The 72089-nt window shown below is 33.9% G+C and overlaps 3 protein-coding genes, 1 long non-coding RNA gene and 1 pseudogene across 16 annotated transcripts in view; 3 read left to right on the forward strand and 2 right to left on the reverse strand.

Moving 5' to 3' along the window:
• The window catches only part of Pcif1 (Phosphorylated CTD-interacting factor 1), a 5989-nt gene extending 4656 nt beyond the window's left edge, over positions 1 to 1333 (forward strand). For all 6 annotated transcript variants that reach the window (XM_011055692.2, XM_011055665.2, XM_011055701.2 and 3 more), the window contains exon 6: positions 256 to 1333. In XM_011055692.2, the coding sequence (XP_011053994.1) occupies positions 256 to 535 (280 nt within the window). In that variant the 3' untranslated portion in view covers positions 536 to 1333. The remainder of the gene's footprint in view (positions 1 to 255) is intronic.
• Positions 1334 to 4205: 2872 nt separating this feature from the next.
• Positions 4206 to 41494, reverse strand: JMJD4 (jumonji domain containing 4). 7 transcript variants are annotated; one of them, XM_087402848.1, is made up of 5 exons: positions 41344 to 41494; positions 9082 to 9416; positions 8715 to 9012; positions 4838 to 5108; positions 4206 to 4757 (listed from the first exon to the last, which is right to left on the reverse strand). In XM_087402848.1, exons 2-5 carry the CDS (start codon positions 9311 to 9313, stop codon positions 4302 to 4304), a joined length of 1257 nt encoding a protein of 418 aa, XP_087258974.1. In that variant the 5' UTR covers positions 9314 to 9416; positions 41344 to 41494; the 3' UTR covers positions 4206 to 4301. The 7 variants fall into 7 exon arrangements, with proteins under 7 accessions (XP_087258974.1, XP_011053909.1, XP_011053926.1 ...); XM_011055607.2 differs by lacking the exon at positions 41344 to 41494 and adding an exon at positions 14613 to 14721; XM_011055624.2 differs by lacking the exon at positions 41344 to 41494 and adding an exon at positions 11312 to 11442.
• A 1066-nt stretch (positions 41495 to 42560) lies between these two features.
• LOC105145777 (uncharacterized) lies at positions 42561 to 52349 on the forward strand. The gene is made up of 9 exons (XR_015544083.1): positions 42561 to 42685; positions 42868 to 43037; positions 43759 to 43775; positions 47856 to 47955; positions 48132 to 48527; positions 48616 to 48702; positions 49801 to 49832; positions 49919 to 49990; positions 51495 to 52349. It is a non-coding gene; the product is annotated as an uncharacterized LOC105145777 (long non-coding RNA).
• LOC147910740 (uncharacterized) lies at positions 48341 to 49789 on the forward strand. Its single transcript, XM_087416729.1, has 3 exons — positions 48341 to 48370; positions 48643 to 48813; positions 48967 to 49789. The coding sequence occupies exons 1-3, from the start codon at positions 48341 to 48343 to the stop codon at positions 49132 to 49134; spliced, it is 369 nt and encodes a 122-aa protein (XP_087272855.1). The 3' UTR covers positions 49135 to 49789.
• Positions 52350 to 60233: 7884 nt separating the features above from the next.
• On the reverse strand, positions 60234 to 62216 carry LOC147910741 (uncharacterized; annotated as a pseudogene). The gene is made up of 2 exons (XR_015548450.1): positions 61384 to 62216; positions 60234 to 60776 (listed from the first exon to the last, which is right to left on the reverse strand). The product of XR_015548450.1 is annotated as an uncharacterized LOC147910741 (transcript).
• Between the last annotated feature and the right edge of the window lie 9873 nt (positions 62217 to 72089).

A 72089-nucleotide genomic window follows, 5' to 3' on the forward strand; every position in this document is an offset into this window, starting at 1 on the left:
AGCTGATACATTAAAGATGTAAAACTTGTGCTCTGTGAGTACCTTTGATAAACCATAGTTCAAAAACTATCTTGATTCTTATATCTGTAATATCTTTTCTTCATTACATTATAAGCTATATTATATGTAAAAACCAATTCATTTCAGTAGGATCCAATTTTCCATATAATTAATGAGGTCCTTTATATTGATTAGATATAGTATGTGTATAATGTATATGAAAAAATGTTGAATAATTGTTTTTTCTTCATTCAGAGGTGATGTAAACATTCGAGCGGTGCACGGCACGCTAGTTGTATGGTTACAAAATCCAGCTGGTGCTGCACGATGGGGACCTACTGAAGAGCGAGTCGAAGCGTTATTGGAAGCATGGCGACCCGGTCGAGAACGAGAAAGAGATAGGCAAGAGCTCCTTTCTCCGCCACGACAAACGCATCAACCGATACCGTCAACGCCTGTACCGTCAGTACCTGTACCGACAACACCAACGCCGACGGTGCCATCTGTACAGCCGCTACCAAGTCATCCTATCTAATTAAGTGATACAATTTAGTTAGTGATATAATCTTCGTGAAATAGAGAAAACGTATAAGTAGAAAACAGGAAAATTATTTCCTATATTTGGAGATAAATATGATTTATCTCTTGTAAAATATAACTTCTTTGTTAAGGAAATTTATTTTATACTTTATCAAATATAAAATTCGAAAAGAATAAAATGTAAAAAATGAAACAAATGTTAGGTAATTATATATAGAAAAATGAAACATAACATAAAAATAATATAAACATTACTTTATAATCAATATTTTCACTAGGGATGCACTGAATCGTAAAATTACCGAATATCAAATATCCGAAAAGAATATGACACCGGATATTTGAAATCTGGTCCGATATCTGGTAGGACAATTATCCGGCCAGGTACCGGATATTTTCCGAATATCCGGTACAAATTTCCCAAAATTCTAAAAAAAGGGAAAGCATGGGAAAAATAGCGATAATAATTGACCGGCTGTAGAACAGGGTTTTTTACAATATAATTTCAACATTGCTTAGTAATCTCAAATATTAATATTAATAAAGTTTTCATAATGGACAATAATATTCAGCATTTTCCGGTGACAATCTATTTTGATTATCGACATAAGTATACAAAATCATAAATTGTGCTTTTCAGCTGAAAAGAATAGAATTCTGCATTCAATATAAAATTTCAGCCGGATACGCGCGCGCGCGCGCGCGCGCGCGTGTGTGTGTGTGTGTGTGTTACTGGATATAAATGATACGTATAGTAAAAAAGTACCGGATAATACCGGTTATTTTCCAGATATCCAATAAGTCCCTATCCTGAATTTTTATGCTAAAATCCGTTGACGACATGAATATCAGTTACATTTTGAAATAACCTCATGGAAATTCATGATTGATGTGCGTGCGTGCGTGCGTGCGTGCGTGCGTGCGTGCGTGCGTGCGTGCGTGCGTGCGTGCGTGCGTGCGTGCGTGCGTGCGTGCGTGCGTGCGTGCGTGCGTGCGTGCGTGCGTGCGTGCGTGCGTGCGTGCGTGCGTGCGTGCGTGCGTGCGTGCGTGCGTGCGTGCGTGCGTGCGTGCGTGCGTGCGTGCGTGCGTGCGTGCGTGCGTGCGTGCGTGCGTGCGTGCGTGCGTGCGTGCGTGCGTGCGTGCGTGCGTGCGGCGTGCGTGCGTGCGTGCGTGCAGTTGCGTGACGTTGCGTGCGTGCGGTTGCGTGGCCCATGCGTTCGTCGTGCTCGTGCGTGCCGTGCGTGCGTGCGTGCGTGCGTTCGTGGCTGTTCTGCTTTGCGTGCGTGCGTGCGTGCGTGCGTGCGTGCGTGCGTGCGTGCTTGGCGTGTCGGCGCTTGCGTGCCCGGTTTCCGTGTGTCGGCGGCGTGCGTGCGTCGCGTGCGGTGCGTGCGCGTTTGCGTGCGTGCGTGCGTGCGTGTCGGCGTGCGTGCGTGCGTGCGTGACGTGGGTGCGTGCGTGCGTACTACGTTGCGTGCGTGCGGTGCGTGCTGGGCGCTGCGTGGTGGCGTGTCGCGGGCGTGCGTGCGTCGTGTTCGTGCGGGTGCGTGCGTGCGGGTGCGTGCTTGTGCGGGTCGTGCGTGCGTTGCGTGCGTGCGTGGCGTGCGTGCGTGCTTTGCGTTCGTTCGTGCGTGCGTGCGTGCGTGCGTGCTGCGTGCGTGCGTGCGTGCGTGCGTTCGTGCGTGCGTGCCGGCGTGCGTGCTGTGCGTTGTGGCGTGCGTGCGTTCGGTGCCGTTGCGTAGCCGTGCTGTCCTGCGTGCGTGCGTGCGTGCGTTGTCGGCGTTCGCGTGCGTTCGTGCGTCGGCGTGCGTGCGTGGCGTGCGTGCGTGCGTGCGTGCGGGCGTGCGTGCGTGCTGCGGGCCGTGCGTGCGTGCGTGCGTGCGTGCGTGCGTGCGTGCGTGCGTGCGTGCGTGCGTGCGTGCGTGCGTGCGTGCGTGCGTGCGTGCGTTATTATTTGATTCTACAGTTGCGAAGTAAATACCTATTATTTACTTCTATTCAGCCATAATACACAATAAACTGTAAGGATTTATAAAGGAGAAATGTACACATCTAACGTATACAAAGAGTTTACTTATCAAGAAAAAAAGCGCACATTGCGGAAAGTCTAAACTTTGCAATAGTGGTTAATTGTTGATGAATGCGTTGGACTTTATGACATGTGATGCTTTAAATATTAGACTATGCTATGCAAGATAAAAATTGAAATACTATTGTACATTGAAAAAAATTAAATTTATAGGAATATAACAAATGTACAGGTGTATGTTATATGTATGGTCGTGTGCGGATATAGATGGTAGGATGTATATATTGCCTATAGCTCTGCTTATTTGTGGCCAGAAAAAAAATTTTATGAAGAGAAACTGCGATAAAATTGTTTATCATTTGTCAATCATGACAACCTTTTTCTTCAATAATGTAATGTAGGAAAGAATCGCTAGCTATTCATTTTAAATAACTTTCTGCTGGTGCAATATCTTTTTATCAGTTTATAAGTAGCTGTGTGAAAAAAAGGAATGAATACAACACACACATAACTTTGAGAAAGATTATACAGAATTTCCTTGCATATGAGAGAACACATTTTTATTATAAATATATACAGACGTATCATACAAAGAGAAGAAATACATAATGATTTTTTAAATTTTTTCAGAGATTCTATAAATTCTATGAAATTAATTGAAATAATTGGAGTACTGTTACAGTGATGTAGATGAATTTCTATAATTTTTTTTTACGTGCATATTTGTATTAGGGCATATATCGAAATAATGGATGGATTCGAAATGAAATAAAAATGCATATTCAAAAGTAATATATTATTAGGAATTATATATTTATGAACATCTTTCAATAATGTATATTTATGTATATTTATATACATTATTGAATTATTTTATTAAAAATTCATGGTTAGGGCAATTTGTCAACATGTCGGGCGCTTCTCACTGAAAAAGTGATATTTATATCTTAGAAATTTTGTATATTGTTATTAAAATACCATATATACACACGCTAATGTATATACATACACATGCATACAGGAGCACACGTGCGCACGCGCTATCTTTAAAATTAGATTATTTATGTTTACATAATTGAAAAGTAAATAAGACAATATGTTAAAGATAGATATAAGTTGTGTTTTGTGAAATATTTTATAAGCAGCAGAGACAATGTATCCAACGATTGGGTTGCACTTTAGCTTAATAGAGAGATTACAGATTTCTAAATTTTTATCGTAAATCTTTATATTTAGAGAGTAGTATACGATTCATTGACTTAAAGAGAAAAAAGTTACATTTTCTATGTTTAATTATTTGTTAAGAGTAAAAATAAATTTCACTTATATGTCTTAATATAGCCATATTCGTTATAGAATCGATAGGAGATAATTATTGCCTTTTACTGTACTGTATATTTCATGCAATTGCAATCTCTCTTTCTAAATTGATAATTCCTTTTTTAATTATTTTATAAATTTTACTTGTGTCTGCTATGATGAAATGGCATCTAATATAATGCTTACTGTACAAAAGCAATTTTAAAATAAGTAATTCTGCAAAATGTTATCTTTTAAGAGAAAATTTAAATGAAGTTAAGAGGAGGGGGAGGGAGGAGATTTATAAAACTTGACATATATACATAAAAATGACATGATGTCAACAGTGAAAGTACATGCTATATTTACAACAAAATTTACAATTGGTTTTTTAACAGTTTGTCTTGTTTCGTTAACAGTTTATTGGATTTTATATTCATCGAAAAACTGCATTTTCAATATTACAAGAATTGAGAAACGAAGCAATATTTTTCAGTAAAATGCGGGCTTCATCATTTTTACACATTAAATTGTACACGGACAGATCTTGCGCGTCTATGATAATATTTTCCAATATGACTTTAAGTGTTCGCAAATCAAACAGACAATGATTATGTCCAAAGTGATACTTATTAAAACTTATGACTTGACTCTTTTTTATCATAGCATGTAAACGATTCTTAGCAATAAACGATATAAATTCCAGAAACTGTTTATAATCCATGCCATAAGAGGTTTTTAGCATCAATTGGCAATGTTCATTCCAGTTCTTCATATCCTTGCAGTCGTCAACTTCTTTCATAACAGATCTTAATTCCTTTTTTAATGCATACCATACATTGGTGATATTACAGCCATTAATCCAATTGTGATTAATAGAAATTGTATCTTCCTTCACAAAAGACGACACGTAATTAATTATTAACATCAACAATTTAAATACTCATTTTAAGAAATTCTATTACTATTTACCAAATTCCAAACTTGATGATGCCATCCTGATGGCACGAACATAATCTCTCCTGCTTCTTGAATTACATCGAAACATTTTAATTTTTTACTATCGTACATTTTATACTTCGTATGATCGTTGAGTTCCTCTGAAACTGCATCATATACCAATTGCCCATAAAGATCACGAAGGTGATCTTCTTCGTGTGGAGGAAAGAGCAACCATCTTTTTTTTCCGACAATATTTGCAGACCAACTATATGATGTAAAAACATCCGCGTGCAATGGAGTCCTGAACATTATCAGCAGCAGTTAAATCAGTCTGAATGACAGACAATAATCGATACATAATTAAATAAGAATATTAAGTCACAGAACAATCTTGGCTGAGGTAACACTTCTCGCAAGTTATTTATAGATTTTAAAATGCTAATAGCATCAAATTGATCTAATTTAATTTAGGGAGATTATTTCAGTTTAATTGTGTTGCAAATCCAAGAGTAATCAACTCGTAATTATATATTTAAGATAAATTTATTTAAAAATACATATAGACCCAGATAACAAGCAAAATGTCTGCAGTCTTCTAGCAGATTCAGCAGGTTCGAGCAGAAAATGACGGCAGTCTGCCATCAACTGCGTCCGCATTAGGCTTGTGTTCTGTTAACATCGCCTGTCGAAATAATGTGAAGGCAAATTGTTGACAGAAACTGAGCAGATCCTACCGATTCTGTTATGTTTTTTCTAGCAGTATGTCAAAGTATTAGGTATATCTAATTCTATAACAATTCTGTTATTTTGTTGGCATAATGTCCCAGCAAACGAGAATGGATTGAAATTAATTGAAATGGATTTAGATTTTCAAAAATATTGATTCACGAATGTTAAAATGAATGCTTTTCAATTCTGAATGCATTTTTATGAATTGCATGGGGCCTCTCTATGCCTTTCAATCTAAAAATAATATTAGCTTTTTCTGCACAACACACATTGTGAATACTGTTTAATTCAAAATTTTGAATAGGAAATACAGTTTTTCAATCCAGTTGCATCCAATTAAATCCAAAAAAAAGTATTTGAAATACATATTTGGATAGAAAAAAATTTCAATCCATTTTAATCCATTCTCGTTTGCTGGTGTAGTAGACATTTAAAAAATCTGCTTTCTACAGATTTGATTATCTAGGAATGTACAAGGGCAAATCAATAAGTACCCGTGTTTCAAGACAGGCGACGTTGCTGATGCAAGTTGGCATTACCATCGTGTACTACCATCTTTCAAATGACGCCATACAAAATTTCAGAGTGATTCATGCAATAGTCTTGATTTGATAGCAATTCGTAGTGAGCGTTTGATGTTTTCCGATGGAAAAAGAGCAATATCGATCCGTAATTCGTTTTTTATTTTTGGATGGAAAAACGTGCGAAGAAATAAAAACGAAGTTGGATGCCGTCTATGGGAACTCTTCATCATCTATGACAACCGTCAGATATTGGTTCAACAAATTCAAACGTGGTCATTCGTCTGTTTTTGATGAGGAGCGTTCAGGCCGCCCGGCAGACATGGTTACTGAAATCGTTGAAACAGTCCACGACATGATTCTCGCTGATCGCCGAACGAAAGTGCGTGAAGTAGCAGAGGCCGTAGTCATACGGAATGGCATTAAATATTTTGATAATTTGGGAATGAAAAAGCTGTCGGCCGATGGGTGCCGCGATTGCTCACAATGCACCGGCTCACTCCTTCGTAGTCGCCACAGCCAAATTGATCGAATTGCGCTACGAATTGCTGCCGCATCCACCGTATTCTCCGGATTTAGCTCCCTGTGACTTCTTCTTGTTTCCAAACTTGAAAAATGACTCGGTGGAAAAAAATTCACGTCGAATGAGGAGGTCATTGCAAACAGAGATCTATTTTGCAGAGTCCGACAAATCGTATTTTTCTGAGGGGTTAAAAAAATTGCAGAAGCGTTGGAAAAAGTGTACCCTCTTAAAAGGAGATTATGTCGAAGAATAAAAAAAATTTTTGTTGAAAAGCTTGCGTCTTCATTACTAATACGGGTACTTATTGATTTGCTCTCGTATTTTATTTCAACATCTGACTTTGACTGTAAGTGGCGTTTCTATTACTTAGTTTAAACTTTAACCCTTTGCGGCACAGTGTTGCGGCACATATATGACACCTTGTTAACATCAGTTTTTTATGTTTTTCATAAAGTTTCTAACATATTATTATAATGAAAAGAACATTATCAGTGTTTAGAACATCAATTGTTATAAAAAAAACCGTGGAAACATTCCTATTGTTAACGAAATATATTTTATAAATAAACAAACTGGAAAAATTCATTCTTTTTTAACTATACATATATATATATATATATATATACATATATATATATTGGATCATCTAAAAAGTATCCGCGGTTTTTTGTCACTAGATGTGTTGATGGTCATATATCTAGTGACAAAGTACCGCGGATACTTTTTAGATGACCCAATATATATAAATGTGATTGTGACTAATCAACAATAGTTAATTAATCGAAAATGAAGTCTGAGAGGTTTTTTGGGTCGCTGATTACGAATCTGAAGTCAAAATTAAAAAATTCAAAATGGCGGATTCAAAATAGCAGACAAAAAAGCGAAGAATTGCTTGATTCCAATGAAATTTGTTACTATGGAGTTTTCGCGATCCCTGATTACGAATGTGGTCTCATAAAGTTTAAAATGGCAGATCCAATATGGCGGACAAAAAATTAAAAAAATTAGTTCTGTGGCTGTAAAATGAGGTCAAGTAGATTTTTTAGATCGTTTGTTGCGAATTTGAAATCAAAATTAAAAAATTAAAATTAAAATTACTTGACCTTATTTTGCAGCCCAAAACTAATTTTTTAATTTTCTGTTTGTCATCTTGGATTCGCCATTTTGAATTTTAAGAATCTGAAGCCAGATTCGCAATCAGCGACCCCGAAAACCCCGGAATAACAAGTTTCATTAAAATCAAGAAAATTTTCACTTTTTTATCCGCCATATTGGATCCGCCATTTTGAATTTTGAAAATCTGAGGCCAGATTCGTAATCAATGATCACGAAAAATTTCGGAGTAATAAACTCAACTGAATTCTACGTAAAGAAAAATGTATGCTTTAAAAGGTTACTAAATTTGTAGAATCTAATCGAAATTTCGATTTCGATTTCGGTCAGTTTCGATCACAAATTAGTTTCGATTTGATTTTGGTTTCGGCCAAAATTAAAAAAAAATTTCGATAAGTGATGGCTGCAGCACAAATTTGTTCAAATCTGTTTCTTGCATAACGCATAATGCATAGTACATAAGAAAATCAACCAATCGAAATTCTTTTTTTTCATGGAATAGAAGGAAAAGAAAAATTTTGATTAGTTGATTTACTTATGTACTACTATGTGTTATGCGTGATGCAAAAGTGCTGCGGCCTTGAATCAAAACTGTACAAATTGTAATGCGCTGGTGAGCATTCGAAAAACTATATCTATTGTCATCGACTGATTGACGCCGATTGCTGCAAACCGCTGACTTTCTTCTTTATCCTTTTTTATTAGTCAATCATAAGTCATCATAAGTCAAGTGCCTGAAACTCCTTATAATGTATAGAAAATTCCTTATAATAGGGAATAATAAGATATTCATAAAATCTTATTTTTTAAAAAGTGCATAAATTTCATATTTTGACATATTTTGATATTTTCCAATGATTCTGAAAATTATGTGGTGTTTATAATTATTTATCCAATTTCAGTTTTGGCAGAAATAGAATAAAAACTGAATATTTTTGATTTCGACCGAAGGTAAAAAAGTTGTTTCGGTTGGACTCTACAAATTTTGCAAACAAAATTATAACATTAAAAGTGTATTTACCAGGTCTCTTTTGGTCCCATGTATACAAACATGTAATCGTCATTTAGTTCGGGATGAGCAATGTAATATTCATTTAACCAATCTGATACAAAGTACTGAGGTACTTCATACATTGGGACATTCGAGAAACTTCTCACGCAATGCCAATCTTTCAAATATAACAATGGCATCGATTTATCATAACAGCTTCGCTTATAATCAGCCCAATATTCCAAATAACTCTTCATGGGCATGTTATTCTTAAATTGCGAATTATAAAACTTTCTATTACAATCAGCAACTGGGACAATGGAATGTCCTTGAGCAATAAAGATTACATTAATAATCTAAACAATGCAATCCTTCCCTTCTTTCATTTTGCACATACCAAACAGCTTGCGGAGCATCTCGAAATTAGGTGCACCGTTTAATACCCATTCATGCCTGCATGGCCAATTCTTGATTGCTTGAAAACTGATGACGCAAGGTTTATTACACATTAGATACTTTGAGAAGAAATCATTGTACGTCACCGTCGAGTCGATTCGCTCGATCATAGTGGTAACGCAATCATCCTCGTTTAGGTATGAGCCGCTGCTGATCTCAATGAGTGTTGACATGATTCATATGATCGAAATTCGATCTTCATCATTCGGCGTAGAATCATCGTATTTGTAAAGACGACATTGCAAACATTCAGCAGCGACGTAATTTGATGTAAATCTAAACAAAAATTGATAAAGATGTTCATTTCAATGCTGCTGTCAAGACATGCAAAGATGCCAACGCAAACTAATGCATAAATACTCTCGGTAATTATTAGAATACGAGATACGAGTTCCCCCCTCCCCTTAGAATTTTAAGGTTTGTTTTCTGTTCCTCCACGAGGATTACATTAGAATTGAACTGAATTGAATTAGTGCAATCCAGGATATCAATCATGAAACTTTTTTTCTAGGATGAAAAATGAAAAATTTCTCATTAACTTCAATGATTAAAATTTTCATTTTTCACTTTCCATCCTAGGGATAAAGTTTCATAATTGATACTCTGCAGAACTGACAAGTGTAAGCGTGCAGGCAAGAGTAAAAAACGTTTTACTGCAAAATAAAAATGGCGTCTCATATTGTTTACATAGAAGTATTATAGCGTTTTTGGTTCGATCGAATTTGCACTAACCTGGGTTGAAGTAATGATATTTCGTGCTCTCCTATTGGTAGAGCGTGTAACGTCAACCAATAGTGAAACATTTTCTAACCAAGTTGGTGCAAACCCGGGATGTTTTCCAACAACGTAGACAGGTAACACAGTATAACACTGTGTCTTATACAGTGTTTCAACTATACAGTATTACACTGCTCGACACAATAAAAAGCTAAGTACGAACGTGTAAAATATGTCAATGTTACCAACACATGTTACTTTTCAAAAAGTTATTTGGTAGCCGTATTTATTTTACAATAAAATCTTCAAAAATCAATTCTGAAAAAATTATAACTTAAGCCTAAATAAAAATCATAAATCTATTATATATATGCGCTAAATATATTGGGTCATCTAAAAAGTATCTGCGGTTTTTTGTCACTAGATGTGTGTTGATGGTCATATATCTAGTGACAAAGTACCGCGGATACTTTTTAGATGACCCAATAATTATAAGAATAGAATGGAAGATTGCAATGCATTCTGGTGTTACATTATGAAACTAAACTGCGTTCCAACAAGTACTTTACACAGTGAAACACGGTGTAATGTCTGTGTCCTAGCTGGAAAATAGTCCCGGTCAGCCGAAAACGCTATTAGATTCGTGTGATGAAAATAAATGCAATTCCACTAAAAAAATTCTTAATTAAAGATAATGATACAAAATGTTTTTATATGTAGGCTTGCTATTATTTATATATATTTATATATATTTATCATTTTATTTATATATATATTTATTATTTTATTATTTATAGATTCTCAGATAATTATTTAGAAGATACCCCTCACTTTCAATTTTAATAAAATTATGCTTATTTGTCGCATTTTCGCATGAAACGAAAGAATCTGGTAGTAAAATGTCATGTCTAAGTCCGCAAACCAAGATATTAAGCGTTAAAATTGACAACCACATTGTGGTTAGGAAATTGTCACATCGACTTAATGCGCTATGTACACGTATTTTAGTCTGTATTTATTTAGAATCGTTACTTCCTCTCCAATTTTAATGATTTTAATTTAGTTTGATACATTTTTATTCAAAACGAAAGCCTGCTCTGTTTTTGCTATGTGCGAAAAGTTGTAAACTCCTGAACGGTGAAAGGAAGGCGATTTGAATATTAATAAACGTTAATATATTGCTGTAGAAGCAAGTTAGTAAAAAATCTATGCACATGAAGCCACAAAGCATGAAAATGGATCGCAGCACATGCTTTCATCGCGATATTTCGCAGCTGACAGATTTTCTAACCTCAATAGTCGTCGATCTTAATCAACGCTTAATCTCTCGATTCGCGGGACTAGGCACAACATTTTACTGCCAGATTCTTTCGTTTCATGCAAAAACGAATGAGCATAATTTCACTGAAATTGAAGGTGAAAGGTATCTTCTAAATAATTACTAATTCTCGTACTATTTGTACAAGGTCTGTTTTTCTGTGCTGAACTAGTGTACACTAGTGTTTGTACTGCTTGCACTGACTTCAGACCTAATGCAGTCAGTAACAATAATGGACAGTGAACTCATGCACTGGGTTCTGTTGCACTGGAACAAAAAAACATCGTTTTTGGCTGACGCCATTTTGGGAACAGAAAACGTTTTAGTGTACACTTTTTAAATTAATGCAACCAGTGCAGAAACAGAAAACAAACCTTTAATAAAAAATATACTCATTCGATGCGTTTTCATTCAAAACGAAAGAATCTGGCAAAACAATGCGGCGGTCGGCCTCGTGAATAGAATTATTAAACGTTCGAGACTTTAGAAATTAAGATATCTGTTATTACGATTCTATATAAGTGTTATATATATGTTCTGCTTTAATTATACAAATTCATTGCTTTAAAAACATAAATTCACTGCTTTACAAACACAAATTCACTGCTAATGCAAATAAATTTATGTGCTTAAACAGTAATTTTTAAAATAGTGAATTTGTTTTTAAAGCAATGGCGTTCAGCAAAATTCTTCAATATAATTGATTTATACATTTAGATCTGTAATGAACCAAAAGCAAGAACCAATCGTATTGAAGAATTTTGCAACAGTTGCAAAGCTGCTTTCTCTGCTGAAGCAGCTAATGAATTTGTGTTTTTAAAACAGTGAATTTGTATAATTAATGTAGAACATACTCATAGCACTGTATCGAGTGGAGATATCTTAACTTCTAAAGTCCCGAACTTTAATGATTAATAACTCAATTTACGAGGCCAATCGCCGCGTTTTTTTACTCGTTTATGTTTTAGATTCTTTCATTGAATGAAAACGCATCGAATGCGTATATTAATTTTTATTAAGATTTGAGGGGGAAGATCCATATTTTAAATAATTACCATACTTTCTATAATTCTTTTGGTAATTATTTAGAGTATATCCGGAGAGACCATGGTAGAAGGGATAAAGCCTATTCTACAATGTGCTCTTTGTTTCCTGTTTATTGTTTTTTACCTTTTGCTTTTTTCTCCTTTGCAACCATTTTATCAGCAATTGTATTTTTTGCTACGTATTTTTTGTTTCTTCAGAAGTTTGTTAACTTTTATCTCGGGCGATAAAACAAAAAACCAGATAAGAAGCAAAAAGATAAGATGTAAAAAATAACAAAAGGCAATAGGAAACAAAAAGCACATTGTACAACAGGCTTTTGGGTTGAACAATTTAGAGCTACGAGTAGTTTCTTACGTATAATACATATACAGGGTGTCCCGTAAGTTTGGTCAATCGCATTTGTGTAGATAGAGCGGATTAAATTGAGTCGAAAAGTCCTTTACCATTTTGCAATTTTCGCAATAGTTAATAAGGTATTAATTATTAAAAATTTCCAAATATTGGGTCATCTAAAAAGTATTCGCGGTACTTTTCACTAGATATATGACCATCAACACACATCTAGTAACAAAACACCGCGGATACTTTTTAGGTGACCCAATATTAATCTTGAATAATTTTTTACTCAAATACTATCAACTTTACAAAAAAACTGCAAGAGATAAAAATTTATTTTCTTTTTATAAAGTTCTGAGAATTTTTTATTTCCTCATGTTAGTAAAAATAAGAAAATGCAGTATTAAAAAATTGATAAAAAATTCTGAAAAAATTCTTAGAGTTCTATGCGAAAAAAATTATGATGAAAATGATTTTTGTCTGTTGCAATTTTTCTGTTAATAGTATTGGGAGTACAAATTAGTTCGGTTAATTTTCCAAAAGCTGGCTCCGGCTGTTGTGAATGGTTCATAGTGACAACTGATTTTGGCGTTTTCAAAGAGGTTAGACATCTGCTAATAATATTCAGTTTATATCGCTTTGAGTTTCATATAAAAACCTTGATTTTTACTGTGTTTGAAATGTCGAATTTTGTGTTAACCAAGCAGCATTTGCGGGAGATTCTAATTTTCTGCTTTAATTGGAAGAAAAGTGCAGCTGAAGCCCATCGAATGCTTGTCAAAGTTTATGGTGACACTGCTCCAACTGATAAATCATGTAGGGAATGGTTTCGACGTTTCAAGGATGGAGATTTCAACGTTGAAGACAAGCCTCGCTCTGGACAGTCAAAAATTCGAAGACAAAGAATTAGAGGCATTACTCGAAGAAGATCAGAGTCAAACGCAAGAGGAGCTTGCAGAATCATTGGGAGTAACTCAACAAGCCGTTTCTGCACGATTGAGAGCCATGGGAATAATTCAAAAACAAGGAAATTGGGCGCCTTATGAACTGAAACCGAGAGACGTTGAAAGGCGATATTTCACTTGCGAACAGCTGATTCAAAGACAACAAAGAAAAGGTTTTTTGCATCGGATTGTGACTGGAGATGAGAAGTGGATATTCTACGACAACCCCAAGAAGAAAAAATACTACGCTAAGCCCGGTCAATCGTTGCCATCGACCTCAACATCAACACCAAAGCCGAACATTCATGGTTCGAAGATCATGCTCTGTATCTGGTGGGACCAAAAGGGTGTTGTTTACTATGAGCTGCTGAAACCTGGCGATCCCATTACGGGCGATCGGTATCGGCTACAATTGATTCGTTTGAGCCGTGCATTGCGAGAAAAACGGAATACGAGCAAAGATATGATAAAGTTATTTTTCTTCATGACAACGCTCGGCCTCATGTCGCTAAAGTCGTAAAAAAATATTTGGAAATACTCAAATGGGATATTTTACCGCACGCGCCGTATTCTCCGGACATTGCTCCTTCTGATTACTGGTTGTTCCGAAGGATGCAGCACGATTTGGCAAGTCCTCGGTTCACTTATTTCGCAGAAATCGAAAATTGGCTCCAAAATTGGATCGCCTCTAAAAACGAGTCATTTTTTCGAGATGGAATTCGAAAATTGCTTGAGAGATGGGGAAAAGTAGTAGCCAGCGATAGACAATACTTTAATTAATCTGTTCATTCATTTTGTTTTGAAATAAATGCATTTTTGAACACAAAAAAATGAACCGAACTAATTTGTACTTCTAATATTTGAGTAAAAAATTATTCAAGACCAATATTTGACAATTTTTAGTAATTAATATGTTAACTATTGCGAAAATTGCAAAATGGTAAAGGATTTTTCGACTCAGTTTAGTCTCTCACTCTATCTAAAAAAGTGATTAACCAACACTTACGGAATACCCTGTACATAATATAATATAATACATATGTATGATACGTATAAAACGTACTATTATATATATAATATGATATATGGCATAAACACCATGTATAATACCTTATGTTTAAAGATGCCCTGATAACTGATGTGTACAGTTAAACGCTGTTTCTCTCTAAAATCTCCGCCCTCTGTCTATGGACGTCCGTGGGCGAATCGAGCTATCAACTGTGAAACGCTAAACATGGAGCGGTATTCATATCCAATCAGAAATGATAATGGAATCGACATCGATTCGACATCAATTTGATACTTTCGACGTCGAATCAACATCAATTCGATGTCGATTTTATTATCATTTCTCAAACAAAGAAAGCGGAGATTTTAGAGAGAGACAGCGTCTAACTGCACATACCATGTTATCCCTTCTATTATGGGGGAGACACTATTCGCGCTCACTCTATCAATGGACGCACAAAGCGGCTAACCTACTCGCCGAGCAAATAAACATAATTGATTGTTACTTATAGATCTAATCAATCATATTCAATCGCTCGGTAAGCATGCCTAGTCGCTTTGCCATCTTAAACTTGCCCAATGCTATTCCTTCCGAAATAATGCATTGGTAGCATTAGCGTTTGCAAGCTCCGTGAACGACTCTAGCGTAGCGTTGGTAGCGTTTAAAGCCGATTCTACATTAGTTGCGACAGCCAATATAAAATGTTGATTTCAAAATGCAAGTTTCAGATTGTCGCAACAAACTTGGCTTGCAACTAATGTAGAACCAGCTTAATATTCGTCAAGATTAGATTAATGTTCGAGGGGATTCTGTTCTCGAATGGCACCTTTTCATTCTTTAGAATTTCATAGAGTAAACATATGTGAATTTTAAATTTTATCGCAATAAACGCAATCTCAATTTCAATCTTTGCAATTAATGGCTTACCACTAGGCCAGAATAGAGTCCCTAGATACTAAAGTCTGGTCATGTTCTAAAAATGGCGTGCGTGTCCGAAATGTGTGTTTGCTCTCAATTGGCGATATGAATGTACAGAGTGTGTCACCAAAATTCAACAAATCAAACAATTTCTTTAAACAAAATGTTTCTAATAAAAAATTAAATATTACAAAAAATCCTTTTACATGGCATTTGGGGGGTCCCTGTAGAGTACAATTATTTCATATCCCCCATTAGCTTGAATGATGGCCTCGGAATGATTCTCGGTCTGAAGCGTTCGCACGCATGTTGTAATGTAGCGCTGTCCATACCGACAAATGCTACCTCAATACCTTAATAACGTCACATTGTGATGCCGAGACTTGTTTGTGACCCTTTCAACTACGTTCCATACGTAATAGTCCAAGAAATTTAAATCTGGGCTGTAGGGAGGAATGGAAGCAACTCAGCTTGTCCTGGCAGCCTCAGAGAGTATCTATCGTATCTTTAATGTGTACGATTTGTATCGAAGGTCCTCCTCGACGCATTGTTGGCTCGCTTACATAAACAATCGCTAATTTTCGCAATGATTGCCCTAGATCATCAAAAATCAGCACTAGAATCTTTTCAACTACGGGGGTGTCCTCGCGATGCGTTCTTTCGAGTGACTCTTCCTCGCTGGCATACTGGACTGACTCTTCCTCGCTGGCATACCTTCGTTGGACTGTTCTAAAACCGTATATTTTGCCACAACATCATAAACAGTTGATCTCAGGTATCCAAAGAACCGAATTATTTCCGTTGCTGAGCGCCCAGCACGAAGGCCTTCGATGATCGCGCTCTTTGATTATATTCCGCACTTGATTTCAACATCGCGGTAATATAATATGACCGTTTATTAGAAGCATCAGGCTTTCTCGGACGCCAACAACAATCTCTGGCGGAGGCACAATATAGCGGAAAATTTAAATTGAAATATGTCTAGATTTTGGTGACGCACCCTATATGTGCGTTTTCGATTGGTACTGCTATTGTATAGATATGCTAATCACAAGAGAGGATGGAGGGATGGAAAGATTCTGGTATTCTAAGGTACTCTAGGCCAGAATGGAAAGTCTTATAGGGAGAAAGTGGCAAATTGCATCACGTGATCCGTCTCCTCTAGGTATGGACATCAAAGCTCTATAGGCATGGAAGAGATTGCAGAAAACTCATGTGACCACTGTCCTGATTGGACATGGGCATTCACGTGATGTAATTTACCACTCTCTTCCTGTGAGAATTTCTAGGCCAGAATAAACGTAATTCTTGCTTGCATAAATACCATCTTTAACTTTTCAAAGTTTCTGCAGTTCAATTTATGTATTTGATTTCATCACAAATGTGTAGAAGGTCGAAGACATCTTGTTACTAGCGATTTTTTATTCCCGTATGTGGAAAGAAGTTGCTATTGCGGTATAGCGTGGCAAGGTATTCCGTTGCAGATGCCTAAGGTTCTAATTGGTCGTAGGTACTCTGGGTGTTTACGAATCATCGGATTTCCAATCCGACCGATTAGTGATATTCATTTGTTGCGTTTAGTAGAACACAACAGTATTGAAACCGTTTATAATTTTCTACTGAGAGATAGTAGTATTCTTTTAGATCTAAAAGTATAATCCAATCAGCGCAAAGAAAACTTCCAACAGTTGCAAAATAAACGTTCTGCTGAACGCAATCATTGATGCATTTCAAAAAATTCCCTGGCCTAATCGGATGTTAATGGTGGTCTCAGAAGAATTAGATCAAATAGATTATGAGAAGCAATGCGCATAAATATGCGTGATGTAAATTTAATAAAAAGAGTGTGTAAAAATAAACAAGTATATACGTTGCAACCGCACTCACGAGCATGGCGCAACTTTGTCGCGCATAGCTAAGATTTTCTTATGCAATCGGATAACGGATGACGTTAAACGAAACGCGACAGAAATGCGTCTTCGCGAGGCCGCTCTTAAGGGCGACACACAATCGCAAAACAATAGTTGGGCGCCAGGCACGAGCGAACGTGCCACTCTTTTTCGAAATTACGCGATATTTTCTTTATGCAATGTTCTAACGAGCTGTGAATGTCGACGGGCTCTCAACCGGTAGCTCAGCTTCGGAAATGGCAGAGGGGACGGTTCGTGGTCGAAGATAGCGGATCGTTTGAAGGAGCGAGCAGGGACGGCAATAAAGCACACCCGAATTAACAATAGCAAAGATAATAAATATATTGAATAAGTCTTCGACTTGCATTTGCATCTGCCAACGATAAGCTCTAATCGAGCGCGATAATGGCTTCACACAGGCGATGCTTTACACTAGACGTATCAATTTCGTTAGATTCCCGTGGCACGAGCTCACGCCACCCAGGGATACTCTAGCGAATTATACGAACAAGACTTCGCCGCATCAAAAATACGATGAAATTCGACAACGATTGCAGTGTGGACACGGTGATTTCGTGAAGAAGATGAATGGCAAATGTATCAAAATGGCAAATGTAAAATTAATAATTATTATGAGAACTTTCAATTTTTCACTTTTAATAATTATTAGGAGAAATTTTTTTCACTTTTCACTTTCCATCCTAGGGATAAAGTTTCTTGATTGATACTCTATGTGCTAACATTGTTGCAAGTTTGTTATGAATATGTATTCATATGCAATGATTACTTTTGTTCTGTGTAAATAGCACAAAATTAAAACAAATAATAGATAAACATTTTGTCATTACCTGTGACAGAATACAGAAGACAATATTCTCATAATAATTATTAATTTTCAAGTGTGGTTCTTTGACACACATGGTACATTTGCCAATCATCTTTTTCATCATCTTCATTATTAGAGAAAATATTCCATAAGAATATATCTATCCTTATAGGTTTCTTATGTTTATTAATAATTTATATTGATATACAATAAAATATAAATATATAGTTATTGTAATATCTAGTATAAATTTAAAAAAACGATACAAATACACATTTTGAACAACATTTTGAATTAATCTAACAAATAAGACTTCAACAGTTTTCTGTAAAATATAATAATATATATATTATAATAATATAATAAAAAAAAATATATATATATATATATATATATATATATAGGGTCATCTAAAAAATATCCGCGGTTTTTTGTCACTAGATGTGTGTTGATGGTCATATATCTAGTGACAAAGTACTGCGGATATTTTTTAGATGACCCAATATATTACTCAAAGGATATTATAATAATAATTATATATTAGGTGTTGGAATTAATTCGTAGCGTTTTACAAGTGATGGGAAGTACTTTCATTAATGTATTTTTTAATGCTCATGTGAAATAAATAACATTCTTTCATTAAAAAACGCTACGAATTAATTCCAACACCTAATATATATATAAATATATATAAATATATATAAATAAAATATATATAATATTGGGTCATCTAAAAAGTATCCGCGGTTTTTGTCACTGGATGGGTTGACCATCAACACCATTTAGTGACAAAAAACCGCGGATACTTTTTAGATGACCTAATATATATAAAATTATTAATATCCTTTGAGTATAATTAAAAGTTAATAGTGAGGTTAATTTTAAGGTTTATAACCAGTGAGGTTATATTTTGCTTTTCCAGACTTCTTTTATTAAATATACTGTATATATTGGGTCATCTAAAAAGTATCCGCGGTTTTTTGTCACTAGATGTGTGTTGATGGTCATATATCTAGTGATAAAGTACCGCGGATACTTTTTAGATGACTCAATATTTCCATTATTGATATACATATTTTAGAATATACAATATTAATTATTAGAATAAAAGTTAATGTACGTATCTATTTGTTTTTACGGACTTTTTTTATCACATTACGCAAATTCATGCGCATTGCATTTCTCACAATCTTTTCGATCTAATCCGATTACTTTTGGAACAACTATCCGAATCGGCTAGGGAATTTTTTTAAATACATCAATGAGTACCACTGGTCAGTTGGATTAAAAATCCAACATTCATAAACTCTCTTTTCTTCTCGAATCGACAACAGATGCTCAAAGTTTCCTTCTTTTATCTGATTAATTTACTCAGTGTAAAACGGGAAACACAGACTCTTGCATAACGCATAACACGTAATACATAAAATATGTATCAATTAAAATCCTTCGTTTCCTTCCTTTCCATGAAATAAAGAACTCTGATTGGTTGAATTTTTTATGCCTTATGCTCCCCGCTTTATTAATTTTTTGATCTAGTTTACATCGTTCACTGCGGCTTAGCGGCAAATCAATATAGAGATTGTAATTGAGATTACATTCTGTTATTCACTACAAAAAATTAAAAATTCACGTTACATATATTCTATAAAACTAAAAATTTAAATTATTAGAGAAAAGTTTCGGTGGTCTAGAACAGAATCCTTAAAACCTTAAAGAAAGAATAGTCAAAAATAATCCTAAATCTGAAGGAATAGCGATAGCGATAGGAATAACACGTTTCAACCTATCAAAAATCAGATACACTCGAATATACACTTTGAAAGCTTTACTTTTATCGCTTTATTTCTATCGTTATTGCTATTCTTTTGCATTGTGTTTATATATATATATATTAGGTCATCACTTGTAAAACGCTACGAATTAATTCCAACACCTAATATATATATATATATATATATATATATATATATATATATATATGTAAAAGACTTTACATTAACTTAACCTCAAATATTAAATCTCTCTGGTTAAGGCTCCTGACTAATCACGGCGGCCATGTTGGAATCATGAAGTCAGAAATGACATATTAATTTATGTTGCATGTCATTTTTAAATAAAGACAATATTGATGAAACAAAATGACGAAATCGCTTTAAAATATTTGTAAAAATCAATAAAAACTGTCCTTTTCTCCCTTGACAGTCAGTAGATAGTCGTAAAAGTCACATAAAGTGAGCCTATATTCGAGCACACACACGATCCGACAACTGTTGAAACGAGTAAAATATACTTTTACATATAAAATTCCAAGATAGCTGTAGTTTTCATCGATAATTACAACTTTGATAAGTACGAGATAAATCACATTTTCACAATTAAGCAAATAATAACAAAATGGCAAGCAACATAAATTTCGTCGTCAAAACATCACTTTTCCACGCCAATAAGTTCGGCCACTTATCGTGGTGTGACGCTGTAACATACATTAAGCACGAGTCCATGTCCGTGTGCTCGCCTGCGGCACGCCGAGAGTGAACGAGACAGTCCTCACACTAGTCGCTTGTTTCAAGCGACCAAAAATGCTTTCTCGACAATATCGGCCGCTTGGCGGACCTAGGCATCAATAAGGGGCGGGCATTCTAAATAACATATAAGTTTTAATAAATTGTAGTAATAGTGCATCCCTCCCATTAATCCAGAATAGTATAAATCATGTTAAAACGCAACAGTTTACGAGATATTTAATTTACGATTTTTCATGCACATTATATAGTATATCCCTCCTTCACAAACTCGAGCAGCAAGAAGAGTTCAGTAGAAGTAGAATTTTACCGAAAAAAAATTATAAACCAGCATTTCTCTTCATGAAAATCTCGAAAGGTCATCAGAAAAGAAATACATATGTGTATTCGAGATTCGAGACTCGAGTGAAGAAAAATATGCGAAAAAAATCGAATAGTTGCAAAAAGCACGTTTTTCGTTTATAAAACGAAAGATATTGATTGTATGAAAAAAAGTTCGGTATAAAAAATGTAGGTATTCGAAATACCTACAATATGAGACGTGGAACATTAAAATCGATCTATTAGTTAAGTAGAAAAAAAATTAAAAACGCCAAAAAAAGCCTTTTTTCACTCGCTCTCTGTTCATTGAGATTTAAACGCAAAGTTTTGAAATTCTCGTAAAATGTCCTTCATAAAGATGAACAAATCTAGCCCTGAATAAGCCTGAAATATTCATTAGTATTTGCAAAAAGTCATTTGTTCACTAAAAACCTGCCTGCGGAAACTTAATTTCTTCATTTTTGATCAGTCGCACAGCAATTTACAAAGGTAATTTTTTTTCTTCAAGAGTTGCACTACTATGTACACTTACAAATAAACCTACGGAGATGTCATTCACCGTTTTTAATGAAATTTTGCATGTTTGCAGAACTTTGAAAAATATTTGATACATATTTTTTTTTGTCGGCCATGTCCACTCTGAAGGATGAAAACTATTCCTTAAAGATAAGGGATAAATTTAGAACATATAAGGTGTAGTAACAAGATATCCATTATTTTTGCATGAAATTGAAGACTTTATTTAGTATAGTTATAATGATCCGATTTAGGTCAAATATGCACTGTTTTGTTCGATAACTTGTGTGCCATTTTGAAGATAATTCCATTATGCCTCTCTCATAGAAACCCTCGTCCCTATTGCAAAAAACTGGGACAGTCGATTTTCACAAGCTTCTCTTGAGGCGAATTTTTCATCAGCAAAATCATTCGCCATAGACAGGAACAGGTGGTAATCACTTGGAGCCAGGTCCGGACTATAAGGTGGATGCATAAGAACCTCCCAATCAAGCTCCCGGAGCTTCTGGCGAGTCACTATCGATGTGTGTGGCCTTGCGTTGTCCTGATGGAACACAATTCCTCTCCTATTGGCCAACGCTGGCCGTTTCTGGGCGATTGCTTCCTTCAGACGGTCCAATTGTTGACAGTACAGGTCCGAATTAAGAGTTTGGCCGTAGGGGAGCAGCTCATAGTAGATGATTCCCTGCCAATCACACAACAAAACCTTCCTGACCGTCAATCCTGGTTTGGTCACCATTTGCGCCGGCTCACCGCGATTCGACTACGACCGTTTTCGCTTGTCATAAGTGACTCACTTTTCATCACCAGTCACCATCCGCTTCAGAAATGGGTTGATTTTGTTGCGATTCAGCAGCGATTCGCAGATGGAAATTCGGTCCATGAGGTTTTTTGCGTTAATTCGTGTGGCACCCATCGAGCTTCTTTTTGTATCCAGCCTTATTCAAATGGTTCCAAACGGTTTTTTGTGCAATGTTTAGCTCCTGGGCAATCGAAACAGTGCTTACATGACGGTCGGACCCGACGATTTCCATTATTTTATCGACATTTTCGACAATTGGCCTTCCAGAGCGTGTTGCATCTTTGACATCAAAATTACCGGAATGGAATCGACGAAACCAAAATTGCGCGTGATTGGCTGTTACAGTCAGGACCATAAACACTATACACATTTTCAGTCGCCTGGCTTGCGTTTTCGCCTTTATCGAAGAAAAACTATAAAATATGGCGTATTTTCTCTTTGTTAGTGTCCATCTTTGACGCGCGCTCAAACAATACTGAGTCAAGCAATCACAAAATTGTCTCAGAAGTTTTTTTACGAAATTTTAGTTTTAGTACGAAATCTTATCTTTCTAACGCCATCTAGCGTAACCTGATCGCACTTATACAACGCGAGATACAGATTACTAAAGCCATCTATTAGAAAAATAATGGATTTCTTTTTACTACACCTTATTAGGTAAAATAAGTTGAAAATTTTAAAAAGTAAAATGTATTAGAGAGTTTCTGGGATCGCTGAAACTAAATCTTACGTCAAAAGTATAAAATTCAAAATGGCTGACCCAATATGGCGTTCAGATACATCAAAATTTTTATTACAATATTTTTTATCAAAAAGGATAAATTTTAAAAATTCTTGTCATCATATAATTCAAATTTCCAATTTTGGGAACACTGGGAAAAAACACTCCGAAAGGTGAGAACCTTGTAACACATTTTTTGCAAAAATTATAAATTTTAACATAGCTGCCATATCGAGACAAATAGCTGAACCAAATGTTTCGCAAAGTAATTATAATAAACCATGGAATTTTTAGTTTTTTGTATCTTGAATTTTTATTTTTTCGATTTATTACTAAAAAATCACATTTAAGTATGAAGTGCATGTCCGATTAACAAAATTAAATCATTAGCTATGTTTCTTTATTTAATATGCTGTAAAAAGTGAATTAGACAATTAAATGTATAGAATCGTCAGTACAAAATTGTTTTTGAGAATAATAGATCAATTTTAATGTTCACATCACATTTTGTAGGTATTTCAAATACCTACATTTTTCATACCGAACTCTTTTTCATATAATCAATATCTTTCGTTTTATAAGCGAAAAACGCTTTTTGCAACTATTCGATTTTTTTCGCATGTTTTCTTCACTCGAGTCTCGAGTCTCGAACATACGTATTTCTTTTTTGATGGTCTTTCGTGAAGAGAAATGCTGGTTTATAATTTTTTTCCGGTAAAATTCTATTTCTACTGAACTTTTCTTGTTACTCGAGTTTGTGAAGGAGGGATATACTATATAATGTGCATAAAAAATCGTAAACAATTAAATATCTCGTAAACTGTTGCGTTTTAACATGATTTATACTATTCTGGATTAATGAGAGGGCACTATTACTACAATTTATTAAAACTTATATGTTATTTAGAATGCCCGCCCTTTGTTGATGCCTAGGACCGCCGAGCGGCCGATATTGCCGAGAAAGCATTTTTGGTCGCTTGAAACAAGCGACTAGTGTGAGAAAGATTGTCTCTGTCTCGTTCACTCTCGGCACGCCACAGGCGACACACGGACATAGGCTTGTGCTGAAGTGTGTGACGGTTTCGTCAAACCGTCTGATTCTGTGTCGCCATCGTCAACGCAGAGTTCTTGGATGAGTAGTCAGGAGCCTTCGCACAATGGAGGAAATATTAAAAACAGGAATAGATTAAGATTTTAATCTATCAGATACCAGTTAACGTCGGAATACACAGTTTTTGATAAGTTGAAATCTAATTATCTGTTCCTGTTCCTAATATTTTGCATAAAACCCTCCATTGCGCAGGGCATAAAACGCTACTAATGCTATACTAGAATCGTTCATGAAGTTTGCTAACGTTATAGCGCTATTGGCTTCATGAGTTTAGCACAGAGAAACCTGAGAGAGGACATGACGGCCCAAAACTAATAATCGCAAAATGCTGTCGCGCACTACTGCTTCTTGACAATATGGATATAAATTGCATAGCAAGATCCACATTTTTGAGGATACTTACGTCCACTTTTCAAGACTGAACACTTTTCAAAGTATTAACATTAAGGTTATCTCTGGTGAAAATTTTTCTCAGAATTTTTGATATAATTTTTTAGAATCTTTATATAATTTTTCGGAATTTCTTTATAATTATATAAGTTCTTCGCATTTTTTATACGAATTGGAACATTTCTCAGAATATTTATATCTTTTTTCAGAATTGTTCATATATGTTAATTATGAAATATCGTAAGATTTCTAAGATTTTTTGCAAGTATAATTTCTAATAAAATATTATAAAATCTAAAATATTAAAAAATATTTTTTCTTATGGAATGAAAAATTTCAAAATATTTCAGTATTTATTTATATGAAAAATTCTAAGAGAAGATAAACTTTCCGAATATTTCTGACTATTTCTGAAAAATGTTCATATAAAAATTATGAAAAAAACTTTCACCACATTACACCCATTTTTAAAAATGTGTTAGTATTTATATTTTACATAAACTATTATATATACGTATGAAAGTTGTTTCAAGCATTTTATTTTTATTAAACACATTTTTATAGTTTATTTACTTTATTTGTTATTATTTTATGTAAATATTATGCATTTATCAAGTTTTCTTCGTGTCCAGATCCATTCTTGGAATGCCAACGTTTCGTGAATCTTGCAGTCCATTTCATCAGGAGTAGCCTAATACTGAGTTGTTTCTCCGGACCGTCCTCTTTATATTACTACTTGTTGGAGTGATGAGGGAGAGGAAAAAAGGAAATTGTGTATGGGGGAGGGAGAGGAGAAAGGAAATCGATCGGTTTTCAATAACCGGGGACTTCCATATTTTATTTATGTTGTAGCCATTATCTCTATTTAAATTATTAGAGTGGTTTTGTATTTCTATACTTTCTGGTTTCTCTATACTTTCTTGAAAAGTATGATATAATGTTGGATATTGTGGTCATTTTGTCAAACAGTATTTGCTCTTGTTTCGATGTTGCATTCTAATGTCGATTGTGTGGCGCGTTTCAGCCTGATATCACGTTGATTCTTTTATCTGTAGATTGACCATTTTCCCGGTTTCTCCAATGTATGCCCGCAGGAACAAAGTATTTTGTATACTCCTGTGGAGTTGAATGGAGATCTTTGATTTTTAGGATTTCTTAAGATTTGTCTTATCTTTTTGCGGTTTGAAGATAGTTTGGATATTCTTTGTTTAATATCTTGCCAATCCGATCTGTTATTCCTTTGACATATGGGAAATCCCGCTTCCTAGCTTCTCTTATCCCGCTTCCTAGCACAAACACTACAATCCCTCACTGAAAAATCCGAATCACACATAACTATCTCAACGAACTTCATACAAAAGATCCAAAAAATCTTACTAAAATAATTACGTTCTACAGACCTGCTTGTAAGTTTCGACATTGAATCCACACTTTTTACACAAGTCCCAAAAAGTCATCAAATATAATAAAGGCTTCACAGAAGTCCCCTCCGACCTCATCCCATTATATAATATTAATTAGTTATTATTAATAGAGCACTGTTTAATAATCACTTACTTCTCCTATAACAACTAATTTTATGAACGAACTTCAAGAACGGGTTCTCCTATTTCTCTTGTAATTGTCAACATCTTCATGGAGCATGTTGAGAAAAAGACTCTCAGAAAAGCATCCAAAAAATCAGAAGTTTGGTTCCGCTATGTAAACGACACATTCGTGATATGGAGACACGGCAGTGCCGAACTCCATAAATTCCTTATTTTCCTCAACAATCAATATCCAAATATCTACGTCATAGACATAAAGGAAAACAGAAAATTCTCCTTCCCAGAGATCTTCTTGTCTCTAAGAAAGCAACGGTATCTTAGAGATCAATCCAGTGTACAGAAAACTAACACACAGATACATGCTGAGTCGCACCACTACCCAGCACAAAACATGTATAAATATATATACATAAATATACACACACACACACACACACACACACACACACACACACACGAGGATAAATCAATAAGTTCTTAGAAAATCTGTCAGAGGGCATTCGCAATGTCATGTCACATTACTTTTTGACAAGTAGCATCTTTCAACTGATTACTATTAAATTTTGAGTGGAATTCATCACGTGGTTTCATTTCTGTAGATGATTAAAGCAAACAACCTTTGTATTTTTTGCAAAATGGAAAAAAACGAGTTTCGTGCAGTGAACAAACATCTACATATGAAAGATTTAACGCCGAAAGAAGTCAAAGCTGAGTTGGATAATGTTCATAGCACATCTGCACCAATGTTTGTCACTGTATACAATTAGGTGAATGAATTTAAACGTGGTTCGCGAACGCGAGATACAGATTACTAAAGCTATCTATTGGAAAAATAATGGATTTCTTTTTACTACATCTAATATATTATTAGACTCTGACGATGATAATTAGATTTTTGTAACTTTTATGTTATCAGAGAGACTGAATTAATGTAATATTTTATTTTTGTTTCTTTTCCGCATTTATATACTATATGTTAAAATAGTAATAACTCGAATTGTATTTTTTAAATAATTCCTCTCTTGAAGAGTAATTAGCCTCATTAACTTTTAAATTTTCCATTTGGATTTTAATCTGTAATGAATATAGTTTTAGTACTTAATCGATTTTTTTGTTTTTACATCACTGCATTTAAAAAAAATTCTTTCTACGTGAGCATTGGAATAAGTTAAGGTAAAACTATTTTTGCCAAACTGAAAAAATTTATAAATAGGTATTGATCATTAATTTTTTTTATTTCAGAGATTTGATACCAAAATAACTCAATTTGTACTTCCTTTAAATTTTTTACTTCATCCTGAGAAAAGTAATACGGTAACTTATTCCATTGTTATGATATCGTTAATATTAGGAACTAAATTTTTATATTTATCACATACATATGTTAATGGTGGCCTATTACTACTTTTACTTAATGCAATCTTTATTATAAGAAACTCTAATTCAGTTATAAATTTATCTTTCAAGAGCAAACATTTAATAAATTGTTTTATAGCAATTTTATAAAATCTTAAACATCTTAACTTAAATTGTAAAACGTTTGAATGATTAGCAACATCATCTTCTAATGATGACAGATAATTTTTGCTGCATTACCTATATTTATATTTTCAATGGGTAAAAGTATGTTAGAATTATTTAAATTTGCAATAAATAATCGTTCCTGCGTTAAATAATCGGGTTTAATAAAATTCGAACGTAATAAACGTCATATACATTCTGTGTATAAATTAGAAATTAAATATTTTTCAGACTGAAACAAAGTATCTAAAATATGCATATGTGTATATGGAAGAACATTGCATAAATTCAAAAGGATTTAGTATATGGATTATTTAGTTTTTTTAATAAGAAATCAGCCATAGGATTTTTGTCTTCAATACCAACCAGTAAAAATGTTTGCTGCAAAAGCAGTTCACTGTTCTAAAATTCTGTTTACAGACTTTCGAAGAGTTAACCATCTTGTTTTACTGGGATTAATCATTCGATGTTTTTGTTTTTTCATAATATTTTGTATTTCTTCTAAAATTGCTTGTCGCTTTGGACTTTGTGAAAAATATAAATATGAGAGAATGCATTAAGCTTTCTACGTTTTTAACTCGTTTGCAGCATGACTAGCAATTAAATGAGTGGCAAATACATCCCAATACATTAATAAATATATTAGGATTATTTTTAATTAAATGGGATTGAAAAAAAATTCATTTTCCCCATCATTACATTAGCATTGTCGCTACAATAGTCTACAATATTATTAATACTTAAATTGTTGAGCTTCCAAACATTCAATAAATGTTTTATACATATTTTCTGCGGTATCACTATCTGCGAGCATTTTTACTAAATCTAATAAATGTGTAATGCATTTTTGTAATATCTGACTAGTATGCATAAGCTTTTATCATTGTTTAAATCAATGCTTTCGTCTACTATTATAGAAAATACATTATTTTGTAAATCTTCATCACATTGAATTTTAATATCATTAGCCAATAAATAGTTAATTAAATTGGTACATTTCAGTCTTTTCATTTTAATAAAACTAGGAATTTTGCTATCATTAAAAATAATTTTTGTAGTTGCAATACCTTCTATCGCTCTAAAATTGAGATAATGTTCAACTGCAAAGAGTGCATCGAAAGTCTGCAGTTATCATTATGTTCCATTAGTTTTTGTACAAATATTTGTACAAAATGTTTGAATTTATTTGTATGTCCTTTACATTTTTTTGTGTGTAATGTGTCAGCATGTTTCTTTAATTCACTTCGTTCTGCTACTAAAACTTTATTGCAAAATTATTATAAGGCAAAACTTTACATTTTGCCTTATATTTGTCTTCATCGCATGGAGCCAACTAACTATTGAATTCTGGAAGTTGTAACCAAGCCATAGTAAATGACAGTTTTCGCCAAGTAGAAACTCTTTTCTTTTTAATTTGTTACAAGGCTATCATCACTGTTATCGGAATCCATAACTCTGATGTCCAAGTTTCATTCTTTTATTATAAAAAAAAATTATATAAAATTAAAAAGCATGATAATGGCATACAGTTACTTACATATATAAACTCAAATAAAAAATAAAAATGCCGAAGGAAAACTAGCTTTCATAAGTTATGTATTTTCTATTATCGAATTCCAGATAAAGCAAGTTGAGAGCACATTGAGGTTGAAATATTTAAAATGCTACAATGGATGACATCACAGTGACAATGTGTTCACTCTAATGTGAATGAGTGATGAAAGAATTATACAGATAATTAGCAAGAAACAAGACTGATAAGTGGTAAATGAAATGAGACAATTGACAACAACAGAGAAAAATATCAGAACGTTCCTCGTCTCGATCCCAGGCCTGTTCTCTCCTCCGAGTTGGTAGACTTTTGCTCTACCATTCAGCCACACAGCCTGACGCTGTTGGTATCTCTGTTGTGTATCTAGTTCTTGTGTATCTAGCTGTATCTGCTGTATATCTAATCTTGTATATCTTGTGTATCTGCTGTATATCTAGTGAATTTCTTACACTTATATGTACAGTATATACAACAGCAACGACTGGTCGCGCTATATATCCTTTCATAGCCAATGGAGACATGATTTTTTTACATTCAATATTATAAGAATTCTAACGTATGGTTTGTTTTCTGTCTGCACTAGACAACGAGTTTTTTCGAAGCTATAAAAATCTTTACATTCTGGTCTTTTTTTAACTTAAAATTCCCTACGCCTTTTTTTAAGTAAAAATTCCCTACGTTAAGAAGAAATCCCTACTTTTAACACTGACAGTTTGACAAAACGACCACAATAGTCAACATTAAAGTAAATTAATAACATTACTTTCCAAGAAAATATAGAGATACAAAACCATAGAGATACAAAAACACTCTAACAATCTAAATAGAGGTAATGGTACAACATAAATAAAATATAGAAGACCATTTTCCCGGTTATTAAAAACCGATCGAATGTATTCCTTCACCCCCTCCCTCCCCTACAATTTTCTTCGTCCTCTGCATCATTCCGACAAACAGCGTAACATAAAGGGAACGGTCCGGAGAAACAACTTAGTATCAGGCTGTCCTCGTCCTGTAAGATTCACGTTGGCATTCCAAGAATGGATTTGGACACGGAGAAAACCCGCGAAACGCACGATCTTTATATAGAAAGCGCCCGTGAAAGAATATTATTATTATTTTCTTACTACAATACTAAAATTTGAAAAGCACAAAATGATAAAAAATTAATCTTTTTTTGTATAAATATTTTAAGTATTTAAAATGCAATTATAGGTTTCATTGCGACGCAAGGATTAGGTGTTTTTTAAATAAGGGAACAATATATTTTGTTAACAATAAAATAAATTAAAAGAAGAGTTGATGAGTTAAGCTTAATTATATGTGCTTGTAATTATAAATATTTTTATACACAAAAATTGAAACATTTTTCGTTGTATTTTATCGACATTTATATGATCACCAATCAACATTTATAATATGATCATCAATTCTCCCTCTATCCTGTGTCGCCTTATAATAGCTTATTTAAACTTTTTGAACCTAAATATCTAGATCGATATTCATAATCAGAATCTTATATTCAAAACTGTCTTAAGTACAATCTTAAGAAGTCACGAACAAATAAGAGGGCCGAGAGTTTGAATCCGAATTATTTTATTTATTTACAGACCAATATAACCACGCAATTTCTGCATCGCAATGAAACTTTACATAATACATCTTGAATATTAAAGTACTTATACAAAAAAGTTGAGATTTTTTAAAAATTATTTTATAATATATACTTTCATTATCTTCATTAGAACACAGATAAAAAAATACCGTTTAAAGAAAAAAACAAAGATAAGATCTGATCTCTAACGGGATAATCCCTTTTATTTTGCGCTAAGGTTTCTTGACTATATCGCCCGGAAGACGGCTTCGACCTTCACGATGCGCGGCAAACACGTCGGCCCTCTCTGGGCCAGCGGAAGGTCGGGGTGGTTTTCCGGTGATACTTCGGACTCGGATAGATCCACGGGTCCGAGAATACTCGCGGGTCGAATTTCTCGGAGCAGTAGTATTCGCGCACTAGGCTCCTATAAGCGGCCTCGCGGCGCACATGCGGCATCCATTGCTCCTACGAACATGCTGTTGTTTTAATTTTTGCGCTCGTATGGTGAGAGTACCGCGGAGCCTCACGGAGTCGGAGTATCGCTGGGGCGCTTGTTAGAAGGGATGAGCTGCGCCCTCCGATGAGGAAACCGCAAGGTAATAAATGAAGAGGCCGGTACCCCTTTTCCTTTGCGGGGGCAACTATCGAAATTAGAACGAGCGATGGGGAATTCGAGTGTCGAGATGGAGCGATGGGGAAGCTCTAGAGAAGTCCTTGTCCCCACTCGGACAATCGTCAGTGCTTTGTTTCGAGCTCTCAGGCGACTGAGGAAAGGAGCGTCCTGAGCGCTGGCGAGTGCTTAAGAACGTCGGAATATGAAGAGACGGCGGATTGCGCGCTATAACAGTGCGCTATTCCAGGTAATAGGTCGTCTGTTGGTGGCATGGAAGGGTGCACTAAGGACGCGAGTCGCGGAAATGTGTTCTGCGTTAGGCTTGGTACTCTCACGCACTGACACTTAAGAAATGTCACGGACAAGACACGTAACACTTAGTTCGGATACGACGAGATGTAAAAGAGAAAAGAAAAAAAAAGAAAAAGAAAAGAACGTTAACTAAATGATATTGGCACGGCATACTGTTGATTCTCGAAATATGTACAAAGATAAATGAACTAAAACTAATTACAATCGAATAATTAATGTTCACTCTAACTTTACAGTATAATGCTCGCGACAACAAGAAGAAAGATAGTAGAAATATAATTAGAGTTAGTTTAATATAAAAGACTCACGGCTTTACGCGGCGCGCGCGATGGTAGTTTATAGTGACTGATTCGGATACTTCGCGTTCCTTCGCGTTTCTTCGTAAACTTCGTTTACTTGCGGAAAACGTATCAATGAACTTATATGTATTTTACATATATACTTATATGTATTTTATATATATTAGGTTTACGCCTAATTTTCTTTTTGCTAGCTAGCTGCTAAATAGAATATTAACACTTAATATTGATGTGTGTGTGCGTGCATGAGTGCGTGTTGTGTATTCATATATACAAGATGTCTCAGCATATATTAAGTTGTTTGTTTCAAATTTGTTAGTCCAAAATTGTATGTATATCTTCGTTAAAAATAAACGAAATTTACATTTAGAAAAAGGATTTAGAAGTTTGAAATCTCTATATTCAAAAGATTATTATATTTTTTAAATTTATGTAAGTTCTGCTTTTCTAATTTTGACATATATAAAACTACGAACTGAAAGAGTGAAAAATTTGTTTCTCGCTTTATAGATCTGTTGTTCTCAAAACACATTTGTAAAAATTTTGTATTATCTATTGTCTTATCTTGAAGTTTTCGCTACAAAACTGTTTTCTTTTAAATGTTCTTACAATTTCTTTATTTTGAATTAAATAAAAAGAAGCATCTAACTTTGATTGCTCAATTCCAACAAAAATAATCTTATAACAATTAAAGCTGTATTCCAAAATTCACTGCCAGTACTAAAAATCTGCAGTTTATGCACTATATTTTTTTTTAGTACTGGCAGTTAATTTTGGACCATAGTCAATAAAACCAGAATCTTAAAGCTTAAACGTTGCTCTATCGAGAGATATAAATGCGAGTTTAAAAAAAAAAATAATATATACGCATTTAAACTAAAAACAAAATATTACTTTTCTTCTGTAACCATTATGCAATTGTTACTATGAAAATATTATATAATCATATTTTTAACTCAAATTTATATTCTATTTTTTAATAAAATTAGCGATTATACTATTCGATAAAGCAAAGTTTTAGTTTTAGAAATCTGTATCTTTAATTGTGATATGATACTTTGTAACGGAGTTATAAGTCAGAATGTTCCTTAATCCGCGAGTAATTCAGGAACAAAAAATTGTAAAGATACTTTTTAAAAACGAATTTTTAGGGAAAACTTTAAGCTTTTATGTTAGATAATCAAAAACTTCACAATATATTCTGTATAAAATTTTGAGTTAACAAAATTTGAAATGAATTTTCCAAACAACTTAATATTATTTAAGGTGCGGTCCTTAACGCTACAAATGCTTCGAAGCGTTTGATTGACCAATCGGAAGAAAAAATTTTACTAATTGATCAATCAAAAAATGCTTCGAAGTATTTGTAGCATCAAATGAACCATAACCTTAACAGACAATTAATTGCGGGAGCATATTATATAAGTGTAATGGAAAAGAGAAAAAAAATATTATATAAGGTTTCGTTAGAAATGGTTTAAAAGATATAAACAGTTGTAATGAAACATGAAATAAAAAACAATAGATTTTACATTGCGTAAAATATGGAAACATACATTTCATGTACGGAAAGATCGAATGTATTTATCTCGTGTGAATATTAATATCTTACTTACTATTTTTAAATGATTCAGTATCATTTCGGTCTGTATGAAAATATATGATATTCACCTCTGAAACAAACTCAAAAAAATACTACACTCAAAAAAATTATATCTATTATTTCCATTGTCAAAAATAGTAACTGCCATCAAAATGTCAATGTTTCGTCAAAATACACCAAAATATTTTGTTTCAATATTTGTTTTTGATTTAGCAATAAAGCATATTTCGTACTTTTTTTTTCTTATTCCTACATATTTAGATATAATGCTCCCGCAAAGAGAAGCCTGTCCGCTAAATCCCTTATATAAATACATATTATATACTCTGTGTGTGTGTGTGTTTATTAATTTATTTACTTTATACGTGATCGATCGATCAAGAAAAATCGTAAGGAAATTAAAAAGAAACATTTTGTATAGATAAAACTCTATACTTTTATGTAAAAGTATCAAATTTTTTTAAAATGTACTTTTTATCAAACTGCTGACTGTTGAATATGCGTAATTTTAAGGATGACATATAACAATGTGATCTTTTAAGATACGGAATCATACCCATAAACATTTTTTGAAAAACAGCTAAAAATTACAAGTTTTAAACTTTAAGACAGTTTTTTATCTTTGTTTTTTGTTTTTATGACTTTTCACCGAGTTTTAATGATTTAATAGTTATGCAATTTTGAATGCCTTGAAAGTATTTCCTGTTGAATATTTTACGTATATTACTTTTGTAATATCGAAGCTATTAAACAATTGTTAAGAAATAGACGAATGTCTGCAATAATATATTCGAAACTGCACTACGAACATAAATATTGTTATAAAATATATTTTAATATGGAAGTATGTTTCAGCAAAATAATACTTTATAATCTCATTGATCCGATATCAATTGTTCTCTTTTTCGTTCATTAGATTAACTATAATATATCTGAAAATAATCAATTATACGTAATCTAAAACGAAATGAACTATATGTTCGCTGCCATAATAAAATGTCAAATTAGTAATATGCAGAAATAAATATGATTTAATTTTTCTTTGCAATAAAAAAATAGTTTTTGGTACATTTTATTTATTCTATCGATTGCAAAATTAGATCTGTGGCTGGATTAGTGTACTTTTGGAACCTAAAGTGAGATGGGTACGTTTGATATTTGATGAAAGCAAAAATTAAAGAAAGTTTTAGTGCAATCTCTCTAGCACAGGAATAAGAAATCTGTTATTGAATAGTATTTAAATATAACTTGGATTCATTGTTTATTTTCTCGCTTCTAATGTCAAAATTTTGAATAGTAATAATGGAGCATTAAATGTTAAAATGGAAAACTTTGCATTAAAATGATTGAAAGTTGATTTAATTTAATTAATATTAAACAAAAACGATATTTGCTGGAATAATTTGACATAGACACACCACGTAAGAATAATTCTTTGACACTAATGAAAAATGTCAACTTTTAAGAAAACTTGTATTTTTTTTTCCTAAAACTAGAACTACAAGTATCTAGAGAATTCTTTTTAAATATGGATACACAAGTTTGTTTTAGTTTTTCAAGTGAATCCTTTTTCATGCAATTTGATCAAATTTGAATAAAAAATTGTGATTATATTTTATATTTTTCCTACGAAATGCTTAGAATTTCTTATACGATGTCAAAAAATATTCCTTACTCTTAAATGCAATCAAAATTACACATATTTATTAGAAAATACAATATAAATATGTTTCACATTTATTTATTTAAAAACTTCGGTACCTAGAGTTTATTATAGTTTTTATTTAAATTGATTTTCTATTTAAATTTATTTAAATAAACATAATACATCAATTTCATTTGCTGGGATATAGTATCTTATCCAAACAAGAGAAAAATTCTGAAATCGATGAGTTATTATAATAGAATAGACAAGAAGAAGAATATGGAATGACAGTCTTATTATATCAAGTATTATTACCGCTATTATCTCAAGTTATAGAAGTTGACTCTTTACTGCAGTCATATCGAATATATGTACATATAATAATGAGACATAATGAGATATAATGAGACACGAAAAATACATGAATTTTTATACATTTATAGTTACAGTGACAAAATCTTAACAATTTTAGAGAAGTCAGGATGCTAAAATAATTATTAATGTATTTTAATTATATTGTGCAGTTTAATGCTTATTGTTACGACATTTTACGTTATGTGGACGAAGATACACTAACAAGTGGCACTGTCGTGACGTCATGCAACATACGCAAAGGCCTGAGCCCATATTCGTGTGCGATTGTGCTTCGGCCAGTAAGATCAGTTTTAGGCGGTAGAAGAGAACTAGCTTTGACTCTTGCACTACATTTTCATTGTCTCTTTCACTCTAGGTGCATCAAAGGCGACTAATTATAAGACAGCCTGTCCTTTTATTGTGATCATAATACTTGATATAATAAGATTGCCATTTGTTATTATCCTCTTGTGTATTCTACTATAATAATTGATTTCGAAATTTTTGTCTCGTTTGAGTAAGATACTGTATCCAAGCAAATGAAATTGATGTATTATATTAGTTAATTTAAATATCAAGTTATATTTAAATACTATTCAATAACAGACTCTTTTTTATTCCTGCACTAGAGAGATTGCACTAAAACTTTCTTTAATTTTTGTTTTCGCCAAATATCAAACGTACCCATCTCACTTTAGGTTCTAAAAGTGTACATTGGTTCAGCCACAGATCGAATATTTTGCAATCGCTAGAATAGATGTACCCGAAAACTATTCTCTTATTGCAAAGAAAAATTAAATCATATTTATTTCTGCACATTATTTATTTGATATTTTATTATGACAGCGAACATATAGTTTATTTCGTTTTAGATTATGTATAATTGATCATTTTCAGATATATTATAGTTAATCTAATGAACGAAAAAGAGAACATTCGATATCGAATCAATGAGATTGTATATGATAAAGTATTATTTTGCTGAAACATACTTCCATATTAAAATATATTTTATAACAATGTTTATGTTCATAGTACAGTTTCGAATATATTATTGCAGACATTCGTCTATTTCTTAACAATTGTTTAATAGTTTCGATGTTAGACAAGTAATGTAAAATATTCAACAGAGAACACTTTCAAAGCATTCAGAATTGCATAGTCAGATCATCAAAATTCGGTAAAAAGTCATCGCAGACAAACATAAAAAAACGTTTTAAAGTTTGAAACTTGTACTGTAACATGCTTTTGGTTGTTTTTCGAAAAATTTTTATGTTTATGGTTCCGTATTTTAACAAAGATCACATTGTTATATATCATCCTTAAAATTACGCATTCAATAGTCAGTTTGATAAAAGTATTTAAAAAAATTTGATACTTTTACATAAAAGTATAGAGTTTTACCCATACAAAATGTTTCTTTTTAATTTCCTTACAATTTTTCTTAATCGATCGATCACGTAAAAAGTAAATAAATTAATACACACGCGCGCGCGCACACCCCACACACACGCACGCATGCACACTCCACACACACACACTACACACACACACACACACACACACACATACACAGAGTATATAATATGTATTTATATAAGGGACCTTGGGATTTAGCAGGTTTCTCTTTGCGGAAGCATTATTGCTAAGTAACAATTCGATAGAGCAATGTTCCGGCTTTCGTTTTTTAATTGTGATATGATGATTTTTGTCGGAATAATAAGCAATCACACACATAAGATTGCTTCTTTTTATTTAATTTAAAATAAAAAAATTATATTATATGAATATTAAAAAAAAACAGTTTTATAACGAAAACATTAAATTTTCACGATAGACAGAGAAAAGTTTTCACAAATTTGTTTTGGACACGTGACAGACCTACAAAGTGAGAAAAAATTTTTTCACTTTTTTCAGCTCATAGTTTTGTACATGTGAAAATTATAAAACTCACATAAACTAAAAAAATATAGTAAGCTTTTGAAAATAGAAATTTCAAGCTTCAAAATTTTTTTTCTAAATTTAAGTTTCATTTATTTTTAATGAAGATGTTACATACAATTTTGGGTTAACAAAATTTGAAACGAACAACTTAATATATGCTGAGACACTTGTATACAGGGTGGGCCATCTATTGGTACGTTTTTAAAAATGCGATCAAATGAGCATACATTGATATTTTTTATTAATTTTTTTTTTGTTGTGAAGCTAAAAGTATCCGCGTCAAGAATGAAAAACGATTTCGTTCATGTGGCTCCCTCTACTGGCCTTACAGTATGCCATTCGGTCACCCCAATTATTAATGACATTTTGGACTACCTCGGCGCCAATTTCACTCAAAACAGTCGTAATATAATGTCATCCACTAACATCCCTTTCTCACGAACTTTCCTCACCAATTTGCGTATAGCTCCTTCGGTGGGTGCTCTATCACGACCCATATTTCTTTTCAAAATTCGTACAGTTTCGGCGACACAGCACTGACTTTGAAAATAAGTTTTTAAAATTTCAAAACGCTCTTCAAGAGAAAACATGTTGTTTCGTGCCGCGGACGGTATGACTAATAAACTGTCAAAATTTCGGGTCTGTAGCTCGTTCGGTGTTGCCATACGACGAAATTCAAAAACGTACCAATAGATGGCCCACCCTGTATATACACGCATGCAAATTAATATCAAATGTTATTACTTTATCTAGCTATCTTTAGCAGCTAGCTATAGCAAAAGAAAAATTGCGTAAACATAAATATATATATATATAATACGTATAATTATAGCCTATGTTTAGCTCATCATTGATATATATATATATATATATATATATATATATATATATATATATATGTATTATATATATATATCTATATCAAAAATACAAAAATTGAAAAATGTAACGATGATTTAAAACGTGTATAAAAAATAATTTTATTAACAAACGGCATTTTTTTTTATCTGTGCTCTAATAAAGATAATGGAAGTGTATATATTATAAGATAATTTTAAAAAAAAATCTCAACTTTTTTGTATAAGTACATACTTTAAATATTCAAGATGTATTATGTAAAGTTTCATTGCGATGTAGAAATTGCATGGTTATATTGGTGTGTAAATAAACAAAATAATTTGGATTGAAATTCTCGGACCTCTGATTGGTTCGTGACTACTTAAGACTATGCTTAAGACAGTCTTGAATATGCAATCTGATTATGAATACCGGTCTAGATATTTAGGTTTAAATAAGCTATTATAAGGCGACAGAGATAGAGGAAGGATTGGTAATCATATAAATATCGATAAAATACAATGGAAAATGTTTGTTTTTGTGTATAAAAATTTATAATTACCAGCACATTTATAATTAAGCAGCTTAGCTCATCAACTCTTCTTTTAATTTATTTTATTGTTAACAAAATATATTATTCCCTTATTTACAAAATACCTAATTTTTGCATCACAATGAAATTTATGATTGCATTTTAAATACTTAAAGTACTTACACAAAAAAAATTTAGATTAATTTTGTCATTTTATATTATACTTTTCAAATTTACGTATTGTAATAAGAAAATAATAACAAATAAAGCAAGCAAGCAAACTATAAAAATGTGTTTAATAAAAACAAAATATTTGAAACACAATTTTTATATATTTATAATTTATTTAAAATATAAATATTAACACATTTGCAAAAATGGGTGTAATATCCCTAGTAAAAGTTGTCATAATTTTTATACGAATTGGAACATTTTTTTTAGGAATACTTATAAAAAAAACGGAAAGTCAATATCTTTTTCAGAATTTTTCATACAAGTGAATTCTGAAATATTCTGAAATTTATCATCCCATAATTTTTTAAAAATATTTAAAAATTTTTTAGATTTTATAATATTTTCACCAGAAATTATTTACAAAAAATCTTAGTAATCTTATATTTCATAATTAACATATAGAGGAAAGGTCCCTATTATGAGATACCGAGTTCATTTTGGCTAGAAGTTTATAGGCAGAATTTTAAAAAATAATAGGTCTTTTTTAATAGGAAGAAAATTTAATAAACTTTAAGATAACTTTACATAAAATTTAATTCAAATTCCATTTTTTTTTTAATTAAAGAACTGTAAAAAATAAGCAAATCGCAAAGTCAAAAATTGTGTTCCTAATATGAGATGCCCTAAGAAATTGATAGTAAAACGCAAACTATCAATATTACAATTAAAAAACTTTATTTAATGTTCCTAAAATACAAATAAACACAGCCAACGTGCATGAAAAATAAGTATGCGATAGATTATATCCACAACTCGTTTTCAGGTAGTTGGAATCAAGCATCACAGATATAGGCACTTGATATTCATTCCGGTTGTCTTTTTTATTATTGTACAATAACATTTATACTTTAACAATGATTTTCGCTATAACATAGGAACATGGATTATTTCATATTAGGAATATCCTAAGTATCTCATCCCAGTAAACGAGAATGAATTAAAATGGATTAAAATTTTTTTCTATCCGAATGAGTATTTTAAATAACGAATACTTTTTTTTTAAATTTAATTGGATTCAATTAGATTTAATTGGATGCAATTGAAAATTGCATTTCCTATATAAAATTTTGAATTGAACAGTATTCACAATGTACAGAAAAAGCTAATATTATTTTTAGATTAAAAGAGATATGTTCCATGCAATTCCTATAAATGAATAAAAATGCATTCAGGATTGAAAAGCATTCATTTTAACATTCGTGAATCAATATTTTTAAAAATCTGAATCCATTTCAATTCATTTCAATCCATTCTCGTTTGCTGGAATATTACGATTTCCACGACTTATAGTTTTATGATCATCAAATTTAACTTCTGTAATTAAATAATTCAACCTATCCCGTATTTTTCTATTAGTGTGACCTTACTCTGCATAAAAAATTTATTGCCAAATATTTATTTATTAAATAATAAACAAGGTTTAAATGCTCATCTCAATGAAACTTGAAGATATCCAAATTCTAAAATCTTGTTTTATGGTAACTACAGGCACGATCTAATAATGAATTTTCTACTAAATAGTTTTCAATCCAAGAGCAATAAATTCATGATGGAACCAATAGATAGCGTTTATTAATTTAACAGAAACGCCGCTACCTCATATTAAGCGCCTATCTCATAATAGGGGGCTTTTCTCTATGAAAAATTCTGAGAAAAGATGTAGATTTTCTGAGAAATGTTCGTATAAAAAAATATGAAAAAGTTATAAAATTATATAGAAATTCTGAAAAATTATATAGAAATTCTGAAAAATTATATAGAAATTCTGAAAAATTATATGAAGATTCTGAAAAAAATTATATAAAAAAATTATATAAAAAATTTTATAAAAAAAATTCTGAGAAAAATTTTCATATAGATAACCTTAATGTTAATACTTTTAAGCAAAATAAACATCACGCACACGTAAGATTGCAGAGATGAATATTTCTGTTCCACAGTTTATGAATGCAGCACGATTATACGAACCAAATATCATCTGTGCCAGAATTAGACGTATATACCCTCAGAAAAATGAACTTTGCTATGTAGTTTACATCCACTTTGTCAGGGGGCGGTAGTGCGCGACAGCATTTTGCGATTACAGGTTTTGGGCTGTCATGTCCTGTCTCAGGTTTCTCTCTGGTATTAGTAATGTTTGCATTCATAGCGTGAATAGTGTCTCCTCGAAAAAAAAATGCACCCTTAGAATAACTACCTCACCTTCGATTTTAATGAAATTAGATTTATTCGACGCGTTTTCACTCAAAACGAAAGAATCTGGCAGAAAAACGCGGCAGTCAGATTGTAAGTACTTCTTCTGAATTGTAATGGCTCTTGCCGTAGAACCGGCGAATCCGGCCAATGCGAAGAGAAAGTGTATGATAAATCTGAAACAGCCAGGTAGCCGCGTCATCTAGAGAGAGGCGAAAGGATTAAAGCTCCTCCTATCCTTATATCATTCGAAATACTACGACCGATATTCATAGTCGATTCTTATTTCAAGACCATCTTAAGTAATGTCTTAAGACGCTAATGCGGCCCTCTGATTGGTTCGTGACTTCTTAAGACCGTACTTAAGACGATCTTGAATATAAGATCTAATTATGAATATCGGTCTAGATATTTAGGTTCAAAGAGTTTAAATAGGCTATTATAAGACAACACAGAATAGAGGGGGGATTGGTGATCACATTATAAAGGTCGATAAAATATAACGGAAAATATATTTTAAGATAAGTACACAACTTGTTGGATTTATGAGGTCTGTTTTCTGTGGCTGAACTAGTACACTTTTGGAATTTGAGATAAGTGTATGTTTTGTAGCGGATTACTACATATAATAAATTAAGGTATTGGAGGAAACTCGGATTTGTAAAATAACAAATGTTCGTTTATTCAATAGCACATACAATTTTCTATCGTACCAGTGTAACTTGACTTGACTCATGTGTTATTGTTAAAAGAGCAAAGAGTGGTATCTAGATGGGTAATTCAGCATGACATTTTGTGTGAACGCGCCATCTGGTTACGGAGTGTGTGAGTCTAAGCGAGTCTGAAAGCATGGTTGAAATATGACTGAAAGAATGTGAGAATGTGTGTGTGTGTGTGTGTGTGTGCGCGCGCGCGTGTGTGTGCGTGCGCGCGCGCGCGCGCGTGTGTGTGTGTGTGTGTGTATTTTCACAGTTTGATATTTGTTGAAAGTGAGAAAGAGAGTGCTAGTGTAGTGCAGGAACAGAAAATAGACCAATGAATACATAGGGTGTGATCCACTAGATGCTGTATATGCTTTTCGAAATGCTTCAGGTATGATCAGGGGAGGGAAAGTTAGATCTTGAAATTGGAAACACATACATGGCCGACGGGCCAATTAGAAACTGTAAAATATATGCACACGCTTCCAGCTGTCAACCGAAATGAGGCGGTAGGTGAAAGTGCATAGTGCATTACTTTCTGTGCCTCTTATTGAGACTATTCACGTGTTTTGAAAGGATCTTATTAGATAATGGTTCTACATATGTACAAGAATGAATGTACGAAGAAGAAACTTTCGTCTTGACAGAGTGTAAGACCGGAATCAGACTATGCATTGAAGATTGAGATTAAAGATTAAAGATTGAAATTTTACCATTGAGGACAAAGAAGTTTTAACTCCTTTTATTCTGATTGGTCAAACTTCAATTTTTCAATCTTCAATCTCATTCTTCAATGCGTAATCTGATTCCGGCCTAATGTTTTGCTAGCTAGCATGTTTTTTTCGTTATATCAGACTGAAAAAAAAAAGAATTGTGAAGGAAGAACAAAGAATTCGAAGTTAGACAGAAATCAATCTTACATGACTTTAAATCATCAAGTATCAAGAGAATGATTTTAAATCATCAAGTATCAAGAGAAAATCAAGAAAATGTTGTCAGTTGGTAGGCTATTGGACAATTAAGATTAAGTTCATTATTATACAAATAAAATTACAGATAAAAATACAGATAAAGATATAGATTAAGTTCTTTTTTTTATTAAGTATTTCATTTATATTCTTATTCATATTAGAATCGTGATAAAGATTAATCTCCATTAAATAAATTCAAAGTATACAAGGAGCTAACAGCAACAGTTATTAGTTGCTAACAAATTAATCTTTTTTAAAATTATATAAAATAAAAACAGATGTTTCAATTTTATATTACTTAAGTCATTTTCAATGTTAAATAAATTTACATGACAAATTAAAATTGTTTTTTACCGAAAAAGACTGATTAAAATTGACGGACACATACATAAACTCTACAATTACATGGACTTAACAAGCTCAAATTAGATATAAATTCTTCTCATTAAGTTATGTACTTCGAACGAAAAGAAAATATCTAAAATCTAATCTAAAATAAAATCTAATCTAAAATCTAAAATATGTAAGATAAAAACTAGTAATATATGTTAATAGGTTCCTTTTGACGATTATATTTAACTAATTTCTTGGATAGAGCTTCAATTTACATTAGTTTGTGTAGATTTCAATTTAATTAAATTTCTTCTTGTTTTATTTAAATTCTACAAAAGAATATTAATGTCATTTGAAATATTTTCTATAATGCCTTCGTGAAAAAAATTTTCTTGTATGTTTCCTAAATTTCGCAACAGCTACTATTGGTCGAAAGGTAAGGCCCATAAAATTATTAACAAACATTTTTATCCCCATAAATTCCGACACTTGCATGAAATGGAAGCTTGCTTGTATTGATACTTCAATCAATTGTCATTTGTACATTTGCGAAGATCATTTTTGTGAAGAAATTCTTCGAAGCACCTTTTAAATAAAAAAATGTTATACCTAAAAATTTTGAAATCACTCATTCTTTTATTAATGCTGTATCAGAATCTTTCGTTCGTAACGATTCTTTTAAAATTGCGAATGCTGCCTCATGTGATATCTCCATTTCCGTAAATAGCGACAAGATTTATGAAAAATGTAAAAAAGCTCGTCAAAGTTGTCATCAGCTGTTCGGATGCACAAAAAATTCTTTATTTTCATGTGATTGTAATAAAACGAATAAAATATATACATTTCAAACCACTCATCAATTCAGGTTCTTATCAATATAAAATATAAATCGAAGTTACATAATTAATGCAAATTCCAAATTGATGATTTCCGACAATTTAGTTCGCTCTTTTTTATCCAACTGCCAAATTAGCTATGTAATGAATATATAGCTGTATCTGTATAGAACAAATTAAACGCTTCCTGTTGCGCTTCTTGCATATGGCCTTCCAAAAATACACAAGATAGGTTTTCTACTTCGTATCATAATTTTTTCAGGAAAAATTTTTGTGGGGACTCTCTCTATAATCTAACCTCTTTTTTAAATGACATACTGCATGATAGTATACCAGTAGCAAACAGTTTTATCAAGAACAGTTTTCATTTGATTAAACACATTTCTAATTTGACAATCCTGACAAGGAAGTTCTTCTATTCCTTGACGTGGTCTCTTATTCATAAATGTACCTATTGACTTGGTTTTTGAAGGCATAGAGAGAAGATAGCATCTCATTGAAAAAAAACGAGCATTTCCAAAAAGAAATTTTTTAAAGCGTTGGAATTAGTTCTTATTTCAACAATTTTTAGCTTTAATGATAAATTTTATAAACAGATCTTTGGTGTTCCGATCGATTCACCATTATCATCTTGTGGCGGATATTGTTATGCTAGATCTTGAAACGAAAGCATTACAAAGATTTCCAATTTCACCATCTTTTTATGTAAGGTATGTTAATGACATTCCGTTAGCATATGATACGTCACACATTGATACATTCATTCCATTCTAGATTAAAATTTACAACTGAAATAGGTGGGGACAAGTTAGATTTTCTGGATGTCAGTTTAATTAAAAAGAGAAATTCTATTGTTCAGAATTGGTACCACAAACCTACATTTTCTGATCGTTATCTTAATTATTTTCCAGACATCCTTTATATCAAAAAGTGGAAACAATCATCAATTTAATTGATAGAATTCTTTCTCTGTTCCATCATCTTTACCATCAAGAGAATTTTGAATTAATTATTAAAATTCTTTTAAACAATGGATATCCACTGAAACTCATTTTCTTTGAAATAAAAAATAGATTGTCAAAAAATTTAAACAATGGAATGAACAGGGTAACACACCGATGGATAAGATGACGGACAATAATGAAGAAAAAAATTAATCTCTAGTTTTTCACAATCCCCTTTATACCATTTTTATCAGAAAAGGTAAAAAAATTTTTTTAAAAAGATGCCTTAATACACATGGCCTATAAAGGGATTAATAATCTTAGAGGTTTATCAGGGGTCACAAAGACGTTCGTCCTAAGCTATCTCATACAGACGTTGTGTATAAAATTGATTGCCGAGATTGTGAAGCATGTGGGCCAAACAGGTAGATGTTTGAAGACACGCATAAGTGAACATAGAAATCACATAAATTGAAACATTCCGTAATAACAGAACACAGAATCAGCCATCAACATGATTTTGATTAGGAAAATATCCAGATATTAGACGAAGAAAAGGTACTTAATAAAAGATTAATTTCGGAAGTGATTCATATAAAGCAACAGAAACAGAGTTTGAATTTACAGATACATATTTTTTGGCCCTATACATGGATTTGTTTGCGTCATACAAATATGACATTGATTTTACTCCCCTTTCTCCTTATTTGTATTTTTATCTTTATTTTTATCGTTACTTTATTCCAATAATTATTTGACTTTATTATTTTGACTCTCATTGTATCTCTGACTGTCGATACCACAAGACCTTTACATCGAGTTGTGAGAAAACGTTTACATGTAAGATGATATATTAGATGTACAACTTTGCTTTCGCCGTTTTTTTCCGAAATTCGAGGCTTTATTGTAAAAAACTGATTATACATTTATGATTCAAAGTATCCATCGCTGGCCACTATTTTCTCCCATCTTTCGGGCAGCGTACGAATCCCGCGTCGAAAAAACTGATCATCTTTTGAGGCGATCCACGAATCGATCCAATTTTTTACTTCTTCATAAGCACCGGAAGTGCTGGTCAGCCAGGCCGTGTGCCATTGATCGAAACAAGTGATAGTCAGAGGGAGCAACGTCTGGAGAATACGGCGGGTGGGGTAGAACTTCCCGTTTCCAAGTATGTCTTGACCACTTTCGCAACATGGGGTCGAGCATTGTCATGCTGCAAAATCATTTTATCGTATCTTTCGTTGTATTGCGGCCGTTTGTCTTTCAATGCTCGGCTCAATTGCGTTCGATACTGATCGCCTGATTGTTTCAATCGGTTTTAACAGCTCATAATACACTACGCCGAGCTGGTCCCACCAAATACAGAGCATGACCTTGGAGCCGTGAATATTCGGTTTGGCCGTCGACGTGGAAGCATGGCCGGGAACTCCTCATGATTTTCTGCGCTTGGGGTTATCGTAATGAACCAATTTGTCGTCCCCAGTCACAATGCGATGCAGAAATCCCTTCCGTCTTTGCTTTTCAAGCAGCTGTTCACAAGCAAACAAACGCCAACATCTCTCGGTTTCAACTCGTACGGCATCCAATTTCCTTACTTCTGAATCATTTCCATGACTTTGAGGCATTTTGAAATGGCTTGTTGAGTCACTCCCAATGATCGTGCCAATTCTTCTTGATTTTGACACGAGTTTTGATCAAGTAATACCTCCAATTCTGCATCTTAGAAAATCTTCTCTCTTCCACCGCTATGCCGGTCTTCGACGTCAAAATCACCGTTCTTGAAGCGTTGAAACCACTCACAACACGTTCTTTCACTAATAGCGGCCTCACCATAATTTGAGAGCATTCGATGAGCCTTAGCCGCAGATTTTTTCATATTGAAGCAGAAAATTAAAACCTCCCGCAAATGACGAGAATTTGGCTCGTAATCTGACATTTTCATTCGAGAATAACTTTGATGCTGACACAAATCGACTAATGTTTCTATGGGATTATGTTGACAGATGCCCAAGTTTATTGTATGATGTCTATGATCTATTTATTTCGACCACCACTTACCGCTAAAGTTATCTATAGGAAAACGGCGGAAGCAAAGTTGTACACCTAATAATAAAAAACTAAGACAAATGATTTTAATAATTTTTTAATTTTTTCGTTTTCGTGTTTCTTTTAAATGATCACAGCAAATCTGACAATCTAATGAGCGATGTGATTCTAACGAATGACGCAATGTATATGACTTCGTTTTTATTTTATGTAAGTTTTTATAATATTATTGTATAAGTTAATTTTTTTTATAATCATTGGGCTATTTATTACATAGCTAATTTGACAGTTGGATAAAGAAGAGCGAACTAAATTGTCGGGAATCATCATTTTGGAATCAATTTGCATTAATTATGTAACTTCATTTATATTTTATATTGGTAAGAACTCGAATTGATGGGTTGAAACATATATATATTATTTATTTTGTTACATTCACATGAAAATAAAGAATTTTCTGTGCATCCGAACAGCTGTTGACAATTCTGACGGTTTTTTTTTTACATTTTTCACTGATAGATTCTTTCGAGCCTCATTTTATATATGTGAAGATTTATGAAATAACTTCTACTAAATTTCCTAATAGTCACTCTAGAAATTGCTCAATAAATTCAACAAGTAAAAATAATACCGAGCTAAATATTTATAAGGATATAAATCATAATGATGAGAATTTTAATAATTTAGAACTTAATGATGATTTTTCAACTCTTATAAAAAAAACGAAAAAACGGAATTTTAAAAGAAATAGGAATAACTTTAAAGTCAATGTCACCGCGAAAAAGGGGTATGTATAAAATTCATCGTAAAGTTACTGCACAATTGTGTAAAATGAAAAAACAGCTTCATGACAAAAGGAATGCTTTGAAAAACTTAAAATCTATGTATGACGACAATGTTTTTGAATGCATTAATAATAAACTGAATAGCATTATAACAAATTTTATCAATTATGAAATGCAGATCGCACTCCTGTTGGAAGAAGATGAACAGAAGAGAATAAGACTTTCGTTTTGTCGATGTACAAACGGAATCCTTGTCTCTACAAATATTTGTCCACCTACTTTCAATTGTCATCAATCCGGATACTAAAACAAGTTTTGTCAAGGATTCCTTTTGACACTGGAATAAATGAACTCCTTCTAGAACAATTAAAAATAAAAAGCGATGAAATGGACGAACTAGATCGATATTGCACTTTAGTATTCGATGAAATATCCTTAAGTAAAGGTTATCATTACGAAGCACATAAAGAGCAGATTACTGAAGATTATGAAGATAGATGAGTTGGGTCGAACTTCTAAAAACTGTTAATCATGCGCTCGTTTTTATGATTCGTGGCCTGAGAAGATCTTGAAAGTAAGTAATTGCTTATTACTTCATGGCTAATACCATTTCCTGCAGCAACCTAAAATCTATAATAATAAATATTATTTCGCAACTTCAGGAGATGGTATCAAAGTAAAAGTAACAGTTTGCGACCAAGGAAACCACTCAAAGAAGAACCCTATCCGAATTGTGTGCAGAGAATAAGGTTGACCTAACTAGTTATACGTTTGTAGTTAACCAGGAAATCATAGTAATTTATGATGTTCCACATTTATTGAAATGCACTCGTAATGGTTTGCTCCGATATAAAATTTTCTGAAAATAAAGTAATTAAATTTTAATATAATAAAGTTATTAATAATAATATAATAAAGTTATTTTAAAGTAGTTAAATTTTAATATTCAAAATGCTTTTGATGTTGAGCAAAATTTTTCATTTAAGCAACTTTACAAATGAAATAAAAATGATTTTAACTTCAAAGATTCCTTTGTAAAAATGAGAGTAAAAGTTGCAACGCGTCAATTAAGTCGATCTGTTACTGCAATTCAATCTTTTAGTATATCTAATGTCAATGGATTGTTGAAGTTTTCCTGTAGAATCGTTACAAACGGCAGAGTTTGCGCAATTAATAGATGATCTTTTTGATTCCTTAAATGGCTGGAAATTAAAACCAGAAGATATGGAAAAAAGATTTATATAAGATATAGATTTTGCTTACAAGAAAACCTCACTTTGAATTGTAAATATTTTTGAGTTGTGGAGCAAATTGATAAATGTGTGTTGATGGTCATCTAGTACAAAGTACCGCGGATACTTTTTAGATGACCCAATATTTCTATAATTTTCTATACTTCTATAATATTTATGGTATAAGAATATAAAATATATTTTTTATATAAGCATATATAAAGTAATTTCATTCCCAAGGATGCGCAGTTGTCTTCAACATAGTGACTGCTCTTTGATTAATCAAAAATTTATCCTAAATTTAAGTAAGCATTTGATTGGTTATTTCGATTTAAAACAAATATTTGATTGATTGCTCTAATTTAATCTGCCGGCCATTATACGCAATGAAATACTTTATATTCTTATACCATGCTTCTACCGAAGAGATAGTACGGCTAAAGCGAAATTTTGAATGCACAAAAGAAATCGAGAAGATAGAGACTACTAACCATAATCGTGCTTTTATATTTCGATTCAACGTTTGGTATTAACATTATTGAAACGTTTTATATTATATAATAATGACAATTATATAATTATTAAATATTAATATCGGAAACATTTATACTATAGAAGTTTCCAAAGAAGATGAAAGGCTAATAAAGGTAAGAATATTGAACATAACCTATGTTTGTAACATAACTTGGAAACTGGAAAAAAGATTTCTGATTCGATACATCTTTTTAAATAGATTCGTTATTTGCAACTCAACTGTTACATAATCATCAAGTATCATTGGTTTAACAAGTTATTGCAAAATCAGGTAAATTTCATATAAAGTTTTGAAATAGACTATGTTATGAAGTAATATTTATCATTTCTTGTTTGTAATCTTATATATATATATATATATATATATATATATATATATACAGGGTCCATTATGAAAATAATGCGCATGATTTTATTGTGACGCGAATATCCATCGCAGCGGGGTAAAATGGGTCGGGAAATGTGGTGGGGGGTCTGCCCTTCCAAGGCAGCCGGTCGCCAGTTTGCTCCGAGCAGTCTGAGTGGAAAGACGTGTCTCCGCGTGAAGTGTGTTTTTCGACTTTATAACACGGCGCGATGGAGCGTTCGCTTGAACAGCGATACGCCATCAAGTTTTGCGTGCGACTTGGAAAGAATGCAACCGAAACATTCCAGATGCTTCAAGAGACCTTCAAGGACGACTGCATTTCAAGGTCACAGTCCGGGAGGTGGCACAAGGCGTTCAAGGAGGGCCGGGAGGAGGTCGCCGACGAACCCCGTTCTGGATGCCCAACAACGGCCAGAACCGACGAAAACGTGAATCGTGTGTGCGAAGTTTTGCGTTCCGACCATCGATTGAGCATCCAGTACATCGCTGACACCCTAAACATGTCCACATTTGCGGTACATGGGATAGTGACGGAGAATCTGACATCAAAGATGCGATCAAGCTCCACCATGACAATGCCCCCAGCCACACGGCCTTCATCGTTGCCAACTACCTGGTCCGGAACAACACCTCGGTGGTCCCTCAGCCCCCTTACAGTTCCGACTTGGCTCCGTGCGACTTTTTTTTGTTTCCCCGTCTGAAGAGAGAGCTGAAAGGAAAGCATTGGGAGTCCGTGAAAAACATCCAAAAGCATGTTACAACGTTCCTAAGAGACATTCCTGTCGAGGAGTTTCAGCGTGCCTTCCAGGCGTGGCAGACACGTCTCCGCAAATGTATTGATTCAGGGGGAGAGTATTTTGAAGAATTTTGAGCATTTGTACCGCTACGATCAATAAATCTATTTTTCCCAGAAAATGTGCATTACTTTTATAATAGACCCTGTATATGTATACAGGGTGGCGTGAATATACGGCCTCACTCGTCCCGAGCAGGTAGAGTAGACTAAACTGAGTAGAAAAATCCTCTTATTATTTTGCAATGTTTGCAATAATTAACGAGATATTAACATATAAAGATAGCCGGATACGCGTGTCCTCCCCTCTATTATTGCCGAAGGTACGGCCCACCGAACACGCGGGCCGCGAGGAACGGGGCTTATCGTCGCGAGCCTCTAAGCTCGAATGGCGCGGCGCGCCTGATAGGCCATCTCCGCTCCTCGCGGCCCGCGTGCCATGCGCTCCGCGTGCCGTGCGCTGAGAGTAGATGACTTTTCTACTCAATTTAATCCACTCTACCTCCTCGGGACGAGTGGAGTCGTATATTCATGCCTGTATATATATATATATATATATATATATATATATATAGAAAAAAACGTTTATAAATCATATTTTATATTTATTGATAGAACTTGTATGTCCAAATAATGACACAAGTGATACACAAAAAACATCAAGAGAATGTAAAAATTCTACTGAAGAAAAAGATATAACATATTACTACACTTTCAAAAATAGAAAAATTTATTTAAAAATGACGAAAACAGGATTAGTGTGTACTATTTTATAGGTATTTTTCATTGATCACACGAAGCAATTCTTCTACTTCTTACATTATGTGCAGAACGTAAGTATCAAATTAAGAATGAAAAGGTAAAACTGCAATAAAAAGGGAGCAATCTCCAACGACCTTGACCTTGATATATGACAAGATCATGAGCTTAAGTAAACTCAACAAGTTTTAGCTACTCGTTATTCGTTAAAAAGTTATTAATAAAAAAAGTTTGAAAAAATAACGTTTTATTTCTGCTATATATAATATTAAAAACTATTCTATAATCTTTCTTGCTTACGTAATGACTTTTTCTTACATTTTTTCTACACATTTTCTTATAGTTTTTCTATACATTTTTTCTTAAACATTCCTGATAAATCTTGTTTCTTATTTGCTTTCAGCTATCGTTTTTAGTCCTTTTTTTTATCTATCTTTAAGATATCTCGAATATTTAATCTTATAAATATCTTATGATTCATCCCTAAACGGATTAGTGAGTCATCGACAGTCACATATCTCATATTTCTTTCATCCCCATCACGTATATTTTTGGTATTCGAAAATGTCACGTTATTGATTAAAATTTATCGGAATAAAAAGAGTACTTTATAACTATAATACAACAAATTTTATTTAGTTATTTATTTATTGTATACCCTCCACTCTTATTTTCAAAAATTTTTTAATTTTTTATATGACCAAAATTAAAGAGCATTTTACGCTGAAAACAATGATGTGTATTTAAATCATGTTCCGACAAACTATTTTTGAGATATGAACGAAAACGTCTCTATATACGCACTCCATACCTACGTATTCGTCTCGCGCGTTGGTTACGCGAGATAGTGATAAAGGCAACACAGTTTATCACAGTGCAGTAGTGATTATTGAAAAAAGTTTTGTAAATAATAATAATAATAACAATAATAATAATAACAATATCAACAGTAACAGTACTTTGTCAACCTATTAAAATCAATCAAATACTTTTGAAGGTACGTTTATAAAAGAATATACAAAATATTTTGAACAAAGCATTAATAAAGAAATTAATACTTTAATAAAATTTTATTCATTTTATTTCATTTTCATTGTAGAGCAATTAATTCCATTTAATGTTGATATCAATAATGTATCGATAAGGCGATGTAAAAAATATGTAGATTTGCTGACACAGATAAAATAATAATTTTTGTCTGCATATGTTATTGACACATAAGTATAAAAAGGAGCAAATCGTTAGAATGAATTCAATTTCGTGCTTGATTTCGAATAAGTACTACTAGTTGCTAATGATACTAATTGACTAATAAGTATTTAGTTTTTATAACTGCATTATATATTGATCGTACAGTAGCTAATTGCAGTGTTCAATGTTAACATGAATAATATATTGCAAAACATTGCGTCTTATTAATCTAGGCGAAAAATATTGGGAGTACAAATTAGTTCGGTCCGTTTTTTTGTGTTCACAAATGCATTTATTTCACAACAAAATGAATGAACAGATTAATTAAAGTATTGTCCATCGCTGGCTACTACTTTTTTCCATCTCTCAGGCAATTTTCGAATTCCATCTCGAAAAAATGACTCATCTTTGGAGGCGATCCAATTTTGGAGAAGTGAACCGGTGACTTGCCAAATCGTGCTGCATCCTTCGGAACAACCAGTAATCAGAAGGAGCAATGTCCAGAGAATACGGGTGCGGTAAAACATCCTATTTAAGCGTTTCCAAATATTTTTTTACGACTTTTGCGACATGAAGCCGAGCATTGTCATGAAGAAAAATAATTTATCATGTCTTTGCTCGTATTCCGGCCGTTTTTCTCGCAATGCACTGCTCAAACGAATCAATTATAGCCGATACCGATCACCCGTAATGGAATCGCCAGGTTTCAGCAGCTCACAGCTAAACAACATCCTTTTGATCCCACCAGATACAGAGCATGATCTTTGAACCATGAATGTTCGGCTTTGGTGTTGATGTTGAGGTCGATGGCAACGATTGACCGGGCTTAGCGTAGTATTTTTTTCTTCTTGGGGTTGTCGTAGAATATCCACTTCTCATCTCCAGTCATAATCCGAAAAAACCTTTTCTTTGTTGTCTTTGAATCAGCTGTTCGCAAGTGAAAAATCGCCTTTCAACGTCTCTCGGTTTCAGTTCATAAGGCACCCAATTTCCTTGTTTTTGAATTATTCCCATGGCTCTCAATCGTGCAAAAACGGCTTGTTGAGTTACTCCCAATGATTCTGCAAGCTCCTCTTGTGTTTGACTCTGATCTTCTTCGAGTAATGCCTCTAATTCTTTGTCTTCGAATTTTTTTGGCTGTCCAGAACGAAGCTTGTCTTCAACGTTGAAATCTCCATCCTTTAAATGTCGAAACCATTCTCTACATGATTTATCAGTTGGAGCAGTGTCACTATAAACTTCGACAAGCATTCGATGGGCTTCAGCTGCACTTTTCTTCCAATTAAAGCAGAAAATTAGAACCTCCTGCAAATACAGCTTAACACAAAATTCGACATTTCAAACACAGTAAAAATCAAGGTTTTTGTATGAAACTCAAAGCGATATAAACTGAATATTATTAGCAGATGTCTAAAAACTCTCTGAAAACGCCAAAATCAGGTGTCACTATGAACCATTCACAACAGCCGGAGTCATCTTTTGGAAAACGGACCGAACTAATTTGTACTCCCAATAGTATTCAACTATTAAGATTTGATGAAGCAATATATTTATAATTTGATAACATTTTTAAAACACTTGTAGGAAAACGTCATATACATTCTGTCAAAAAAGTACCGGGAATTGGTCAATAAAACACAAAATAGTTATTATTCATTCAAATTTATTATATCGCCTTCAAAGTAGGCTCCTTTCGAAATAATACATTTTTGCCAACGAATAATCCAATCATCAAAACATTTTTTAAACGCATTTTCCGGAATCGACTTCAGTTCTCGCCGCGAATTCTCTTTTATGTCTTCTATCGACTGAAAACGAGTGCCTCGAAGTGGTAATTTGAGTTTTGGAAAGAGAAAAAAGTCAGCCGGAGCCATATCTGGTGAATACGGTGGTTGTTCGATGATATTTGTTGAGTTTTTGGTCAGAAATTCGTTCACAATGATAGCCTTGTGAGATGGTGCGTTATCATGGTGCAAAATCCATGAGTTTGTTTTCCACAAATCTGGCCTTTTTCGACGAATTTGCTCTCTCAACGCCGCATAACGCCCAGATAATATTCTTTATTTACCGTTTGACCTTCTGGCAAAAATTGCGAGTGCACAACACCACGACAATCAAAGAAAACAGTTAACATCACTTTGACTTTTGATCGACTTTGACATGGTTTTTCACCACATCTCGATCGCTTTTCAATGCACTGTACCATTCATATGCACGTGTTTTTGATAAAGTCGATTCACCGTAAGCCTTCTGTAACATCTTCAGCGATTCGGCACACGAAATTCCATTTGCAATACAAAATTTGAGACAAATTCTTTGTTCGATCTTTTCATTCATTGTAAAAATCGCAAAACACACTTGAGATGAACTGATAAAATCGAGCACTATAATCACATTAAATGACAGATAGCACTCCAACTCCGCGTCAGTATAGAGGACAGTTATGCCAACTTAGCGACAAAAAGAATTTTGACAATTCCTTTAAGCGGGCTTTTAAAATGATCAATTCCCGATACTTTTTTGACAGAATGTATACATTGTACAAAATTGTTTTTTCCCTTGTTCAACGAATTCCTTTGAAGGATAACCAAATAAGAAGGTATCAAATTTATTATGAAATAGACAATAAAAATTTTTCTCTCTTTCTTTTAATAATTATTATATTGGAAATGATGTTACGTCCAAACCCTTGAAAATTTGGTCAAGGAGACAATGAGAGAGAATGGAGAGGGTGTGGAAGGATGGTTAGACTCAATCTCACAGGTACACGTGCGGAGGCGAACCCCTATGAGTCGTACGCACCTTTTCAGTCCCGAATATGGGTCAACGTCCGAAGGGACGCTATGACATCTGTTCCACTGGACAGTGCAAACGTCGATCCTACTTCTTGGATCAAGGAACTTAATCCTTTTGACTCGGGACTGGACCTCGTGCGACCTCAGGTATTAGAGGGAAGCGAATTCGAGAGGTGATTTTAATAAAAAATAGGGGAATACATTTATGAATAAAAAGAAAAATAATAAAAAAAAGGTTTTATACATTATAAAACTCCTCTCTTCCTTTTTTACATAAAAATATATATTACAGCTTATGGATGTGCGTGCGTGCGTGCGTGCGTGCGTGTGTGCGTGTGTGTGTGTGGAGAGGAAAGGATTAACGGGTATGGGAAGCGAGGAAAGTGTTGCAGGAGCTCATCGGAATGAGATGCTTGTAGAGAATGGTGTAAGGTTTGGGGTTTTCGGGGATGTATACAGTGATTAATCTGTCCCTTTCGTTAGAGGGGGACAAATATAGCCTGAACATCCGATCCCAGTCGATCGACTTGGGATTCGGTTGAAACGGGAGAGGCGGGAGGAGAGCTGATCCAAAGGAGGAGGGAATGAGAATCCTTCTTCGTTAGAAGGAGGGGGAGGGAATCGTTCCTCGTGAGGAGGAGGGAAATAATCGAGGATTACCTGAATAGCAGGATCGATAACAGGAGGAGAGGTGAGATCTAACGGTTGTGTCTCTGCTGTTGGTGAATAGGAGATCTCGGCGAATTGTTCGGTTGTAGCGGCGCGATTGTGGGTGGCCCTGAGGTTCCGTCTACTCCTCCGGACATAGGGGGTTCGTCCGCGTTTCCTAATGGTACGCACTACGAACCGAAGGATTGAAATTGATATGTGTTCGTTGGAAACGCGTATAAATGTATTTAAGTACAATGTGTTTCCATGCGGGGAAACGCGGGGGTGGACTGGAAAGAATAATGATTTACTATTAGCTGGGCCCAAGATATCAGGTAGATTCCAAGCAGCTGACCAAGGAGATTCGTCGTCCGCGGAGAGCAATCGCAGTGGCGTACGGCTGGTAATTCCAATTGCGATTTGCTCACAAGTTCGCACTCGGATGGAATCGCGAACTGGGGTGATTAGCACAAGTTTCAATAATTTCCGCATTGCCCGTGACAATGGGTTAACTCGTAACTGACCGCGAACTTCGCTGACGTGGATCGGGTGGTTAAGAAGTACTGATGCTCTGCGCTTCCGCGGAACCTCTATTTATACCCCGAAAAAAGGGCGTGCCCTTTGTCTAGGATGCAAAAGTTAATTGCAATGTCACGCGAGATTTATGATTTTTATAGCGTCCTATCGTTGTTAATTTAAAGTACATCGTTAGAGTAGTTTCGAGAAGAAAAGAAATGATTTACGTTTTTCCTTAAAGAGCCAAGATTGCTCCAGACGGATGACGAATTCTGTTATTCTCGCGGAAAATACGACTAGGTAAACAAATGGTTACCGTGCACAACTAGATTTGCGTGCAGGGCTACTATTGTCAGTCGCGAGTCTGATCTTAGATAACGCTACAGTGGGAAGTTATCCCATGCGTTTTACGATTTTTTAAGCGCGACGTGGCGCCTGTTTTTCTAAGATGAAATTGTTAGTCAGTCTCGGATGACAAAGCCTAGATTTTTACTATTGCATGACTTCGGTGCATTTATAATGTCTTTTGCAATCTTGTCTCTTTTCGGGTCTACATTAAGGTTGTTATTCCTTCCGGGTTGATTGGTATTTACGAGTTTTCGCGGAGCCTGTCCGGTCTCTCTTTTCAATTCTGTCAGACCGTTATCAGAAGGCTCCGCTCGAATCTCGCAGACGCCAACCATAGTCGCGACGTGGAGCCGAAGAAAAGAATCATGGCGTCTGTAGGATGTAACACCCCCAGCCTTAAACAAATGTTGGGGTGTGAGAACGCAACATTTGCAAAAAAAAGGTATCGATTCTTTTCTTTCGACAATTTGATGAGTTTGACTACATGGTCGGACCCACATTTAAGTGTTATTCCTTAAATGTTATATGCGTCCCTTGGTTTATTAAAAAAGCAGGAAAGAATAGGACGTTTCTAAAATTCGCCTCTTCAGTTCTTTCGTCCTTCCATTTTATAAGTAAATGTCAATATCCTGGTATGCATATACGCGTATTACATATAAAGAAGATCAACATTTTGATATCCGTCCGTAAGTTTATAACTTATATCATTAAGAAGCAGGAAAGAAAGATAGGATTCTTTTCGGAATTTTTTCGTACTCCTTGTTATGCCTACTTATAATAATGTACTAAATTACTTAGGTGTACATTGAAAGATACTCCTGCGCATATAATTTAATTAACGCTAAGATTTGCCAATCTTTGCTGGAGAATTTGTATAACTTTATACATATATGTATATATTTTAATGTTAAACATATATATTATTTTTCCTTTTTCTTTTCCTTTATTTATATTGACAAGTGGATGTTGGAATATTTAAAAGGATGAATACCTGAAAGTCGCTCCAACCTCAAAAAAAAAAGGTTTACTGCATCGACTCGTGCAATAATCAAAGGTGCTCCCCATCTCCAGTCTAAAATGTCTTGTCGGTGTGCCGAAATCTTTTTGATGCAGCTTCAACACTTATTCCTCCGCGGTTTTACATTCATTATCGTTTTACCGCAGGTCGAACAGTTTTTGTAGTCGTCCATAGTCTCTCTATGGACGAGACAAGGGCCGTGTAGCATCCTTATTTGGGATTTCTGCGTGGCAATGGTCGCAGATTTTTATCGAGATGCTTTAGCAGACCCAGTGTCTCTTCAGTGACGTAACGCACCGGAGTTTCGGTCAAATATCGAAACTGTCAACTAAATTTTTTCATTTAATTTTTCCATTTAATCAAGATCTTTATACGATCTAGTGATCTGGAGATGGTGATAATGCACTAGCAAATTATATGCTGTAATTGACGATCAGGTGGCTCTGCATACAAGGAAAAATTCTTTTGAGAAGGAAGAGGAAAGCAGGACAATTTGCCTAAGAATAAAGGAAAGATATTCTTAATTAATCTTACTTACAGCAAGAATCAGCTATATAAATCTCTTGTTAGTTTTTCCTAATATAGTGATTCAAAGAAAAAAAAAATATTTATTTTATAATAATATTATTATTATTGGGAGTACAAATTAGTTCGGTTCGTTTTTTTGTGTTCAAAATGTCAAAACAAATGAATAAACAGATTAATTAAAGTATTGTCCATCGCTGGCTACTACTTTTTCCCAGGCAATTTTCGAATTCCATCTTGAAAAAATGACTCGTCTTTGGAGGCGATCCAATTTTGGAGCCAATTTTCGATTTCTGCAAAAGAAGTGAACCGGTGACTTGCCAAATCCTTCGGAACAATCAATAACCAGAAGGAACAATGTCCGGAGAATACGACGGGTGCGGTAAAATATCCCATTTGAGCGTTTCCAAATATTTTTTTACAACTTTTGCGACATGAAGCCGAGCGTTGTCATGAAGAAAAACTTTATCATGTCTTTGCTCATATTCCGGCCGTTTTTCTCGCAATGCACTGCTCAAACGAATTAATTAATAGCCGATACCGATCGCTAGTAATGGAATTGTCAGGTTTCAGCAGCTCATAGTAAATAACACCCTTTTGATCCCACCAGATACAAAGCATGATCTTCGAACCATAAATGTTCGGCTGTGGTGTTGAGGTGATGTTGAGGTCGATGGCAACGACTGACCGGGCTTAGCGTATTTTTTTCTTCTTGGGGTTGTCGTAGAATATTCACTTCTCATCTCCAGTCATAATCCGAAAAAACCTTTTCTTTGTTGTCTTTGAATCAGCTGTTCGCAAGTGAAAAATCGCCTTTCAACGTCTCTCGGTTTCAGTTCATAAGGCACCCAATTTCCTTGTTTTTGAATTATTCCCATGGCTCTCAATCGTGCAAAAACGGCTTGTTGAGTTACTCCCAATGATTCTGCAAGCTCCTCTCTTGTGTTTGACTCTGATCTTCTTCGAATGCCTCTAATTCTTTGTCTTCGAATTTTTTTGGCTGTCCAGAACGAAGCTTGTCTTCAACGCTGAAATCTCCATCCTTTAAATGTCGAAACCATTCTCTACATGATTTATCAGTTGGAGCAGTGTCACCATAAACTTCGACAAGCATTCGATGGGCTTCAGCTGCAATTTTCTTCCAATTGAAGCAGAAAATTAGAACCTTCCGCAAATGCTGCTTGGTTAACACAAAATTCGACATTTCAAACACAGTAAAAATCAAGATTTTTGTATGAAACTCAAAGCGATATAAACTGAATTATAATATAAACTATTATTAGCAGATGTCTAACCTCTCTGAAAACGCCAAAATCAGCAGTCACTATGAACCATTCACAATAGCCGGAGCCATCTTTTAGAAAACGGGCCGAACTAATTTGTACTCCCAATATTTTATAAAGATTTATTTTTATCACTAATTTTTATTATTATTATTATATTATTATTTATTTCTTCTAGGATTTTTTTTTATTTTTATTTTTCCTTTTTGTGTGTAATATATATATATATATATATATATATATATATATATATATATATTCTTATGCTTATTATGTGGAAGTGTGCCTACTCTCAACTTATTACTATGTTGGGCGTAACCTTATGTAATCAATGTTTCCTTTAAGTCGATTTGATGATACTCGCATCACCTCCGCTACGAATTTCTAGCTTAATTAACGCAGCTTTATTTTTTTATGGTCCCCAAAATGGATATCCGTCCCTCTTGTTGATTTGAGGAATCTGGTCAGGTCCCTTGCCTTCCTTGGCCAAGATGAGCTGGAGAAAGGAGCGGTATAAGCTAATCCACAGAGAATTCCTTGCCATTTTAATTGGCAAGACCTGTCCTCCAGAATGTGCACCTCGAATAATCGGCGTTCCACGTTACGGCTCCAGTAGAGAGATCGCAACTGTTCCGTTTCTGTTGACGTCTGTTATAATTCCGCGTTGCCATCCTCGGTTTTCGCGAATGGCCACGAATTCTTCGATAACGACGTGATCGGGACGATGGCGCAGTATGTGCCGCCTTCGTGTCATCCTTCGGATTAGTTCCTCGAGCAAATTCTGGAAGTCTTTGCTCCCGGTCTTCAATTGAACCTAGAACAGGTGAGTCCACTTTTACTTTTCACTGCCATCGAACTCCGCGCCAATAGTTTGGTGTTAATGTGTGCGATTTCCATATCATCTATAAAAAGGTTACCGTGATATTTAGAATGCCTGCATAGCACCGCATGCTATCTTATTCATATATATATATATATATTATATATATATATATATATATATATGTATGTATGTATATAAAAATTTATTTATTTATTTAATTATTTATATATATATATATATATATATATATATATGTATGTATGTATATATTGAGAGAAGAAAAGAAAATTGTAAATCGTGCCGGATTTTCCTTTTAATTGCTCAGTCTTTCAATTCAAGACTGTAGATCAGTGCTCGGAATTAGTTGCCCATTTCGGGCAGATTTCTGAGGCGACCCCCACTACCACTCGAGACTCGGCGGCCGATCATTAAGTAATTACAGTATTATAATAATTGCTTACTATATTATTGCTTATTATATTATTGTAGAATATACACATAATATGTTAATAATAAAAAATTTAAATATTAAAATGAAAATCATGTAGGAAAGAAAATATTTTAATGATATTTGCCGGAAGATATGCTTCCAACATACTTTTTATATCGCGACGCTCCTGGGGCACGGTGTCACGTAGGCTCAGCCAAAGATTAAAAATTTATTCCAGAATTTTTCCCAAGCGGAGATTCTTTCTATCGATGCTTCGTCTATGAAATTGATAGAGAGTGATCCTTCATTTATTACGGTTGAGCGCCCTGATATCCTCTTGCCATGGTATTAAAAATTGTAGGTCGCTCCGCGGAGAACATTATGTGATCCTTGAGTTCTTATAGATCGCTTTGTGAATATATTCCACTGGTCGCTAGTGCTCCTGGACTGTATTTCCATGTATTTCCATGTATTTCCATGACGGTTTAGTTGAAGGCTTCATAATGGTGGGTAGTAATGTCTTCACCGGTTTAGGCATAATTTTATACCATGAGTCTCCCAAAAGATACATGATAGGTGCAAAAGAATTACAGGTAATCTGAGTTCCGTGACATGTTAATACATGCGTATTGTTGGGTTAAAAAATATGTTTTGTTTCCTCGTATACTGGAAGCTGCTCGTAACATTATATGATTCGAGCTAATTTTATTTCGACCGGTACACATTTTACCATGTGAATTACTTCTCCTGCCAAAAGAACCATATCCAGATCCCTTCATAAAATGATATGCGAAAACGTCAGGTGATCTAGCGGCTATGGCTAACGCATTCTGCATCATACGATATTCAAGTTGACATTGTTGCAATAATATATTTTTGTATAGTTGATTAATTTGAGTGTGAACATGTTTTTTTACGTATACGAATTTTGAATTTACGTATGTGAAGATATCGATGTTTATTGTTATAAAGCCAGAGCTTTTAAAAACTTCAGCACCAAACGTCGAAAATTATTAATTTTGGATGGTTCTGGTAAGTGTGTGTCCACAGGTGATGTTCCAGTGTTAGTTAAAGAGAGAATCGTATTGATCATAGTTGTTAAGTAGAGTGTTTGAGATCGTTCATTGGTAGCATCAAGTATTTTATTAGCGTATCCATTATATAGTACGCCATAATTGGAAGCTCTGCAATGACAGGTACGAATCCCAAAAGGTATCCCCTCCCTCCATGTCAGTGCAATAAGTAGAACTTAGTTCACAGGTTACTTTTAACTTGAGATGTACACGGTTTGTGTTTATCCGAACGTCAGCGATGTAATCTTGTAAGGTAATTTTGAGGTTGCCTAATATAATGACATTTCCCCAATTTTCATAAGGATCGGAATAAGCACTAACGGTACATGTCATTGTCAACATGCCCGGCCAAAACTATTGGACGTGATGCAGTCTGATTAGATAGCAGACCTGTTATGTGAGTTCCTATTTGGAAGCTTCCATAGGTATGCATGCGTCGACATGCATCTCGAGATACATCGGCTATGTATGAGAATTGCCCGTTATATACATCCATCGTATGTGAAAACATTCTGCTGTACAATCTATTTTGATTTTACATTGTATTACTTTCACAGATTTAATATTGTTGAGTTAAAGTACTTGTATAGACTTTGCTAGAGTTTACATTCTGTGGGGGAATATTACATTTTTCAACATTTATTAGCAATAATGTAGTTAATTACATTTATTAGCGATAATGTAGTTAAATTCGCTACTGCGAAGCCACAGTCGTATCCTATTATTCTGTAAATTCCTTGAGTCCACATTATTAATATAAAAGACAGTTATTCCTTTGATGCAGCAATCCATCATCTAAAATGTCGATTTGATTTGTTTAATTATTATGAACTGGTTTAATGTGAGAAATTCGCAAGCGGTTAGAGTGAACAATACGACTATTTTTCTTTATCTTAATCTTAATATTATTTTTGTTTAAAATTTCCCAGACTTCATGAGGTTCGGTATATTGATCTCCGAATTTTCCGGGTTTTGGTCCCTTTAATAAAAATACATGATCTCCAGGCTTGAATTTCTGTGGATTAATTTTCTTGTCGTAATGTTTTTTTTATTTAACTTTAGCTTCGAACATTTGTTTGGATTGCATGGAGTTGTGTAACTAAATATATTAGATAATCATCGTAATTAACTAATTTGTCTTCAGGGTTTAAGAGCTCAATTGACGATATTCTTGCTATTTTATCGAACACTAATTCGTATGGAGTATGTTTTGTTGCCTCGTGGAGACTAGTGTTGTAATTAAACATGGTTAAGCCGATCCATCTGTCTCATTGTTTCTACTCGTTTACGTATTGTATTCTAATGCGTGATATGATCGTTCTAGGAATCCATTTGATTGAGGGTGAAATGCAGTTGTACGGAATTTACGGATTCTGAATATTTTTGCTATTTTCTTCATTAATTCACTGATAAAATTTCTCCCTTGATTAATATAGCTTTAGGCGCTCCTAATACGCAAATAAATCTGTCGATAAAGGCTTCTACTATTCTGATATCTAATCTGGTAAAGGTATTTCCATGCAAAATTTAGTTAACTGATCTTGCAGGGTTAAAATATATTCGTTACCTCTTCCGGTTTTAGGAAAAGGTTCTACGATATTCATGGCTACATTATCAAAAGATTCTGATGTATCGGTGATTATCATAGATTGTTTGGTTTTTTAACTCGAACTAGTTTTTTTAACTGACATTGTAAACATTGTTGTATGTATCGTTGAATATCGGACTTTAGATTTTCCCAATGGTATTTATGTTTTATTCTGTTATATGTCTTTGTACATAACACTTCGATGTCCTCCCATAGGTAAACAAAAATTTCTCTGATTATCATAGGTCGAAGATGTTTAGGTGGGTATTTAACTAATCCATTACATATAATTAATTTGGTTGTTGAATCTACAAAAACTAATTGCAATGCGGTTGATATTTGTCAGGATTTGAGGGTTGCGGAATGCAATCACAACCTGTTGAGTAAAAATATTTAATGTGGCTTTACAAACGGCACAAACAATAAACAGTAAATGAAAATGGCTATAACTTCTGGAGAATACAACACGTGTGTCAAACGCTACCGGAGGAAGAACAGAACATAATATAATACGCATAGTGTAGATTAGAAAAATGCAAAACTTAAAAGCTATCTACCGCCCTCTATCTTGGGTATCTTGGTAACTGAATCTTGTTATAATATATGTTGTCATTCTCGATAACGGCCAAGCCTCCTGCATTATCCGCAATCACCTGCAAAATCACAAGCCAATTGCATCGGCGGGATATTATCCGGGATCAGAGTGTACTCTAGTCCATCAAGTCTTCTTAGCCGCCGACTGACCGCCGTCGTTCTGCACTGCAACTCTAGCATTACACCGGACATATGAAAAGAGGTCGAGCTCATTCGGTCTCCGCCGAGTATTCTCGGCCGTCTGGTGCAAGCACCGTCACTGCATCCGCAGCATTGATCGACAATCGATACGTTTAGGGCCTTCCCTGCTTCGGCCAAGAATTCTCGGTCATCTATTGCTGAAGTATATTCTGCTCAACGCTTTCGCGCTACTCGCGGGGATCTAACGGAATACCGCGCCGCGCTCGCGCTCGGATTCGCGCATCTGGCGTGTACACGTGTCCACGCCCACCAATCTGCGCGCTGTTAAGCACAACTGATTGCTGAACCGTACGTGCCGTCCGCCGGCACCGCACCGTCAGAAAGAGCCGTCTACGGCATCCTACGCACGAGATTGCAATCGTAGTAAACAGTTATACGTATTCGTGCACATTCGCATACGCATAGACATCTGACGCAAGCACAGTATATACATTTACACTTCTCAAATAAAGTATTTCTTTATATCGAAATACTCGTACATTACTAGACCTGCATCTCTCCTTCCCGAGCGAGCCTCTTTGGCGTTCCGAATTATCTGCATAATTCGGCAAGCTAATCCAGACCGAAATTAGGTCATTTCGTCAGTAAAGACTGCACTAAAAAGACTGTTCAACAGCGAATCGCTTCTGATTGGTTACGCGGTAACCAATAAGTACTACTCCGAACCAATAAGTACTAGTCTATATGACAGATTTTCTAACTTCAACAACAACAGTGTAATTATAGAAGCTCTTTTGCAGGGAAGAGGGAGGGAAAGTGAGAGTCGCTTCGCGTGGAAAGTCGAAACCTATGTAAAACAGTACAATTATAGATCTCATTTTACCTCTATGACAGATTTCCTAACCTCAATAGTCATCAACTTTAAGGGTGGAATCCCATGAGGCATATTTGCCGGGTATCATGTATCGCGTAACCAATCAGTAATCAGTAAAATACGAAACTACAACAGTGAATCGCTTCTGATTGGTTACGCGGTTATGCAATACGCGATAAATAAATCTCATGGAACTTTAGCCTAACGCTTAATATTTCTGCGGGGAAGAGCGATATTTTTTTCTGTCAGATTCTTTTATTTCATGCAAAAACGCGCCGAATAAGCTTAATTTTATTAATTTTTAAGCTGCGGTATCTATTCTCTATAATTCTATCGTCATATCACTTGATTTATATTCGTTAGAGTTTTTAATATATTAATACAGTTTAATCCTATTTCATTCTACATGTGTAAGATATAGAATGTGCATTCTATACAAGCTTTGATCTAAAAATTAACTATCTGTTATAACTATTAGGTGTTGGAATTAATTCGTAGCGTTTTACAAGTGATGGGAAGTACTTTCATTAATGTATTTTTTAATGCTCATGTGAAATAAATAACATTCTTTCATTAAAAACGCTACGAATTAATTCCAACACCTAATATAACCAGTATAATAGAATAAAAATGAAGCAATTTAATCATTTAGTAATCATTAGGAAATTCATTAGACAGTCATTTCGCAGCTGATCTAAACATCATTGATTTCCAAAAAGTCAGCGTATCAAATATCTACTTCAATTTCGTATTTCAATTGCGAAAATGCAATCTTACGGAAGCAACATGCAAATCCTGCAAGCAGTTTCTCGCAAAAAGAAACTATTGTCCGTCAAATTAAGAAACTAGGATGTGATTGTCAGCAATGATCGCATTCAAAAAGAGAACACCCGAAACCAGCTCGAACAGCTGATCAAAGTGCAAGCCAGGTCACAGTTCGAGCAAGTATATTAACGAACGCCGTGACATATACTGACAGTCTTACTATCAGCTGTTATCCAAGACTACGCCCGTCAACAGCTCACACATATTAAATCATAAGTCGATCGAATTATAAAGCCAACGCGAAATGCAAACGTATACATAAACCGAAATCGAGCCGACACGGTCCAGTTGCCTAATGCAATTAAGTGACAATAATCCAGAAATCTAAATCCATTTGCTAAAAAAATGTATAAATTTGTAACATTATAAGAAGTAACTAATTATTAAAGTGTTAGTTTTGTGTATTTGGTGGTTTATTTCTGAATCCTGTTCTGAATCCTGGTTCTTGGCGAATCTCCTACCGGTATCCTTCACCCAAGGATGCAACATAGTAAATTCTTTCTTTTCGTAAGACGAAATTCATAAAGAGGAAAAGAATTAAAAACTTATTTTTCTCATTAAATATTGTACACAATACCATCAATTTGATAACATTTGTTTGAGCGTTAGTAGACTCAGACATTGTAAGGGTGTCCTATGTACACGGAATCGGAATAACGGAACGAATTTCTTATTAGAAATGAGTTCACTAGTATTCCGTTCCGTAAGAAGTTCTACTGTATCGGAACCACCAGAATTATGATCGGAACGATATAGAGACGATACGGAATCAACAGAATGTCATGTCGATTGCAGGCTATGTCGATCCAGCTATTATTAATGGTTGAGAATTTAACAGCTTCAAAGAAGAAAATTAATAATATTTTTCAATACGACATACTCTTGTTTTAGATACGTAATCCAACTAATGTCAGCAGTTCTTCAAATAATTCTGATGTCATTCTGAAATAATTGAAGAACTTCTCATGATCGGTCATTTGCATTTCAACGACTAAACTGTCATTTGCATCTTAGAGATGCCTCATTCTTTGTGTAAACATTGACTATATCCAGAATTTTCGTTTTCTTGTATATTTCTGTTGCAATAGAACGTTATAAGTGAAATAAAATTTTCGCACGCTCTTAAATACTGGAATAGCACGCCAATTTTGCACATTTCTTGCTTTTCGCAATAATTTTAACATTAGTAATAACACTACTTTTTCATCCGTTGTAGATTTACAAAAAAAGTTTCTGAATATTCGTTTCAATTTTTAAATTCAATCAACTCAGTTGAACGTGCCATTCCATTCCGTAAAAATTTTCTCGTCCCAGCCAGAACGCAATAAAATTTTGATAACAAAATATAATATATTTCACTCTTATAATTCAGTATTTTTGAGTATTTAAAGTAATGTTATAGGTAATAGCATAATTATGCATATTACTTTAGTCGCATTAAAATAATGAAATATTGATTAAATTAAGTAAATTAGTTTGCGACCGAGATGACATTCTGTACGTTTTCATTCCGTTTCGGTTATATGGGATGGGAAGAGAAATTTCTTACGGAACGGAATTGTAGTAAACTCAATTTTCTAGTAAAAAATCTGTCGTTTCGATTCCGTGTACATAGAACAACATCCTAACAGTTCAAATACACTATTTGTAAAATAGAAGTATTAAAAGAGATTTATAGTTATATCTCATGCTCCCTTTTAATAAGCAGCTTTAAAGCTTACGCCGAAAAAAAAAAATCATCACAGGTTGGCAACAGTTTAATCCAAAAATTTTAACTTGATCCAGAATTTTAATAATTACGATGTTAAAAAAAAAATTGGATATTTTGTCTATTAGAAATAGCATTTGTATGATAGGCATTGGGGTCCCAGTTCAACGCATATTTTGGTTTCGAAAGCTTCAGCACTCACACCCTTGAAAAAACATTTAGTTTTTTCGTCGGAGTCAATATAGCTGTTGGTTATTGATGATACCGCCGAGCAATACGAATTAAGTGTTCTGAAATGCTAGCATTGCGTCGCTACACATGCATATCTTCATGTTTTAAGGTCCTGTCACAAAATTGGAATGGAAAAAGAAAACATGGTATCTTTTGGACAAATGATGGGAAGATCTACTCGGGCGAAACATTCGCAATTATGATTGTGCGAGAGCGCACCGCGCGGAAAGATTCGAGTGAGAGAACGGCACAAGGTTGATATGATGCACGACAGTGAAATCAACTCAGTTTCTTTGTAATTTAACAAAAGAATTTCTTTAATGTATTCAGTTACAAAGTCAAAAGATATAATTAATTAAAGATCAGATTAACAGAATATTAAATGCGGTCACCTTTTCCAAATTGAGTTTGGAATCGCGGTGATGGAAAATCTCGGCGATTTTTCTCGGCACTTCTCGAAAGATTCGGTTTATAGCGATTTCACTAAACGGTTAGCACGGCGATTTTACGAAGCGAGATTATGACTCTAAGAACTCTAAGAACTTTTTGGAAGTAAGAAGGAGGACGGCGAGATCGAAGCATTTATTGCTTTCGGCCTGAGCTTTCCCTTTTGGGAAAAATCCAATAAAAATTTGCCACAATCGTAATTATTACGTGGCATTAGGTGTACAAAATTGATTGGCGCTTTGGATTCTTTTCTAGCGACGTTCAACGTAACAGTCATGCGCGACAGAAAATCCGTGCGTGGGATTGGTGACAGCGCGTGACGTATTCGTCGGAGCGCGGCGCTCGCGTGCGCGAATTGAATTGTTCTAGAACCTTCGATTGTCCGTTGCCGGTAACGACAACTTGTTTGCGTGTAACGAATTGTTTTTAAAAAGAACAAAGAACGACGAATTTGATGATTTTAACGAGGATTAAAATCATGTTTGAGATGAAATCACGAGCTCAATTTGTGCATGCGTTCAATGACAATTAATGTCGATCGACTGAAAGAATTCTTGCTTTCCTTTCGAATTACCGATCTCAAACAATGATTGAACTTCACTTGTAAGTTCGTTTAATTATGTAATTATGCTCCGCTTCGTCCGAGTAGAAATGTACAATAGTTGTTTAAAGCTGATGATTTTGTGACGATATAATCTTATTCTTTATGAGGAGAATGTAGTATGTGTTTAAACGTGCATGTTTATTACCTATATACATGTATATATAACTATCCATACATAAGAATATCTGTGTATAAACAAAGAAGGGAAAGAAAAAAGAAAAAACTCTTATAAAGATGGCACTATTTATCGATTCAAAATAATCACTCGCGCAATGTCCGTCGAAAACATGGAGGGCCTTGTAAAAGTTTGCAAAAGTATCAGAGTTCTGAGGTCAGCTAGTGGATTTTCGCTTAATACTAATACCTCTGCGAGCAGCTGCCGAAGAGCTAGCATGGCGTGTCGTATGTGTAGAGAAAACTAAGGTGTCGATCCCTCCTTCGAAAAGAGTTTAATCCACTGGCTAATAAATTGAAGCTTCCTTTTGGGTTTTTAAAGGAAAAGACCTGATGAGGCATCCGGAATCTGCGGTCCTATCCATGAACGCAAAAGGGAAGTGATTGATAACGTGGACTGGTCTTCGAAGTAGTGAAAAATCATCACAGGTTGGCAACAGTTTAATCCAAAAATTTTAACTTGATCCAGAATTTTAATAATTATGATGTTCAAAAAAAAATTGGATATTTTTTCTATTAGAAATAGCATTTGTATGATAGGCATTGGGGTCCCAGTTCAACGCATATTTTGGTTTCGAAAGCTTCAGCACTCACACCCTTGAAAAAACATTTAGTTTTTTCGTCGGAGTCAATATAGCTGTTGGTTATTGATGATACCGCCGAGCAATACGAATTAAGTGTTCTGTAATATGTAATTTTGTGGAATTGTAGTGGCAAAAAATTAAAAACTAAAGATATCAGGCCGAAACTAGTCGACCCCACGTTTGTTACAAAAGGACCACCAGAGTTTAATATATAAGTTTACTATATTGAGTAAGTTGAATTAGCAAGGGATGCTAAGGTCACTTCTATGGATTTCTCTGGGAAACCTTTTCGACGAAAAGCTTGGCTGATAATTTTCCTGCAACCAGGAAAATGTTGCGCCACATCAAATGTTGACTCCTGAAAGGAGAGGTTAATAGATCAGAGCTTGATTCGAAAAAAATCACATCCGATATACATAATTTGTGAAAGAGTGGGAACCACGGCTGAGCTGGCCACTCAGGAACCACCACAATTCCTTCTGCTTGCTCATCAATTATCTTTTTTAGAACCTTTGTAATTAGTGCAAACGATGGGAAGGCGTAAAAATAGAATTTACTCCAAATATATACTTATGGCTACGTATCTTACGCCAATACGGCGTACTATTATCGAGGAGAGAGACTGTGGAGATCTCTAGTCGAAGACGAGACACGTAATAACTGATAATGTGAAAGTACAGTGTATGATTTCCTAATCTGAAAATAGTTGTACATTAAAATTAAATATTAGACAGTAATTGATTGGATGTTCAGTTGAACTGCACAAATTTCTATCAGATCCATTGAACAGACATATCATAATTATACAACCATGATTATATAGATATTCGTGAAGTGCAGCGGTTTCCATATGATTTCAGAAGTCAAGGATAGTGGATGGCGGTATGCAACCGGATGGGTGACCATTTCAAAGCACTATGAAATTAGTTCCCGAATTCAGAGAAAAATATTTTTTTTATCATAATTTTATGATGTGTATTCTGAAATAAGATATTAATCAATAATAATACTTATATAAGAATCATTTTATCTTGATTGTGGTCTAAAATTTGTTTAATATATTATTTTAGTTCATTAGGACCCTAAAATGGATGTTTTTAAAAAATCCAAAATGATAACACTGAATATCTTTAAAATGGTTTTAAAATATCCATGGATCTAATTTGAATGTTTTCAATATGTCCAACGAGTACGTTTTAAATATATTTTTAAAATGTTACTGTACTGTCTGGGAAGGAAGCATAAGAATAATGCAAGTATTCTATTTTTAAATTAAGTCCATTTTTCTGCATGCATATATGAAGCATTTCTGAATTTAAACGTTTATTGAGAAATCTTTCCTTATCAAGAATTTGGACATTCTCCCAATCAAATTCATGATTAAAACCAAGTCGGTAGTCTGTAATCACTGATTAGTTTTTGTTACTGCTGTTAATATGATTGCGATACTCGGATATTCTCGTGGATAATTTTCAATCTGTTTGATCAACATTCAACGCGTCGCAATCTTTACAAGGAATTTTGTACACAATATTTTTATTGGAGAATTTTGGGAAAGTATCCTTTTGTACTTTTATGTATTTATTAAGCTTATTCAAACTGAAGAAAGATAATTTTATATTAATGTTCTTCATAGTAGTAAAAAATTTTTCAGACATCAATAGAACATATGGTAGAACGAATCATGATGGATATTCTTCGTTAGTAATATCGCTATCAACATTATTCTCTTTCATCCGTAGTTTGTGAAACAACATTTTTAGACGTGAATTGACGGCGTTAAAAATAAAGTCAATCGGAGTCATTATTTAATAAGGTATTGATTATAAACTTTATGTTCTTGTAATGAAATTTCGGATTTGAAAGTAATAATGCTTTGTCAATCATTCCCATTATTACACCTTTCTTCTAAGAACTTGAATGTGTTGAAAGATAATTTAAGTCAATATCCGGAAAAAGTAGGCTTGTGAAACCAGTTGAATTCTAACATTCTTTTCTCGTTAATAATTATCAAGTCTAAAAAATTAATTC

This window comes from Acromyrmex echinatior, chromosome 2 (assembly GCF_024713525.1).
Source record: "Acromyrmex echinatior isolate Ae372 chromosome 2, ASM2471352v2, whole genome shotgun sequence".
In the NCBI taxonomy this organism is placed as follows: domain Eukaryota; kingdom Metazoa; phylum Arthropoda; class Insecta; order Hymenoptera; family Formicidae; genus Acromyrmex; species Acromyrmex echinatior.

What these genes read in the sequence shown, in the direction of transcription:
- JMJD4 (XM_087402848.1), bottom strand. Translation starts at nt 9,313, where the DNA reads ATGTCAACACTCATTGAGATCAGCAGCGGCTCATACCTAAACGAGGAT. An exon ending in GATGCTCCGCAAGCTGTTTG is followed by an intron (nt 9,013 to 9,081) that starts GTATGTGCAAAA and finishes TTATTGCTCAAG; the next exon opens with GACATTCCATTGTCCCAGTT. An exon ending in ATCATCAAGTTTGGAATTTG is followed by an intron (nt 4,758 to 4,837) that starts GTAAATAGTAAT and finishes TCTTTTGTGAAG; the next exon opens with GAAGATACAATTTCTATTAA.
- LOC147910740 (XM_087416729.1), top strand. Translation starts at nt 48,341, where the DNA reads ATGGACGAACTAGATCGATATTGCACTTTA. An exon ending in TAGATCGATATTGCACTTTA is followed by an intron (nt 48,371 to 48,642) that starts GTATTCGATGAA and finishes TAAAAGTAACAG; the next exon opens with TTTGCGACCAAGGAAACCAC. An exon ending in TGCTCCGATATAAAATTTTC is followed by an intron (nt 48,814 to 48,966) that starts TGAAAATAAAGT and finishes AATAAAAATGAT; the next exon opens with TTTAACTTCAAAGATTCCTT.